The sequence below is a fragment of the Lutra lutra genome, chromosome 10 (assembly GCF_902655055.1).
Source record: "Lutra lutra chromosome 10, mLutLut1.2, whole genome shotgun sequence".
NCBI classification, from domain to species: Eukaryota; Metazoa; Chordata; class Mammalia; order Carnivora; family Mustelidae; genus Lutra; species Lutra lutra.
The window spans coordinates 59,649,977-59,722,065 of record NC_062287.1 but is presented as its reverse complement, the minus strand read 5'-3'; the positions used below and the strand labels follow the sequence as shown (position 1 = coordinate 59,722,065).

At 37.2% G+C, this 72,089-nt stretch overlaps 4 protein-coding genes and 1 pseudogene across 4 annotated transcripts; 3 read left to right on the top strand and 2 right to left on the bottom strand.

Moving 5' to 3' along the window:
* Positions 1–12,397: 12,397 nt before the first annotated feature.
* LOC125080126 (olfactory receptor 52M1-like) lies at positions 12,398–13,342 on the top strand. Its single transcript, XM_047693986.1, is given in 1 exon segment — positions 12,398–13,342. A coding segment is annotated over 1 exon segment (945 nt).
* A 7,959-nt stretch (positions 13,343–21,301) lies between these two features.
* LOC125079614 (olfactory receptor 52M1-like) lies at positions 21,302–22,246 on the top strand. Its single transcript, XM_047693396.1, has one exon. The coding sequence runs from the start codon at positions 21,302–21,304 to the stop codon at positions 22,244–22,246; it is 945 nt and encodes a 314-aa protein (XP_047549352.1).
* Positions 22,247–28,871: 6,625 nt separating this feature from the next.
* LOC125078258 (olfactory receptor 52B2-like) lies at positions 28,872–29,816 on the top strand. The gene has a single exon (XM_047690586.1). The coding sequence runs from the start codon at positions 28,872–28,874 to the stop codon at positions 29,814–29,816; it is 945 nt and encodes a 314-aa protein (XP_047546542.1).
* A 10,018-nt stretch (positions 29,817–39,834) lies between these two features.
* Positions 39,835–40,785, bottom strand: LOC125079736 (olfactory receptor 52A1-like). Its single transcript, XM_047693508.1, has one exon. It carries the CDS (start codon positions 40,783–40,785, stop codon positions 39,835–39,837), a length of 951 nt encoding a protein of 316 aa, XP_047549464.1.
* An 8,860-nt stretch (positions 40,786–49,645) lies between these two features.
* Positions 49,646–50,595, bottom strand: LOC125080119 (olfactory receptor 52A5-like; annotated as a pseudogene).
* Between the last annotated feature and the right edge of the window lie 21,494 nt (positions 50,596–72,089).

Genomic DNA, 72,089 nt, shown 5'->3' with positions numbered 1-72,089 from the left:
GAAAAGTAATTGGTGGAGGGACATTGAGTTCTCTTTGCTTGCCTTCCTGCAAGAATACTAATGAACAGACAATAGTCAAAGTAGTCATAAGATATGGATTAAAGCCATATTGTGTAAAATGGTTTCCTTTGATGTCTCCATGTTATATTTGGATGTATGTGGTGGTAGAAATGATGGACTATGTGGAGAATGTTGCTAATAGTTATGAATGTGAGTTTCCAGTTGATAGAAGCTAAGAGAGAAAGAAATCTCAAAATCTGAATAAATCAGTATCTCCTAAATAATCGTTCAATAACTGGCTGATATTGTAAAGGCAGAAATATTGTACTTAGGCATTAACTTGATGATATTGCCTTTTTCAGAGAATACTTATCTAGGCATCAACAAGTGGTTAAAATCAAGGGTATGAAACTGATAGATGAGCCCCCCAACGTGCACACATATTTACATTTTATGGGATCCTGCCAAATTATCTTACACACCACCCACAGTTTACCCATCTGTAAATTAACAACAAATCCTTACTTACCCCAGTGCTAAATGAAATCATATATAGAACACATCAGTGATTGGTACAGCTCACATTTTATCTGTAGCAGTTTTTGAAAAGCTATTTTATTAAGACAGAAACAGGCTGCACAACATCAAGGAGACAAGAAAAAGCACACAAAAGTGAAAACTTCTGATGATAGAAATGAAAAAATTTCCTCAAGAAGCTAAGAGCTTCCTTCCATCTTCCTGTATATAAGATTGACCACAGCCAAAATAAGGTGATGTCCCAACTAGTTTGTAGATTTCCATGCAGTTAAAAAATGGCACTTGATTTTTACAAAATCTTTGTAACAATTACTCCTTGACAGACTTTGCAAGTTATTAGGAATAAAATGAGATGAGCCCACTGCATCTGAATTACTTAAATATAATTATTATGAGAAACAATAAGGCCATGAATTTGATTATTTAGCTTTCAAAATGGCTTAAAATGCTATCATAAAAGGGATTGGCTCATTTTTAGTTACTGTATAGAAGAGAAAGAAAGGTTTTAATACATGATCTCCAGCAGAGGCAAGAGGTCAGAAAGGAGGTTGAGGTATCTTTTGCTCCATCACAAAAAAGGACTAAGATCTAACCCCCTCTTTATCCTTTGGTTGATGAAAAATTCTAAACACACAGAATGGAAATAACATGGCAATAGACAGAAAAATTAATGATCAAAACAGGATTGGAAAACGTTACTCTCTACTTTCTCTCCTAAAATAAACATCTATTACAGTCCCTTATTAACTCCCAGTTCCAAAACTGTAGGGGCAGAACTTTACCTGGATAGAGCTGAGGGCTGATTTGGCATATGAATAGGCTAGTTGTATCTGTTTCCACCAAGATTTCCAGCAGAGGTTGATATTAAAGGAAAGCTTTCTAGGCCTTCCTGAGTGCCTGGGCTGATCCCAGAGCTTCATTACCTTTCTGATTCCCCAGTGTGTCATTATCCTTCTGACCCCCAGGTTTCCTTCCCAGGAGTAAGTTGGCCTGGCCTTGTAACATCAGGTTAGAAAGTTCTCTCAATTCTAGAAGGAAAGGGTCTGCCTGGAATGAGAATTGGGAACTCTCTGATCTTGGGTTAGGTTTAGAGAAATTTGAGCAAAAGCTCATGAATAGTGAGTACACCAGAATGTGAGAAATGGAGATTTCTCAAGACATAGAAGTAAAGTATAAGTATGTTTTCCATCCTGTTACATGGAGATGAGGTAGTATAGTAATTTTTATTGCACTAATAAATAACTATAGTTATCTGACTCCACCTGCTTCTCCTTTTCCCACTACTACTACACTATTACTCTTATTTCTCCTTCACCTCCTCCTTTTCTTCCTGATCCTCCTACAAAGAATGTTATTCTTGCCTAGTATTTTATAGTAATTTTCAACTTCAAATGAACTTTAAGTTTTTTTTTTTTTTTTCCTCAAGGACCACATTCTTCAAGCTTCCCATGGTCATTGAGATATTTAAAAATTCTGTCTTCTCTTTTTTGAAAGATAATGGCAGTATCTCCAATAACAACATTTTTACTGTGTCACAGTGATGTATTTAAAACCCCCCGATGGCAAGTTTTGTAGGTTATTGTTAGTAACAGGTTATTCCTTTCTGAATGTGGAACATATTTTACAGGTTGGCTGTGTTCTGATCCAGAGTTTTAGTTTAGTCATTTGACATAGAAAATCATTAGTTAACTGATGGCAATATGATGGTGGCAAACTGTCTTTGTCTAGCAAGCCTGTAGGTTGCTGGCTTTTGGATGATAGCAGCCAAAATGCAGGGATTTCCACTTAGATATTTTTCTTCTAACTGAGGTTCAATAGTCTGATACTCTGTATCTTCATGTGATACCATCTTCTTTATTCACTTGTGTATTTAATTTTTGGCTTTAAGTTGTCAGTATTCGTCCAGTCTCAGAATTATTAGTCCAGCTTCAGTTCACCTACAAAATCAGTTTGGTCTGTGAAGAGAAGAAAATGTTTATATGTGCCATTTTTTGGGGGGTCATCTTTCTTTGATTTTTCATGTTCTTTCTTATTCTCAGCTTCCTCAGGAATTTATGCTAAGGACTGACATCTTTCTTTTCTGCTCACCACCTATCTCACCTTCTTTTCTCTACACTTTATTTCCCATTTTATTCTTTGTCATATCTCTCATCTTTCAATTCTTGTTCCTTTTTTTTCTTTCTCTTTTTCTTTTTCTTCTTTTCTCTCCCTCTCTTTTTATGCTTATTTCACACAGTTTTCTCAAAAGATCTCCATCAGTTGTCTGTTCTCTTTGGAGTATTTTCCCCCTCCCTCCTTTCTTTAATATGCTTACATTAATGTGAAGTTTTCATCAAAAGAGTACAATCACTTTTAGCCAAGAAATATTTTAGAGATTTTTCTCATTACATTTTATAGCTTAATTATTGAAATATAGCTAATGTCCTTTTTTTTTTTCTGTTCAGGTCCTATATTAATATGGTTTAATCTTCTTTCTTTCTTTCTTTCTTTTTTTAAAGATTTTATTTATTTATTTAACACACAGAGAGAGACATGGAGAGAAGGAACACAAGCAGCGGGAGTGGGAGAGGGAGAAGCAAGCTTCCTGCTGAGCAGGGAGCCATATGTGGGACTCGATCCCAGGACCCAGGGATCATGACCAAACCTAAGGCAGATGCTTAATGACTGAGCCACCCAGGTGCCCCATCTTCTTTCTTTCTATTTGAATTTTTCTTGCAAAGAAATATATATCTCCCTTCATAATCCAACAGTTCTACTACTTACTATATACTAAAAAGAAGCAAACAGAAAAGTCCACAAGACTTGTATAATAATTTAAAGACTAGCCCTGAAAACCCAAATGCCATTCAAGAGATAATAAGTTTATTTTATTCATTTTAGTGAAATTTAACATGTGTACGCTCCTGTGTAACCATCACCCAATGTAAAATACAGAGCACTGGGTGTTGTATGCAACTAATGAATCATTGAACGCTACCAAACACTAATGATGTATTATATGTTAGTTAATTCAATGTAAATTTTAAGAAAGAAAAAAAAAGACAAAAGTTTCAGTACCTCAGAGATTTCCTTCATGCCACATTCTAGTCATTGTCCAAGTAAGTCCCTCTCAACTCCAAGTAACTATTTCTTGTTTTTTATTACCACAAATTACTTTAACCTGTTCTTACATTTCATTTGAGTGTTATATTATGAATTAAAACTAATAGAGTGAAAAACATAAAAAGAGTGTCAAGCAGAGAGATGGATTTGGCAAAGAAAGAGTCTTGAAACAAAGGTTGTAGGTATCTGCATACATTTAGATATTATTACAATCTAGAACATGATATTGTGGAAAATGAAGAGGCAAGTTTGTATGTGTTATTCACAAGTATACATATGTAAAATATATGTACACGCAAGTACATTCATATGTGAATATATACATATACACATCTATACACAAATCTGCTTGCCTAAATGTATCTTCTACAGTAATCCATGTCATGTTTTGAACAGTAAAATTTTTAAATATGTTTTGATTTGCAGAGGAAATATTTTAGAAAGAAATTGAAAGTTAAGAGTTAAAAGTGTTTACTTGTGGAGCATAAGGAATAATACGGAGGACACTGGAAGAAGGAGAGGAGAAGTGATTTGGGGGAAATTGGAGGGGGAGATGAACTATGACAGACTGTGGACTCTGAGAAACAAACTGAGGGTATTAGAGGGGAGGGGGTGGGGGAAGAGTGAGCCTGGTGGTGGGTATTAAGGAAGGCAAGTATTGCATGGAACATTGGGTGTGGTGCATAAGCAATGAATCTTGGCACACTGAAAAAATAAAATTAAATTAAAAATTTAAAAGTGGGGGCGCCTGGGTGGCTCAGTGGGTTAAGCCGCTGCCTTCGGCTCAGGTCATGATCTCAGGGTCCTGGGATCGAGTCCCGCATCGGGCTCTCTGCTCAGCAGGGAGCCTGCTTCCCTCTCTCTCTCTCTGCCTGCCTCTCCGTCTACTTGTGATCTCTCTCTGTCAAATAAATAAATAAAATCTTAAAAAAAAATTTAAAAGTGTTTGACATCATTTAAGCAAGAAACAATTTAACATTTTCTTGGATCAGCAAATTGGATTGATAGGCTACAGTAGAATCCTCCTTTTATTTCTTCATGTCTCTGTGGGTAATTTGCCTTCTTACTGCTTATCTCTCCTATATAGTGCATGCAATGCTCTTCAATATTCTGAGTCACTAGATGACTGTATACATTGTTTGTCCATAACTATTTTCTGTACCTTCACTGGTGGTAGTTTAATAGAAATCTTCTTTACCTGGTGCAGGGAACTGTCATGAGGAAGGAGCCACCATGCTCAACCATGCTCTGTGAGTATATGTAAGTGTTGCATGTTGTTATAAGACTTAGTCTATGTTGTAGACCCTCAACTCTATGGTCAACTCATCTTCGACAAAGCAGGAAAGAATGTCCAATGGAAAAAAGACAGTCTCTTCAATAAATGGTGTTGGGAAAATTGGACAGCCACATGCAGAAAAATGAAATTGGATCAATTCCTTACACCACACACGAAAATAGACTCAAAATGGATGAAGGATCTCAATGTGAGAAAGGAATCCATCAAAATCCTTGAGGAGAACACAGGCAGCAACCTCTTCGACCTCAGCCGCAGCAACATCTTCCTAGGAACATTACCAAAGGCAAGGGAAGCAAGGGCAAAAATGAACTATTGGGATTTTATCAAGATGAAAAGCTTTTGCACAGCAAAGGAAACAGTTAACAAAACCAAAAGACAACTGACAGAATGGGAGAAGATATATCAGATATGACATATGACATATCAGATGTGACATATCAGATATGACATATCAGATAAAGGGCTAGTGTCCAAAATCTATAAAGAACTTAGCAAACTCGACACCCAAAGAACAAATAATCCAATCAAGAAATGGGCAGAGGACATGAACAGACATTTCTGCAAAGAAGACATCCAGATGGCCAACAGACACATGAAAAAGAGCTCCATATCACTTGGCATCAGGGAAATACAAATCAAAACCACAATGAGATATCACCTCACACCAGTCAGAATGGCTAAAATTAACAAGTCAGGAAATGACAGATGCTGGCAAGGATGCGGAGAAAGGGGAACCCTCCTACATTGTTGGTGGGAATGCAAGCTGGTGCAACCACTCTGGAAGACAGCATGGAGGTTCCTCAAAATGTTGAAAATAGACTACCCTATGACCCAGCAATTGCAGTGCTGGGTATTTACCCTAAAGATACAAATGTAGTGATCCGAAGGGTCACGTGCACCCGAATGTTTATAGCAGCAATGTCTACAATAGCCAAACTATGGAAAGAACCTAGATGTCCATCAACAGACGAATGGATAAAGAAGATGTGGTATATATACACAATGGAATACTATGCAGCCATCAAAAGAAATGAAATCTTGCCATTTGTGACGATGTGGATGGACCTAGAGGGTATCATGCTTAGCGAAATAAGTCAATTGGAGAAAGACAACTATCATATGATCTCCCTGATATGAGGGAGAGGAGATGCAACATGGGGGGTTAAGGGGGAAGGAGAAGAGTAAATGAAACAAGATGGGATTGGGAGGGAGACAAACCTAAGTGACTCTTAATCTCACAAAACAAACTGAGGGTTGCTGGGGGGAGGGGGGTTGGGAGAGAGGGGGTGGGGTTATGGATATTGGGGAGGGTATGTGCTATGGTGAGTGCTGTGAAGTGTGTAAACCTGGCGATTCGCAGACCTGTACCCCTGGGGATAAAAATATATGTTTATAAAAAAATAAAATTAAAAAATATATATATATAGTTTTTTCCACAAAAAAAAAAAAAAAAAGACTTAGTCTATGTTGTTAAACCCATAGTTCAGACAAGATCTTTTACTGAAGCATCCTACCTGGGATACTGGGCTCTTAGTTGTGGACCAGACACTTAAGGCTCCTATAAGTATATTTCTTTTCTCTACATAGTTGGAAAATGACTTATTCCAAAATTAGTTACAAAACCTTTGTTTTCAGATCAGGAAGCATGTATATTGAATTAAATACTGAGTGGATATATGCATGTATGTATGCATATACATAAACATATGTATGTACATTATATCTGAATATTTCAACTTCAGTATATAGTGTAATATTAATCATTCATCTCTGTTTTTAGAGGATCTAAAAAAATTAGCATTAAAGGAAATTAGCAACAATAATATGGGGCAGTGTGGGTTGGAGCTTTCTAGTATAATGCAAATAAATGAGTTTAGCGACCTCTCATAGAGAGTCAACTGAAGATGAACATGACAAGAATAAACCCCAGAATCCATCGCTACTCTTGGTACTAGTGAATATTTTTAAGTTTTCCAATTTATTAATGGTAACTGTTAGAACTAATAAATTGCACCACACAAAATCAATATACACAAGATAGTTGTGTTTTGGTATACAAATAATGATTTATCTGAAAAAGAAACTAAGAAAATAATCCCATTCAAAATAACAACAGAAAGAATAAAATACACAGGAATAAACTTGACCAAAGAGACAAAAGATTTATACACTGAAAATTATAAAACATTGATAAAGGAAATTAAAAATGATACAGAAAATTGGAAGAAAGTCATATTCAGTGAGTGGAGGAATTAATATTGTTAAAACTTCTGTACTATCCAAAGTGATCTACAGATTGAATGTGATCCTTATCAAAATCTCAATTATTTGAGAATCAATCTATTACAGAAATAGAAGAAAAAAAAAAAAACACTTAAACTCATATGGAATCATAAAAGTTTCCTAAAAGTGAAAGCAGTCTTGATCAAGAAGAACAAAGCAGAAGGCATGACACTTTCTGGCTTTTAAAATATATTACAAAGCTGTAGTAATCAAAACAATATGGTACTAGCATGGAAGCAGAAAAATAGATCCATGAATCTACAACCCAGAAATAAATCCATACATCTCTAATCAACTAGTCTTCTACAAGGGTGCAAAACAAAGGGAAAACAATAGTCTCTCCAATAAAAGGTGTTGGGAAAGCTGGGTATCCACATACAGAAAAATGAAATTTAATCCTTACGTCACACCTTTCACAAAGATGAAGATAAATGGATTAAAGACTCAAAAGCAAGATCCGAAAACTTGAAAGTCCTTTAGTAAAACATAGGGAAAAAGCTTCTTGCCATTGGCCTCCACAATGATTTTTTTTAGATATGACATCATACATAGCAGAGGTGACCAAAAAAAAGTAGACTGCATTTTGCATCAAACTAAAAAGCTTCTTCATGACAAACAAAACAAAACAAAACAAAAATCAAAACACTCAGGAAAGTGAAAAAGCAATCCGAGGAAAAGGAGAGAAAGTTTTTGCAAGCCAGATAGTTCATTAGGGGTTAATATCCAAAATACTTGAGGAATTCATACTAGTCAATACCAAAAACAAAAACAAAACAGAACAAAACAAAAAACCCAAATATCCCCATCACAAGATGGACAAAGGATCTGAAGAGACATTTCTCAAAAGGAGGCATGCAGAGGTTTGACATGTATATGAAAGGTGCTCAACTCCACACATCCTCAGGAAAATGTAAATCAAAACCACAATGAGGAGGCATCTGGGTGGCTCAGTCCCTTAAACTCAGATAAAGATCTAGGGCCCTGGGATTGATTGCATTGGGCTCTTTGCTCTGCAGGGAGCCTGCTTCTCCCTCTGCCTCAGGCCCCTTCCTGCTCCACTTGTTCTCTCTCTCTCTCTTTCTCTCTCTCAAGTAAATAAATAAAATCTTAACACACACACACACACACACACACACACACACACACACACTCAGTGAAATATCACCTCACACCCTTAGGATGACTGGTATCAAAAAAGACAAGAGGTAAGTGTTGGGGAGGCTGTGGAGAATAGAGAAACTTCTTATATGCTGTTGGTGGGAGGGTGAGTTAGTATAACCATGATGGAAACCAGTATGGAGTCCTCCAAAATGAAAAACACAAAACCAAACGACAATAGGATCCAGCAGTCCCACCTTTGGTCATACATCCAAAGGAAATTAAACGACAACTGTCACTTGTTTCCGATTGAAATTAAATTGAGTTAATCAAAGGAATAAAGAATATTTTGTTGGCCTTTTCAGTTCCCTTCAGGATATCAGATCCTGTTAAGTGGTTGACAAACTAAATGGTATCATATTGCTGAGGGATGGCTACATTTGGAGCTAAAACCTGAGGATATGCACAGGGGAATTACTAGGACTGATAATGTAGACTATTAATCACTACCAAGGATACAAACCATTCTCCCTTCTGGCAATGATTCTATAGGGACCCATTTGTGTCAAATGTCATTCTTGCTTATCCTCTGAGAATATCGTGGTGAAGCTGCTACATATAGAAGCTACCTCTTTGGGTTGCTTATTGGCTCTGATTCAGTATCCTGTATGAGCTAATCAGTATCGTTATCAAAGTAGAGAAGGGTGGAGAAAAGGGGCTAGCCCAGGTGATTTCTGTAAAATTTTTTAGGACATGAGATCTCTTCCAAACACCACCCTTTTATTTTCTGAATCATAGATTCAATGGAGGAGTAATAAATCTTTAAGCAGAGGAAATAAACATTTTTTATTCTCAATGGAAGAAATTATAAAAGGGCCAGATTTTAGGAGGCAAAGATATTTTTTAAGGATATCATATAAGTAAGGATTATCTTTTCTTTTGAAATTCTTTTTATATTCCATGAACTTGAAGGAATACAATATGGGTAGCAAAAATAAGGCTACCTTGTGGTATCTGGACTCATGTACAGGTTGGTATTTTGAAGAAGATGTTATCATAGTGATCATATCATGTGTGCTTCTGGGGAAAAAAAGTATTTTTTGAAACCAATGTATGTATCCTTCTGTGCAGTTTTTTTTCTTTTCCAATATTCTGTACTGTTTTCAGGTATCCCACATGTATTATAGAACACCTAATAGGTCAAAGCCAGTGGTCTAAACACGGAGTTATAAAATTCCCTGTAAGTTATATAATATGTATATGTATGTATGTATGTATATATTTTTTAATCCATAGAATCTTAGCTATTTTATAACTCTTTGAGACCAGAATACAGAATATTTAAATTCAATATGTCATGATTGCCATTCTTAATGGAACTTTGTGCTTTTTTCCTTGGATATATACATATATTCATCTCTATTTATCTACCTCGTATATACGTATACATTTCCAAGACCAGATGTCATATGTTGTTTAGATTCCACTCTAAATGAAACTTACCCTGAGTGACAAAACTTAGTCTATTGTTATCATTTCTATAGCATTCATACGCACTCATGATAATCCACTGCCTAATAAATCACTTCCTCATAGTCTATCACATAAATCATTCAAAAATCCATATCTTAAAAAAAATCTATATCACCACTGTTCAAGAATTTTTCGCTAGAGGAAAGCCCAGGATTAGTAAATGTACAAGCCTAGAAAACAATCCTTCAGTTAGTGATATCTGGAGAGTATGAATGTGTTTTCATGGTTCTGGTAAGCATATGAAGGGATAACCATGCATGTTTTTTATGAGTGCATATTGTACTTATGAGGACTTGTTTGAGGCATATAAGAAACAGATTATTCTTCAAGAGCTGACAGCAGTACTACTTAGTGTCTGTGCCTCAGTGGGAGATGAGGGAGGACAGAAAACGAGTAAAGGAGAGTTTCTTTACAAACAAATAATTTGTGGCAATCTAAGAGCCTTTCTCCTCTTTAACTCTCGCAACGCCTGCCTCCACACTCATCCCTTTATCTGGGGATATCCTCATGGCTTCTCTGCCATTGGGAGGCTCATTTCTCCCCTGGAACTGTGAGAAGTATAAAGGACTATGCTTTATTATGCTTAATTGATATTTTGGACATCATTAGACCAATTTACCAATCCAGTAAATGACTGCTCTGCATGTATCAGAATGCAGTTTTCTGGATAAATAAATGAGGGAACACAAGAAGGGTCCATCTCTACAGTGAACAGATATAAGTCTGAAGCACTGAGTATGGGAAGGTAGTAAGTGACATTAAGTTTAAGAAATACGTTGTTCGTGGTGTGTGTGTGTGATCCTTATCGATACATTTTTCAGGAGAACAGATAATGTCTCTATTTAAAGGGTACATAATAGAAAAAATATGAAAAAAATGACATCATAATATACTACGTTCCATGTTAGTCACGTATGAAGTGTGACAAATGAGATCTGGAAGACATGGAATACATTATTCTCATTTAAGAAGCAAGTACACATCATGTTACCATTTAGAAATATTCCAAGTGATGTCGCACTCTTACCACATGCCATCCTACAAGTTTTTGGTTGTTTAAATTTAATAACTAACTCTGAAAGCTTGATTGCCTGGATTATAACTGTCTTCCTCTTAAATCAAGAGATAAGAGATCATTTATTTCTACTCTCTACATCATATAGAGTGTGGGTTGCACAATCTTCTGCATAAAACAAGAATCCCTTCAATAACTCTAAGTTTCACAAGGTTTCCACTTGCTCATTTATATTCACCAGAGATAAGTACTGAGAAATTAAAGAGTAAAATTTCAAATTCTGGCATCCTCCAATATAGTTTCTGTTTATCACTGTTGTGGAAGGAACCCATAGAAGTTAAAACCCAAAATAGCTTTGGAAAGTATTTCTGCATTCTGAGGAGTAATATACTGCATTATTCACCTTGGAGAAGCTGAAGAATACTCTTTCTTGGACTCTTCAACTTATCAGTAGTTAAATATTAACTGCCCTGCCATATTTGACACTAGATTTGACACTTATAAAATAATGAAAATGTGAGAGATATAATTTTCAGACAGATATTAACAATAGAAAGGAGGAGAAAGGAAAAATAAACATAATACTATGTAATAAATGATAAAGAGAATGACAGAGAGTGATAAACGAAAATATACCAAGTCAGGTTATCCAAAACATATAATTGAGGCAAAATTAGATCTTTTGCAGAAAGCTCTGAAAGAAGAAAATGAGGCAGAGAATTTTAGAATATTCTCAAGACACTTGTTTATGCACTTAATGTTTGTGTTTTGTTTTGTTTTTTAAACAGGAAGAGGAAAAGGGAAGACATAAGGAAGCTACTCACATAGAGAATTTGTGCCCCCCCCCCCACTTTCTCCTTTGACTTAGTTCCCCAAACATGGGCATTTTTGTCTGTTTCTGTTTGTTCCTGTTTCACAGCAGTTTTTCTTGCTGTCTTCATTCCCAGAGTGTGTAATAATACTCAGGATCTGAAGGCTTGAGCTCAACCATTCAGACATCAACTTCAATATGGCATTCTCTTACCCACATATACCACTCATCAGTTATCATATTCTGATATTTTCCTCATGGAGTGTAACCTCCACAAAAGGATCTGATCTGTGCATTTCTTTGCTACCAGTGCCTGGAGGATGGTTTTGTCACACAGTAACATGACATTAAACTTAATGTCCCATACTTCCCATACTCAGTTAATTCCCATACTCAGTTAGTTAATTCATAACTACTGAACTGTTGTTGAATTAAGTACAATTGAATAGACAAGGAATCTTTTTATGGAAATGAATGGTTAAGGGGACTTATATGCCCCTGTGATAATATGAAATGATACACGAGTTATCTTTTTGTATTTTCAAATGCAGTATTTTATATGATGTTACAAATTTGATTACTCTGGTCCTAGTAAATACACTTTATTATTTGAATTGTTTTTAACATAAGGGACTTCTAGAACTGAATCTCTGTATTTTCAGCATCTGGTTGTGCTGCTTCCTCTTCAGAAATAGTGACAAAAAGCAAAGGGAAAAGCAACATGCCTCCTCTCAACACTTCTCTTCCCTCTCCTGTCACTTTCCTGCTGATGGGCATCCCAGGACTAGAGCACCTGCATGTCTGGATTGGGATTCCCTTCTGCTCCATGTATGTGGTGGCTGTGGTGGGGAATGTGACCATCCTGGCTGTGGTGAGGGCAGAGCGAAGCCTCCATGAGCCTATGTTCCTCTTTCTCTGCATGCTCTCCATCACCGACCTGGTCCTCTCCACATCCACCCTGCCGCGAATGCTCTGTCTCTTCTGGCTCGGAGCCCATGACATTGCCTTTGATGCCTGCCTGACCCAAATGTTCTTCATCCATAGCTTTACTACCATGAAATCGGGCTTTTTCCTGGCCATGGCCTTTGACCGTTACATGGCCATTTGTGACCCACTGCGCCATACCACCATTCTCACTCATGCTCGCATCACCATAATGGGTATTATTGTGGTGATTCGGGGCATAGCCTTCTTTTCTCCACATCCCATCCTGCTCAAACAGCTGCCCTATTGCAGAACATGAATCATTGCCCATACCTACTGTGAGTTTATGGCTGTGGTGAAGCTGGTGTGTGTGGACACAGGAACCACCACACGCTATAGCCTCAGTGTGGCTTCTATCATTGGCTCGTGTGATGGCATTCTCACTGTTGTATCCTATGTCTTCATCCTCCACTCTGTATTCCGCCTGCCATCCCGAGAAGCTGGCTTTAAGGCTTTGGGCACATGTGGATCACATGTCTGTGTTATTCTTGTGTTCTATTCCACAGCTGGTTTTTCCATTTTCACTCACCGTTTTGGGAAGAATGTGCCTGCACATATCCATATTTTTATTGCAAATATGTACCTTTTGGTGCCCCCTTTCCTCAACCCCATAGTGTATGGAGTAAGGACCAAGAAAATATGGGAACATGTTCTTAGAGCACTAAGGATCAAAGTCTCCTGATTTTAGTTGAATCAATAAAAGAAATGTCTCAAGCTATACAGAAATACAAGATATGATGTAGAGAAAATAATTAACTGTTCTTACTCCTACAAGCTGAATTAGATTTGCCACCTAAAGGCTGTTCTTTACCAGGTGTCTAGAATTTCTGAGAATACTAACTCAACAAATTATTTTAACTTTTTCATTTAGTAAATATTGGTGATGAATTTGTTCATCTCATTTTGAATATGTATCTTTCAGGAAGAGTTACAATCGGGAATAAACAGTATGTTGAAGGAGAAAAAAAACTATGGAGAAACTTGGCGGGGGAGGATAGGAAGTGTTCTCTGAGATCTATATGTTGAATTTTATAGAGTAGTTAGTTTGAAAGAATATTGACATATATATATGTATATACATATATATATATATGGTTGTGATTTTTAAAAACAGGTAAGAAATGTAGCATCTCTAGTCTAGTAGTATCAATGGAAGTCTCAAGGTACATGAGTAGACTAATAATACAGAAAGATTTTAAATGTAATTAAGAAGAAATGATCACCTAGTCAAGGAAAACAAAAATATAAAAATTAAAATTAAATCCTTTAACACAGATTTGCATGAAGGTGACAACATTGGTATTAGAGCTTGTATGGTTTCTAGAGCAATTTTGATTGAAACAAGGGGTACTCCATAAAGCAATAGCCTCGATTCTACTGACTCCTAAAGTGTAGCTCATGTCTTTCAAATTTAAGTTAGTAGTTAAAATGGGCGCCTGGGTGGCTCAGTGGGTTAAGCCGCTGCCTTCGGCTCAGGTCATGATCTCAGGGTCCTGGGATCGAGTCCCGCATCGGGCTCTCTGCTCAGCAGGGAGCCTGCTTCCCTCTCTCTCTCTCTGCCTGCCTCTCCATCTACTTGTGATCTCTCTCTGTGAAATAAATAAATAAAATCTTTAAAAAAAAAAAAAAAAAAAAAAAAAAAAAAAAAAGTTAGTAGTTAAAATTACCAGACTACCAGGCTACCATGTGCATTGAATCTTCCTCATTGATTAGTTGACCTCAAACCTAATATTAAGACAAAAAATATGAAATCTCTTATTAACAAAGTAAAATATTTCCCCTTTTTATTGCCTCAATACCTACTACTAGCTTCCTTTTTTGTTCATTTTCCTCAGCTTTCACTAGTTTCCCTGCTATGTGTTTCTCATCTTTTATAAATATTATCTAAGAACTATGGGACATTTCTTTTCCTGGCAGCCATCTGAAAAAGGATGTCTGATTGCTGTGAAACTTTTTCTCACTCCTTCCTTATTTATCCCAGGAACTTAAATCCACAGCTAAACCCAAAGACTGACAATCTCTGCATTCACCAATGCTCAGTACATAATGTAACTATAAGTAGAATACAAATTTTTCTGTTTTGGAAAACTATATACATTTGTTGTGATTACCTTGAAATAAAGAATTAAGATTTGGAGCAATTTGGGGCGCCTGGGTGGCTCAGTGGGTTAAGCCGCTGCCTTCGGCTCAGGTCATGATCTCAGGGTCCTGGGATCGAGTCCCACATCGGGCTCTCTGCTCAGCAAGAAGCCTGCTTCCCTCTCTCTCTCTCTCTCTCTCTCTGCCTTCCTCTCTGTCTACTTGTGATCTCTCTCTGTCAAATAAATAAATAAAATCTTTAAAAAAAAAGATTTGGAGCAATTTGAGGGCTATACTAATAAGTTTAGTTTGGATATGACTTAAGAGTCATGTAGAATATTAAATTGTATATAACCTCAGGGAGAAGGTCATGGTTAAGGTAAATATTCACGTATCTTGAACATGTTAGTGGTGATGATGATCTAGTCTATTATGAGTAAATTCACTCAGGCAGCAGTTGCATAATGAAGAAAATAGACAGTCTGAAAAATGCTGAAATTTTTGCTCCATGCCCATCACCTACATTTGTCTGAAATATTCTTCATTTGCAGCTGTTGTCCCGGGTTAATTACCAAGTGTGCCCTTTTACAATCGTTTCTTTTTTTCTCAGATATTGTGTGTTCTCTTTGTCATCAAGACACCAATGATTGTTAAATGTTTAACACATTTTAGACTATTGCATGTGTAATGTATGAATGTATTTTTGAGGTGCAATAAAATACAGTGAAATTACAGACCTTAAATGGACAGTTAGGTAAGCTTGAACAAACGTATGGTCAAGGTAACCCACTTCACAATCATAGTATAAGACATTTTCATCACCTCCAAGAAATGCCCCCACTTTTCTATTTTGAAAGTGTACTATTGGGGAAATGTATACTTTTTTTTTAGTTTAATTTTATTTTTTCAGTGTTCCAAGATTCATTGTTTATGCACCACACGCAGTGCTGCATGCAATACATGCCCTCCTTAATACCCACCACCAGGCCCTCCCAACCCCCTACCCCCTCCCCTCCAAAACCCTGTTTCTCAGAATCCACAGACTCTCATACTTGTCTCCCCCTCCAATTTCCCTCAACTCACTTCTCTCCTTCACGCAATGTCCTCTGTGTTATTCCTTATGCTCCACAAGTAAATGAAATATTTTATATCAAAAATTAAGCAATAAAAAAAGAAAGAAAGTCAAAATACTATTCTGGTCAAAAACAAAAACAAAACCCACAATGGGTATTTTCTGAGTCTTTATTTGAATACTTGGAAGATATTTCTCTTGGGACACCTGGGTGGCTCAATTGGTTAAACATCTGCCTTCTGCTCTGGTTCTGAAATGGCTCCTTGCTCATTGAGGAGCCTCCTTCCCTCTCTGCTGGCTGGTCCCCCTGCTTTAGCACTCTCTGTGTCTCCTCCAACAAATAAATAAATAAAAATCTTTGAATCTCAGAGTCATCCTAATCTCTGAGAAAAGACTCTAAATTACCTTTGTCTTATTTGAAGAATCTTTGTCCCAACTGTAGTATGCAAACTAGTCTGAAGCCCTTAAGGAAATTCCAACTTTAATAATATGTGACTAAGAGAAATAAATTCAATTTTTGTTAATTGCGTCTAAAGTCTTTTTTTTTAGGGAGAAGGGGCAGAGAAAGAATCTTAAGCAGGCTCCACCCCCAGCACAGAGCCTTATGTGGGGCTCTATCTCATAACCCTGAGATGATTACCTGAGCTGAAATCAAGAGTCAGAAGTATAAGGCACTGAGCCGTCCAGGCACCGTTACCTGCTTCTGATGTTAATTGAAATTTAGGATTGGCCATCTGTATGTTTTAATTTCCATGGAGACTACTAATAAATATTAGAAAATATAATGACTAAATTAATAGAGGGTAACATGGAATAATGAAAATAATAAATCTAGAAAATGCAAAAAAGAAAAGAAAACTTAACTGTCAATTTAAAATACAACATAAAAAGAGCAAAAGCAAATCCAAGCATCCAAACAATTACTTTCAATGTAAAAGACTATGGTTATAAATCAGGTTAAAAATAATCATATTCTGTACAAAAGTAGTACAAAAAATATACAGAGATGTTGAAGTATATGAATGGGGAAAACTAATTCTATGCAAAATTTTTAAAGACAAGAATATGTTATTTTTCAGATCATAACAGTACAGATCTTGATTGGCACTTGCTCAAATTTATCCAAAATTATTTTGGAAGCATAAGTTCCAAGACATTTCATTGGTCACAAATGTCAATAGGCCCCATATGTGAAATCTGACATTTAAAAAATCTCACTTTTAATGTTTCATAATATATATTTTTATTATTCATGGCCATGTTTTAAAATAATACACACTTTTTATTTTATGTCTTCAAAATGTACATCTTAGTGACTTGATGTACATCTTTATTGTGAAATAATTGCTACAATCAAGCTAATGAACATACCCATTACTTTACATATTTACCTTTCTTTTGTATGTGGTGAGGATACTTAGGATCTATCCTTTTAGCAGATTTCAAATGTACAGTACAGTATTGTTATCCATAGTTATCATGCTATATATTAGATGTCAGGATGTATACATTTTGCATAACTGAAATTTTGTACCCCTTATCCAACATCTCTCCATTTTTCTTTTCCCTCACTCCTTGACAACCACCATTCTCTGCTTCCATTTTATTTTTTTAACTTTACTGAGAAGTCATTGACAAATAAAATTGTATATATTTAAAGTGTGTAACGATGCTTTGGTTTACATACACATAAAATGTGCAATGATTAGTAAAATCAAGATAACTAACGCATCCAGCACCTCACGTAATTAACACGCGTGTGTGTGTGTGTGTGTGTAAGTGTTCTTGAGTAGGTCTTAAGATCTACTCTCAGTAACTTTCAGTCCACAGTACAGTATTATTATTATTATATATTATTAACCGTATTATTAACTATACTCACCAAGATGTACATTAGATTCCCAGAACCTATTTTTCTTATCTGAAAATCTGAACCCTTTGAACTATAGCACCTGTTTCCCCCTGCCTGTTATTTCTGAAATCCAGTGTTCTATTTATTCTGTTTTGTTTCTATGAAACCTTTTTTTGTTTTTTTTCTTTTTTTTAGATTCCACATGTAAGTTAGATATTCAGTATTTGTCTTTTTGGAACCTACATTTTGTTCTAATGAAAAACATCCTTGATACTCACTGTAAGTGCATTTCCATATTTTTAGTGAAAATTAGTAAAAAAATATTAATATTGTAGCATTCTTGTGCTAAACAAGAGCTTTTAATTCTTATTCACATCAGTCTTTCAGAAGCAAAATGTTGGAACTTTTTAAATTGCAGTCATATTTTCTGAGTGAAGTATTGTTTGCCTTAGAGATGACATTCTCATTACTATTTGATACACCAATTGATAACCAGTCAACATAGTTCACTAACAACCTGATAGGTACACTTCACAGTTATTCCAGAATCATATAGTGTAGTGTCTCACTGTACACAAGACATGAAATTACTGTATGAATCTTTCTATATCCCAAAACAATGGTTGCATATTTTCATTAGTAATAAACAAAATAGTGTTGGGTTGAGATAACAATGGCCATTTGATAATGAAAGAAATTTCAAGCAACCAAAATTTTCAAAACTTACATGCAACTAATAATTACTTCAAAAATATTAAAACATTCATAGAGTTGTGGAAATAAACAAGTGGGAACAAGCAGATATATTTTATTTAGAACTTGCTGTAGCAATAGTATTGGCTATCATTGTTTCCCTTTTGCTGAGATTCAAAGGCCACCAGAGAGTGGGAAAGTTTTATAGGGAATAAAAGGGAAGGCTTGAGGTATGTTCTGACTCGAGGTTGTCAACATGTGGAAACTGGAAGTGGGCTAACTAGCCCTCAAGAGACCTTTGGGAAATAATAATGTCCTTATTTATTATCTTAAGGGATAATAAATAATAATTGCTAAACCTAAGAGTAATTTAGGTCTTATAGTTTGGGAAGAGGCCCAGTATCCCAGAGGACCACTGGTTTCTCTATAGTTGACACCCATAAATCCAGTGGGATTTACAGTTGGATGTAATTCCAGCTCCCGTTCACTGAGCACACGTCTTAGCATCTCCTCCCTATAGAAGCTGACTTTGGATGACTCTCAGCTTTTAATTTGGGTGAGTTAAGATAGAGACACAGGACAGAGAAAGAGAGGAAAGGGCTACATTCAAACATTTGCATTTATAGAATTATCAGATCCTCAAAAAAGTAATGTTCGCCTCTTCAAATACACTTAGTAAAGTTAAGAATAAAGATCACAGACATGTAATATACTGGAATGAACTTTTGTTCCACAACTGATATAAATATACTCTTGATTAGTTCTGAAGTAGAGGGAGCATAAGGTCATAGATACTCCAAATTAGGATTAAAATAGCATTAAAGCTGCTTGACCAGGACAGGCTTTGAGATCAGAGACAGCTGTGAGCAAAGAACAGCCAGTTTCCTCCCATTCAGCATTAGTTAGGGCAATTTTTGTGGGAGGAAGAATATTTTGGAGTAAGGTTAAAAAAAAGTGTCTGTTTATTAAGGGGGATCAAAAAACAAGCTGTAGCCAGTCTTTTCTCTATATATCCTTTATTTTCAAAATACTCCCAACCTCTACCTCCCTTAGTCACATTAACTGTTGTAATATTTGATGTAGTTAATCTTCATACTAATTAATCTGCACAGATAAGAGAGTACAAAGTAAAGAAAGACTTCCATAGTAGAACTTTGTGGGATGTAAACATTCCTCCTAATGGGTTTTCTAAAAGAAGAGAGTTGAGGGGTGCCTTAATGGCTCAGTCAGTTAAGCATCTGCCTTCAGCTCAGGTCATGGTCCCAGGGTCCTGGGATCAAGCCCCATGTAAGGATTCCTGCTCAGCAGGGAGTCTGCTTCTCCCTCTCCCTCCACTGCTCCCCTGCTATTCTCTCTCTCTTTCAAACAAATAAAATTCTTTAAAAATATAAATAAGAGAGTTGACATCTCTGTATACCATCTCCACATTCAGATTTTGATTTCCAGCCTAATAATTCTAAAAAAAAAAAATGGTGAGTGTATTTTAATAGGTATGACAGTGTTTTGTTTGTGCTTTAAAATATAAGCTTATTTAAATATATCCATGCATGTTTGAATACACTTATGTGAGCATTAATGCAGTGTGCTTGAATGAAGCTTAATGTTGTATTAAAAAAATTGAAGTGTCCCTTTGTACTTGCATCTCTGCATATAGGATACCATAATTTATGACAATACAAGAGAAAATGTCACATGTAAAATATCTGCTTGTTTGCCTTTTTTAGGCATATGTGAATACTGATAGCTAGGTCTTCTCTCAATGAATTTGTTAGTTTAAAAAGTGTTGGGAGAAAGAGGAACCCTCTTTTACACTGTTGGTGGTGATTTGAGGTGGTACAGCCACTTTGGAAAACAGTGTGGAAGTTCCTCAAAAAGTTAAAAATAGAGCTATAATATGATCCAGCAATTGCATTACGGGGTATTTATCCCAAAGATACATATGTAGTGAAAAGAAGGGGCACATGTCCCCCAATGTTCACAGCAGCAATGTCCATAATAGCCAAACTGTGGAAAGAGGAAAGACGTCCTTCAGCAGATGAATGGATAAAGAAGATGTGGTCCATACATATAAAGGAATATTACTCAGCTATATGAAAGGATGAATATCCAACTTTTGCATCAACATGGACAGAAATGGAGGAAATTATGCTAAGTGAAATAAGTCAAGTAGAGAAATTCAGTTATCATATGGTTTCATTTATTTGTGTAGCATAAGGAATAGTATGGAGGACATTAGGAAAAGGAAGGGAAAAATGAAGGGGGAGATCAGAGGGGGAGATGAACCTAAGAGACTATGGACTTTGGGGAACAAACTGAGGGTTGTAGAGGGAAGGGGGGTTGGAGGGATGGGTTATCCCAGTGATGGGTATTAAAGAGGGAAATTGGAGGGGCAGAGAAACCATGAGAGACCAGGGACTGAGAAACAAACTTGAGGGTTTTGGAGGGGAGGGGGTGGGGTTTAAGTGAGCCTTATGTTGGTTATTAAGGAGGGCATGTATTGCATGGAGTACTGGGCATGGAGCATAAACAATGAATCTTGGAACCCTGACAAAATAAAATTAAATTTTAAAAAGAAGAAAAATAAAGAGTGGGTCAGATGGTGAATTCAGAAAGTGGTATTGAATTTTCTTGTACACGGATGTTACCAAGTTGGGTTTTTTCTGTTTTTTTGTTTTGTTTTGTTTTGTTTTTAGTTGGAACAAATTTGTAAAATTCATGACTTGACTGAGAATAAGTGCTTTGTGTTGGGTTATGTAGCTTTGTCTAGTGTCACTAAGTTTTTTTTCACTCTAAACTACAACCTTGATGTTTTCTAATGTGATGTTTTAGGGTATTTTAGATTTGTTTTCTCATTTGTTGCCAGATTTGCTTGTGATGATCTTGCCAGAAAACTTTTGCCCTAAAAAGGAGGCTTCCTTCCAGAAAAGACAGAGAGCAGCAGTACGATGGGACCAGCCAATAAATCTCAAAAATCTCCAGAAACCTTCCTGCTGATGGGCATCCCAGGACTAGAGCACCTGCATGTCTGGATTGGGATTCCCTTCTGCTCCATGTATGTGGTGGCTGTGGTGGGGAATGTGACCATCCTGGCTGTGGTGAGGGCAGAGCGAAGCCTCCATGAGCCTATGTTCCTCTTTCTCTGCATGCTCTCCATCACCGACCTGGTCCTCTCCACATCCACCCTGCCGCGAATGCTCTGTCTCTTCTGGCTCGGAGCCCATGACATTGCCTTTGATGCCTGCCTGACCCAAATGTTCTTCATTCACAGTTTTACTGCTATGGAATCAGGCTTTTTCCTGGCCATGGCCTTTGACCGTTACGTGGCCATTTGTGACCCACTGCGCCATACCACAATTCTCACCCATTCTCGCATTGCCAGAATGGGAGCTTCTGTGGTACTCCGGGGAGTGGTCTTCTTTTCTCCACATCCCATCCTGCTCAGGCAGCTGCCGTACTGCAGGACTCGAATCATTGCCCACACCTACTGTGAGTTCATGGCTGTGGTGAAGCTGGCGTGTGTGGACACAGGAGTTACCAAACGTTACAGCCTCAGTGTGGCCTCTGTCATTGGTTCCTGTGACGGCTTTTTCATTGCTGTCTCTTATGTCCTAATCCTCCGTGTGGTCTTTCGCCTTCCATCATGGGAAGCAAGTTTTAAAGCTCTAGGTACCTGTGGCTCCCATGTCTGTGTCATCCTTGTTTTCTACTCCACAGCTGTTTTTACCTTCCTCACTCACCGCTTTGGCCACAATGTGGCTCCCCAAATTCATATATTTATTGCCAATATGTACCTTCTGGTGCCACCTTTCCTTAACCCCATTGTTTATGGTATTAGGACCAAAAAAATTCGAGACCTTGTTCTTAGTTCTCTAAAGGTAAAAGTTACTTGACTATCCTGAACTTGTTTGCAAAGATACTATCATAATAGAAGGAAATTATGGAAATAATCGATTCCATTTTTTTAACAGGCATGAAAAATTACCTCCCTGAAACATTTTAGTGGGAAAGACTGACCACACATAATAGAAATTCCCTCACTGTAATGAAACTAGAGGACATGAGATATTTTGTGCACACCTGGATATTAGGGAGCTTATTCAAAACTTGTTGATTTGGAAAGAGATCCCCTTCTGCTTCTTGCTGCTACTGATCTTCTGTGTTGTAACTGAGACTAGTAGTTTATTTTAAAATAGGGAGTGATTGAAAATGTGAAGAAACCCATGGGAACCTCAGAAAATTCCACAGGAGGCATCAGCAATTGAAAAATTAATGAGTGCTATCAATATTCTACAGAAGAGGCAATGTAATAGGATTGATGTCCTTTTAATATAATAAATAATTGTGTTTTATTCACAAGAATGGACACACAGGACAGTTGTCAAACAGAAATGTGGAAAAGTTCAATATTGTAATAATGAAGCCCACAGAAGTTTAGGCATTGTATTGCTCATAGAATACTGTGTCTCCACCAAGAATGACTTGTGCCTGCTATTGTTTTGTTACTTGAACTAATTTTGGGTCTCTTTAAAAATAATCTCTGCCTTCATCACAGTGTCCTGAAAATAGAAACAACTTTATGCTTGATGCTACATACTTGGGAATTTGCCCAGAGCTTAGGCACAAGCCACTGAGTTAGATTCAGCTTTGCCCGTCTTCAGATATTACATGTCCTTGCTAAAGGAGGACGTCCATCGGTAAAATAACCGAATTAAAAAATATTGTGATTATGCTACTGGTGATAATTAAAGACAAAATCATTTAAAAAGATGTAAATATTTTACTGAAAAAAATCTGAGTATTTTCTCTTTAGAAAATATGACTCTTCACTTCTTGGCTTGTACAAAATGGAAGTTACCCCAGAGTCACTTAATAAATACATGCCAAATTTCATTGAATTGATGCTCTCTATTTGTGATTTATTACTTATAAAGTATTATTTGTACTTTCTTTTCTCTTTAATTTCCTTCTATTTAATATAGGAGCTTTTTATTTTTTTATTTTTTTTAAAGATTTTATTTATTTATTTGACAGACAGAGATCACAAGTAGGCAGAGAGGCAGGCAGAGAGAGAGGAGGAAGCAGGCTCCCCGCTGAGCAGAGAGCCCAATGCGGGGCTCGATCCCAGGACCCTGGAATCATGACCTGAGCCGAAGGTAGAGGCTTTAACCCACTGAGCCACCCAGGCGCCCCAATATAGGAGCTTTTTAGAGGTAAATATCAGGCCGCTTCTCTCCATTTCTCTTCCTTAGACTCTACTAAAATATCATTGTTCAGGGTTTTATCATTTCCCAGTTGGGCTTTATCAACAGTTGCCACTGATATTTTCAAGGCATTAGTTTTTAATTACTATGCCTAGCACATCTCTACATTGAGATCAGTCATCCTCCGAAAAGTTAAAAAATACACAAAATTTGTATGTCAGGACCCTGTAAGCACCAGGATAGCAAAGCAAAGCTTAACGAAATCCTTTTTCTGCTGTTTCTCTTCTCATTCTTATATATCCCTTGAACTCATTGTCCTGTTCATGAAGACTTCACCTTCATTCAAATAATAGATCTCTGGGGCACTTGGGTGGCTCAGTCAGTTAAGGGTCTGGCTCTTGATTTCAGCTCAGGTCAAGATCTCAGGGTGTGAGATCAAGTCCTGCATTGGGCTCTGCGTTCAGCAGAGAGTCTGCTTCCTTCTCTCCCTCCCTCTCCTTTAACCCAGTGTCTCTATGTCTTTCTCTCTCTAAGATAATGCGGAAAAATGAGAATGATAGTAGGGACAGATCTAAAGAGAAAAGAATGCCTAGGGAAATGTAAACTTTGAGACTATTGCCATTATATTGAATGTTTCCTGAAGACAAATTGGTAAGTCTGGACCTTCTTGCTGTATTTTTTTTTTTAATTTGGAGCATCATAAATCATGGAATTTAATTATAATGTATTCCTTGACCAGTATCAGAGCTGTTTACATGTTATGACTGGAAATAAGAACTAAGGAGTTAGTTACATACAAAATGTACAGAATGACAAATAGGAAATGTCCAACAATAACAAACACAAAACTAAATCTTCAAAGATTCTACATTAAATTCTAATCAAGAGAAAGAAGATATGCAACTTATTCATGTATTCATGCAGCAAAAATTTATTGATGGAGTGGCTAAAATGGGCTACACTGAGCTGGATTCTGAGGAGAGGTAGGCAAAACAAAGTCCATGTGTCAGGGACTTTCCAATCTGGTGCAGATGAAATGATCAAGCGATGCTCACATGCATAATTCCACTGGATATTAAGTGATGTCAAGTAGAAACAAAGATTTCTATAAGCACATATAACATGGGGTTTTGATATAGTCTAGAGCAATCAAGGAAGGTTTCCTTAAAAACGACATTTACTGGAATGCTGAATGGGAGTCAAGTAGTTGCGAAAAGGAAAAGAGGTCATGAAATGGAACTGGTGATGTTACAGGGAGAGAGAACAGGATGCATGAACATGTGTTGACCTTAAGATAGGAAGTGGTGTCATACACTTGAAGAACTAGATAAAGTCCATTTCATAGGTTGGAGGATGGAGAGTGAGGTGAAGAGCAGATGTGTGAGGCTGAGACAGTAGCAAGCAAGGGTGATAAGCCATACTGAGGATTCTCAATTTCAGTCTAAAAACGAGAAGACTATGAATGTTTTATGCATAGGAGTGATATATCAGGTTTGTGTTTTAAAAAGATCATTGTGTGTGCTCGCTTCAGCAGCACATATACTAAAAAGATCATTGTGGGTGTGCCCTGGTGCCTCAGTCAGTTAAGCAGTTGCCTTCAGCTCAGGTCATGATCCCGGGGTCCTGGGATCAAGTCCTGCATGGGGCTCCCGGCTCAGCGGGGAGTATGCTTCTCTCTCTCCCTCTGCCTCCTCCACTCACATTCTCTCTTTCTTTCAAATAAAAAAAAATTTTTTAACGTAAAAAGAGCATTGTGGTTACAGTGAGGAAAATGAGTTGAGACAAAGAATGGAATAAATGAATGCAAAAAAGATCTTTTAGTGGATTATAAAAGTTTTTTAGGTCAGTATGATAGTCAGTGTGACTGTTGCTTACACTTGCAGTGTTATTACTGGCCTAGAGTCTAGAGCAGATGCTTGATGAAGACCTGTGGAGGTAGGGACAGAATGTATGGATTTATTCATATGAAAATATTTGAAGACCTACCACTTGCCAGGCACTGGGGAATAATAGTAAATAAACAAGGCCTAGTCAGTGTCATTAAGATGTTTACACTTGACCACCTGCAAAATAGTTAACTGTTTCTCCCCTCTTTGCTATTTACTCTCAGATTGAGTTTGTGACTTCTGCCAAGTCTTTCCGAAACTCAGTGTCTTCTAAACCTAGCATTTTGTAATATTTTTTTCTAGAGTTCCTCTCTTGTTCCTACTTTAATCTTACCCTTATGTTCCTTTTTATATATCTTATTTACCAAACTATGGTCTCAATTTAGTCAATTAAGATTTTTCTTAATGCATACATTTTTTGAAGTATAATGTACAGTGTTGTATTAGTTTCAGGTGTACAATATAATGATTCAGTAATTATACCTTTCTCAGCACTCATCAAGATAAGTATGCCCTTAATCCCCCCCTTTTTTTTCCAGCTTCTTGTTGGATTTTACTTGCTTCCTTGAAATCAAGATTCTTAATTTTAGTTTAAGTTTTACTTATGGGGTCCCCAAAATCACTGGAAATGAAAATGGTTTAAACTAATGGTTTTGAAGCAAGCTAAAGCAATTTGTATGTGGTTATAGCAGTAAGCAGCTCTGCCCTCTGTTGCTGTACGAGTTCTTTAATTTCCATCCTAAGTGATTCTCCCATAGTCCTTATTCTTTCTCCCTCAGGTTCCTAATATATACCAACAGTTATATTTACAGTGCTCCTTAATTATCTGCTCTTATCCTCCCATGGTATCCTCAGTAATTGGCTCTAAGATGTGTTTCCCAGAATATCCAAGCTAGGTAAGGCATTTTCCCCAACAGAGAGGCCACTGAGGACCCAGAAGGACCAGAACCAACCAGCATAAATCTGCCTCCAGTTTAGACACTCCATCTTATTCTGGCCACCAACAGGTTTTCTTCATACTTGAAGCAGATGGATGCTTTGCTGGTTCCAGTCCTACTGTGACCAGACTCACAACCATCCACAGGTATTACTCTAGGAAAATGGAGAAAAGGATGAGGAAAGAGTAGAAAATCCTGGGATGCAAAATCATGTAAGGAAAGAGAGATTCTCAAATCTTTTAAACCACATACTACTATCACCATCTCTTGTAAGGCCATGATTGGGGTCACAGTCTTTAGAATTCCCAGTTACATTCTCTAGAAAATAATAGGTGCATTTCTAAATTGTATGCCTAAATCATCTCTACTTATAATTAATGTTGATGTGGCTGTTCCTGGCTAGCAACTGTTCCTGATCACTCAGACAAAACTTTACCATGTTGCTTAACACACTAATGTCCTGATGTCCCTGTCACATGGAGAAATTTTCATCTACATTATTACTCATAGATCATCATCCAATTTCTACATGGAAACTCCCACTGGTAGTGAGCCTCTGGTTTCACAAGGCTGTCTTTTCTGTGTGTATTTGTGATAGGTTCATTTCCCTTATTGAACTAAAATCTACCTATTAATTTTTTTTAGCATCCTTTATTTGGCCAGGTATCTATTTCTGGGGACACTACATTTTTTTTGTTCTCTAACAAATAATGAATCTAAAAATATTTGAGGATAAAATTGCTAGGGCCATTAAATATTCTTTTTTGCGATGTCAATTCAAGACTATTTATTATCCTAGTTAGAGTTCTTTCCAAGAATCAAACAAAAAGGACATTATTTTTTGAATATCTCAAAATTTTTACTTCATAGAAAAGGAAGAAAATTGCATTTATAGAACACCAAAGCATTTTGTATATTTTATACAATGTTGGACTTTAATGATGGATTTCATCCTCACTGCAAGCTTTGAAAAGTAAACCTCATCCCACTTTTGAGATGAGGAAATGAGGCTTAGAGACTTAAACAGCTTGGTCAAATCACTTAAGTGACAGGACTGAGATTGTATTCCAGACATGTATTATCCCAAAAACTTGGCTATTTTCACTGTACCAAGTTACCTTCCAGGCGGTCTGCCTATTTATCATTTGGCTGTGGTACTCTTCTTGCCAAATGCAGTTAATATATGAAATACTTAGATCTGAATAACTCATTTTATGATGCATAGATGATACAGATAGCCCACTCTATTTGGGGCTTTTAAATATTTAGAATAAATAAATCAGCAAAAAATAAATAAATAAATAAATAAATACAAATAACCCGAGTTCATTGACAACCAAAACAAAAAGGGTCACAGTATGATTACTATACTTTTATTTTTAGAGCAACTTTGTGTTATACTTTCTATCTCTTTATTTTCAGCTTATATAGAAATTTTTCTTCTGTGATTATCTTTTATAAATATGTAGTTGGAGTGTTTCTAATAAAATATGGAGTCTAAACCTTAATAGTGAAATTTAGTTTCATTCATAGTATAAGAAAAACTCTTCCTCCTTGGTTATTTTTGTATTTATTATACCCTTGTTTGATTTCTACTTCTAATGTATTCATTAAGTATACTCTTTGTGAATTTAATCAAATAACTTATAAATTTGTAAATATGCATTTTGATTCAAAATAGTTGCAGGTTAAAATATTTAACAAATACAATAGTCTTAATTTCTATAGAAATACATATTACCACTAATCTTAACTATATTCCCCACATAAATATGCATATACACAGAAGATTATTAATTTGCCTTTACGTTGGCCCACTCCCCAACCATGCCTTATTGAATAATCTGGAACTTCAATACTAAATTATTATCAATTGAGGCCTTTTGGACACCACATTTGTCACCCAAAATATTAGTTATTGCTCCAAAATAACATCATGCTTTTCAGGTATAAAATTGGCAGAATTCCTAGATTTTCTGTCAAAATCAAAACAAACAGTCCAGAGAAGAATCTCAAAGTACCAAGGCCAGACTCAAGAACCGAAGACTCTGGGATGATGAAATTCAAGTGCCTCAATTTTGAATTAAAACCATGCTTTGTAGCTTGTCCTTACCCCACCTCCTGCCTATAATGTTGGAAATGTTGGGTCTCCCATCAAATTGTGTTTCTGGGAAAAAGTCCTACAGGATTGTACACATTGGTTATTAAGTAGGATCAGAGCCACAGGAAAATCTAAAGTATGGAGTTTATATGTCTTTACTGAGCATTTATCCCTGAGACTGCTTCTGCAGAGAGAGTAGCCTAGAATTATCTCCCTCCACACTTTAAGTAGCCAAAGCATTTGTTTGATCATTAGTTTATATAATATAATTATGATTATCACTGTAAACTAGAATATACAGCATTTTAGGTCCAAAAGATGCAGTGGTTTCAAAGTGTCCTTTGTTTCTTTCTCCCTAGGAATCAGACTTTGAGGAGCTCAGGTTAGGGATGACTTCTTGCAACAACTCCATTCCTCCACCCCTGATATTTGTCCTGGCTGGAATTCCTGGCCTGGAATCTTACCATGGCTGGTTCTCTGTGCCTTTTTTCTTGGTATTTGTCATTACAATTATTGGGAATGCCATCATCTTATGCATCATCCGAGTGGAGAAGAGTCTTCACGAGCCCATGTTTCTCCTACTGGCCATGCTATCTCTTGTTGACCTGTCCCTTGTCAGTGTCACTGTGCCTCGCATGCTGGGTATCTTCTGGATGAATGCCAAAGAGATCAGCTTCAAAGCCTGCCTTACACAGATGTTTTTCATTTCTTCTTTTTATGTCATGGAGTCTGGGATCCTCTTAGCCATGGCTTTTGACAGATTTGTGGCTATCTGGTTCCCTCTGAGATATACAGCCATCCTTGCTAACAGCATACTTGGGAAGATGGCACTGGCTGTCCTGGCAAGGGCAGTGGCAGTGCTGACTCCAGCACCCATCCTGGCGAAAAGACTGGAAGGCTTCCAAACCCACATCATCGCTTACTCCCACTGTGCCTACATGGCTGTGGTGCAGATAGCTTGTGGAGATGTGTCCAACCACATTGTCTATGGCCTCATGGTTATTGTAGCATCTGTGGGATTTGATCTGTTTTTTATCATTCTGTCATATGGGCTGATCCTTCATGCTGTTTTTCAGATCCCCTCTTGGGAGGCACGGGGCAAAGCTCTCAGTACATGTGGCTCCCATCTTTGTATTATAGCCCTCTTTTATTCTCCTGTTGTCTTCTCTGTCCTGGCCCAGATTTTAGGCTACCATATGGCTCCCTATCTACAGATTATCATTGACAATCTCTATTTCCTTGTGCCTCCCATGGTCAACCCCTTGATTTATGGGGCCCGGACTAAGCAAATGCAGGAGCGGGTGCTGCGGATCTTCCACTGTCATAGAAATTGAGGCTGATATCTGAGGTGGATAGGACACCTATGATATGGAGCTGGAAATCTTCTTAGGCTAGAGGCAGAGATAATGTCTGCCAGATTTGAGGTTTCATGGGAACAGGAATAACCAAGGCAAGAGAAGGATTCGGTGTGGGAATGTAACTGGGGCATGTCCTCTCCATCAGAATGTAGTTGTCATTATGAAACCCATTATGAGCTATCTTTATCCTTTTCAGTCTAACCAGACAGTTCTTCTGACTAATAAAAGATTTTTAAAACGCACACTTTTTACTTTAAGAGTATATAATGCAAGAGAAAAAGTGAATGAAAAACAATTATGTATTCCAATTCAGAAATACCTGAAGTTTTATGATTTTTATGAGTACTATTTGAATGTTAAACACTTATTTCTTTAAATCATTTTATCTATACATATTGTATTATAAGTGGCACTTTCAACATTACCCAGAAGTTTCCTTCATCAAATCCATCAGTTCATTAGTTATATTGTTTGCTTTCTACCTTAACGAAGGTGACAGTTTTGTTTCCACCATCACAAAGCACAGATCGCTTTCTTCTCTAACACACAGTAACAATTTTGTTATTCTAGTTAAAGCCTTCATTAACAGTCTTACCAGTACCATTCAAGCTTCTGTCCATACACTCAAAGCCAGTGCTTCATGTTTTAGGTTTTTGTTATTGCAGAATCCAACCCTTAATTTTATTTTTTTCTTACATTTTAATTAATGTTGTGTAATAAAACACCCCAACACTTAAATGATATATTATGATTTTTTTTTTTTCCTCAAGGTTCTATGGATGGCCTGGACTCAGTTGTGTAGTTCTTACTTGGAGTCCTTCAAGCAGCTGCAGATAGGAATCCATGACTGGACACTCAAGCCTTCTCCTTTACTCCTAGGTTAGACACCTCAGTCTACATCTGCACCGACTCCTGTTCCATCAGATTAGAACCCAGGGGTTCTTACATGGCATGGAAATAGGAAAAGCTGTGATAACAGTTAAAGACTCTGCCAAGACCTGGCACAGATTGACTTCTGTTGTATTCATAGCAGTTGAAGGGTCTAAAACATATTCAAAGATATAGGAAAGAGTCTGTTCTTAACTGAGGAGAAGCAAGATCATATAACAGAAATGTGTCTGATACAGAAGACACGGTTATTAGCCATTCTTGAAAAATAGAATTTGCTACACTCAGCTTTCTTTCACTTTCATCATAAATGATTCTTTAGTTTCTATCTCTTCTCAAAAGTTCTATATTATGTTCCCAAACATTTATATCATTTCTCACTCATGATTATTTGCCACTGCTTCCCACATTAGCTCATGCACATCTAATTAGTCTACTCTCAATTTTGTGAATCTAGAGATTCCAAGGTAGCCAAAACACCTTGGCTTACATATACAGAAATTTATTGGGATTCATGAAAGCCCAGACACAAAAGCATACATCTCTTTCTAGTTGAGACAGCATGCCCTATTCTGCACCACAGCAGTCTTCCTCCCATAACTCAAGAGGTTAGCTTCTCTTCTGGTCCCTGCTCCACTGTGAAAAGACTCTCAACCCTAGGCTCGATTCCAGGGAGGTAAAAAGTTGGATTGGGTACAGATATGGGATGTAAGGTCATATAGAAGAAAGAAGTGCTCAGATATCCTCATTAATTAAATATGTCAACAATTCATCCATCAGTTCATACTTCTACTGAGTGAAAATAATTATCATTCCTCATAGCTCTGACTCAACCCAACCAGTAGTACTTAGAGCTGCTGTAATTTTCTTCTAATTCCATCTGCCACGTGAAGAATGCCCACCCTTATAGAGGATTATTCACTTGCTATTGGAAAATCTCCATTAATAGAGAGACCCCCCACATACAATGGCACTATGTGGCATAATTTACATAATTCACACTATGGCGATGTGTTTCCATAGAGTTTTAGCAATAGTGAACTAAAATTTACCTTCTTTCTATCACCCACTCCTGAAATATATAAACTCTGTTGGCCACAGAAGAAATAGATTTTTGTCTAACATATGCTCCTTATAATTAAAGACAGTTGCCAGAGTCTTGAAATTATCCTTTCAGAATGGTAAGAATTCTGGGGCGCCTGGGTGGCTCAGTGGGTTAAAACCTCTGCCTTCAGCTTAGGTCATGATCCCAGGGTCCTGGGATCGAGCCCCGCATCAGGCTCTCTGCTCGGCAGGGAGCCTGCATCCCCCTCTCTCTCTGTCTGCCTCTCTGCCTACTTGTGATCTCTCTCTCTCTCTCTCTCTCTGTCAAATATATAAAATCTTTAAAAAAAAGAATGATAAGAATTCTAAGTTGTTTAATAACATAAGTTGCTTTTAATTCTGGTTTGTATAGTTTATTTGGTTTACAGATGACTGACAAAGTTTTCCACCTTATAGAGAAGAAATAACGTTTGTACTTCTTAGTACCATTTAGGTACAAAACTAAATTATTCCATATAACTGTCCTATCACGATCACAAGATTTGTATTATTATTTTTTCATCAGATGAGGAAATTAAGGCATAAAGTTTAAAACAACATGTTCAAGGTCACACCTAATAAGCTCTGAATGCTGGGGCACCTGGGTGGCTCAGTGGGTTAAGCCTCTACCTTCGGCTCAGGTCATGATCTCAGGGTCCTGAGACCAAGCCCCCATATCGGGCTCTCTGCTCAGCAGGGAGCATGCTTCCCCGCCCCTCTGCCTGTCTCTCTGCCTACTTGTGATCTCTCTCTCTGTCAAATAAATAAATAAATAAAACCTTTAAAAGAAAATAAAAGGAGCTCTGAATGCATCTCAGATACGCAGTACTTTTGATCTGTGGGCTATACCAGCTGACTTTCCTATATGCATTATCATTTAGCTGTGGTTTCCCTCATACCAAGTACAGCCAGCATGTAAAATAAACTAGAGACAAAAAGCATTTTTTCTCCAAGATATGTATAATTTGATGTAATTTTTTGTTTTTATGGGGCAAGAACGCTTGGGTGGCTCAGTCAGTGAAGTGTCTGACTCTTGATTTCAACTCTGATCATGTCAGGGTCCTGGGATTGAGACCCGAGTTGGGCTTCACACTCAGCAAGGAGTCTGCTTGAGATTATCTCTCTCCCTCTCCCTCTGCCCTGCCCTTCCTCCATCCCCCCTCTAAAATAAATAAATAAATGTAAAAAAATTAAAAAATAAAGATGAAAACATAGACTGTTGGTGGAAATGTAAATTAGTATAGCCATATAGAAAACAGTATGGAAGTTCCTCAAGAAATTAAAAATAGAACTACCATATAATCAGTATTCATACTTCAGGGTATATAGTCAGAGGAAATGAAAATAGGATTTCAAAGACATATCTCTATTCTCATGTTTATTACAGCTTTATTCACAATAGCCATGATACAGAAATAGTCTAAGTGTCTGTTAGTGGGTGAGTGGATACACACACACACACACACACACACACACACACAAAGACACACACACACGTACAATGGAAGATTATCCACCTATGAGAAAGACATCCTGTTGTTTGCCACAACATGGATGGACATTAGTGTTGGGGTTAATGCGGAGCTTGAAATCAGCCATAATACCTGGCTTGCTAAAATGTAACAAGGAGGCTGCCGAGGCTGATGGAGGATTTTCGAGAAGGGAGTAGGTTTTTGGAATGCCAAGGCCTGTGTGACCACTCTGCTGTTGGAATGCTGAGGGGAGCTGGCGTCCCCAAAGTTTTCTTAGCCAAAATAGCCACCCTGTGATCTAAGAGTTGTATGCATTGTCGCTCACGCTATTGGTTCAGCACTGGTAAAACATTCTGATTAGCTTTTGTTTCTGTCCCATAAACAGGTCCTCCTATTTTCAGTAAGACCCCTTATCACACGTCACATACTTGAGAAATAGTGATAAGGATTTGTGATTATCCTGAAGAACCAATAAAAGTAGGAGCAAAGAAGAGCAAAGGGTCTTCTTTTCTGAGTATTGACTGCATTGCGTTTTCCCGTCTTTCACAGCAGTTTGGAGTAACATTTTATCCATTGGTACAAGGGTTGCTGGCCATGCCTGGCACATTAGGGGTATTACGTTAAGTGATATAAATCACACAAAGACAAATAATGTATATATCACTTACATGTGAAATCTAAAGAGTTAAACTCCTAGAAACAGAAGTAGAATGGTGGTTATCAGGGGCTAGAAGACAGGATAGAGGAAAATGGTAGATGTTGATCAAACAGTATAAACTTCTGGTTATAAGATGAATAAGTTCTGGGGGTCTAATGTATATTATAGTGGTTATGGTTAGCAATACTGTATTACATACTTGAAAGGTGTTAAAAGAGAACATTTTAAATGTTCTCACAATAAAAAAGAAATGGTAATTATGTGACATGATGTTTCTGTTAGCTAACACCAGGGTGGTATCATTTTGAAATATATAAGTGTATCAAATCAATACATTGTACAACTTAAATAATGTTATATGTCAGTTATACCTCCACAAAGCTAGAAAATAAATAAATACAATGTAGAATTAAATTATTTCTGCTCTGGTTTTGAAGGAGGTGCTTGAGTAGAATACACAAAGGAATTTTCTCTCTAATTGATCTCACTTGGGCATTGGTATGTGAACATAAAGGCATGGACATCAGTTGAAATTTTTATAGAAATTAACCTCAGGTTTTCCCTAAAATTATTTTCAATTATATGAAATAAAGTAGGGGAGCTTGGGTGGCTCAGTCAGTTAAGCATTTGCCTTTAGCTCAGATCATGATCCCAGGGTCCTGGGATTGATCTCTGCATTGGGCTCCCTGCAGGTAGTTTGCTTCTCCCTCTCCTTCTGCCCCTGACTTATGCTCTCTCATTCTCTTTCTCTCAAATAAATAAATAAAATGTAAAAAAAAAATGAAATATTTTGATTTTTAAAATTTGTTACCTTTTTTCTATTTTTAATTGTTTAATTTCTTTTTTATTTTATTTTCTTTTATTTAAAAATTTGCTAGTGCAAATATTGGCAGTGCAATATTGGTTTCTGGATTAGAATTCAGTAATTCATCATTTATATACAATGTCCACTGCTCACTACAAGTGCCCTCTATAATACCCATCACCCATCTAGCCCATCCCCCACCCACCTCCATCTATCAACTCTCAGTTTATTCTCTATCAGTAGGAGTCACTTATAGCTTGTTTCCTTCTCTCCTTTTTTTCTTTTCCCCCTTCCCATATGTTCATCTGTTTTCTTTCTTAACTTCCACATGTGAGATCATATGCTGTTTTTTTTCTGAATGACTTATTTCACTTAGCATAATACATTCTAACTCCATCCATGTCATCGCAAATGGCAAGATTTCATTCCTTTTAATAGCTGAATAATGTCCCATTGTGTGTGTGTGTGTATATCTATCTATCTATCTATCTATCTATCTATCTATCTATCTATACCACCTGTTCTTTATCCATTCATCAGTCAATAGACATCTGAGCTCTCTCTATGGTTTGGCTATTGTTGATAATGCGGCTATAAACATCGGGGTGCATGTACCCCTTTGACTCTGTATTTTTATATCCTTTGGGTAAATACCTAGTAGTAAAATTGCTGGATTGTAGAGTAATTCTATTTTTAACTTTTTTGCAGGACCTCCAATCTGTTCTCCAGAGTGGTTAGTGCAGTCTGTATTCCCACCAATAGTGCAAGAGGGTCCCCTTTCTCTACACCCTCGCCAACATGTGCTGTTTCTTGTGTTGCTAATTTTAGCCATTCTAATCTGTGTAAGTTGTATCTCATCATGGTTTTGATTTGTATTTTGCTGATGATGAGTGATGTTAAGCATCTTTTCATGTGTCTGTTAGCCACCTGGATGTCTTCTTTGGAAAACTATCTATTCAGTCTTCTGCCCATTTCTTAACTGGATTATTTATTTTTTGGGTGTTGAGTTTGGTGAGTTCTTTATATACATTTGGACACTACACTACACTTTAACAGACATGTTGTTTGCAAATATCTTCTCCCACTTCATGGGCTACCTTTTAGTTTTGTTAATTGTTCCCTTAGAAAATAAATAAACAAGTGAATAGATATATAAATAAATAAATTTGCATTTCTTTTAAAAATAGGTATTCTTAAAAAATTGACATTCTTATTTTAATTCAGAACAAGAAGCTGTATGTCAAGAGGACTAGAAAGAGACTATAAATCTTAATATAGTAAGATTTTCTTTAAAATATTAACATTTTGCAATAGAAGCAACAAAAAAATACACATCCAGTGTTTCCCTACTCCCTCTAATTTTTCTTATTTCAGGTAGCTATCCAAGAAATTACTCCATTGTATTTTATACTGGATTTTTAATGTCTGTCCTCATTATTATTGTTAACAATTTTAATAATGATATTGACTATCTTTTAAGCACCCTATCATTGTATGCTATGCTTAAAACACATTTTAAATTATAATGTTCATGCAACAGTTCTTTTAGTCAATTGTCATTATCCTAATTATAAAGATGAGGAAAACTACACTCAATTTAAATATTTTAGTTGTTTTTTTTATAACACATAGCTAAATAGCCAAACTATGGAAAGAACCTAGATGCCCATCAACAGACGAATGGATAAAGAAGATGTGGTATATATACACAATGGAATACTATGCAGCCATCAAAAGAAATGAAATCTTGCCATTTGCGATGACGTGGATGGGACTAGAGGGTATCATGCTTAGCGAAATAAGTCAATCGGAGAAAGACAACTATCATATGATCTCCCTGATATGAGGGAGAGGAGATGCAACATGGGGGGTTAAGGGGGTAAGAGAAGAATAAATGTAACAAGATGGGATTGGGAGGGAGACAAACCATAAGTGACTCTTAAACTCACAAAACAAACTGAGGGTTGATGGGGGGAGGGGGGTTGGGAGAGGGGGGATGGGGTTATGGATATTGGGGAGGGTATGTGCTATAGTGAGTGCTGTGAAGTGTGTAAACCTGGCGATTCACAGACCTGTACCCTTGGGGATAAAAATATATGTTTATAAAAAATAAAATTAAAAAAAAATAACACATAGCTAATAGACAGTTGAATCAAAAGTCAAGCCTAGATCTGTCTGATCACAATATCTATGCTTTTAATCTTTGTGTAATACTGTTTTCCTTGAGGGGCACCTGGGTGGCTCAGTGGTTTAAGCCTCTGCCTTCGGCTCAGGTCATGATCTCAGGGTTCTGGGATCGAGCCCAGCATGGGGCTCTCTGCTCAGCGGGGAGCCTGCTTCCCTCTCTCTCTCTGCCTGCCTCTCTGCCTACTTATGATCTCTCTCTGTCAAATAAATAAATTCTTTTAAAAAAATACTGTTTTCCTTGACAGAATTTCTTGAAAACAGGGACTGCCTTTCATACTATGTGCATGATATATATACTGAGTTAAAACAAAATGAATGAATTAATAAGTGGATAAATAGATGAATAGCTCTCGTACCTGTTTTGGATCTCGATCAGATAGTGGCATGAGGATTTAAAGTTTCCTTCATTACTATATTCCATACTTTTATCTGAAGACATTTACTTTATCTTATTTGGAAATACCACTCTTTTGGCCTATCTTTTGTATATCTTTCTTTTAAAAGGCTCCAAATGGAATTCTAGTCCCACAAAATATGTAGAATCATATTATAAAAATTACTTTAGGAGAAGAATTTAATCCAATATGCCTCAGTATATCTGGTGAGGACAGGCAATATTATCCTAATAAATAAATAATATAGAAATAATCCAATGAGCACCATGTTGTCTTCCTGGGAAACTAAGGATGCCCCATCCCTCCCGGTAGAAAAGGCCATATTAACCAAATTTAATATCCCATTAGATCAGATAGTGGGGAAATTCTCCATGTATTGGAAAGCCGGTGTTTCCAGTTGCTCTTCTAAATAGTTGATACTTCAATTTAGAACTCTTGCCATAAATGTCAGACTGCCTGGTGCCTTACACCAATGTGTTAATTCTTCTACAAGTCTATTTCATGGTGATTCATCTGTCTGGAGTACAGTCTATGAAGCATCCAGCAGTGTCACATATCCTGTCTACCTCTGTGAAATCATGAAGGAACTTAGAATATGTCTTCTGTGTTTTGCATTTTTTTTTGCATGCTTACCCAATAAAACATTTTTTTAGCTACACTTAAAAAGACTGCCCATATACCCTCATCCTGCTCCATAAATTGCCTGTCCATTCCAATGGATTCCTATGACTCTGTTTGAGCCCTTCCTCTGACCTGGGGAGCATGCTCTGACTGTGACTGGTACATGCAAGAAGTGTTGGGAAGGTGATTACCTTCTAATAAGAGATGGAGAATTACCATCTAATAAGAGATGGAGATTGCTAGATAAATATGCTGTTTTGAGACCTTCAGTGGGACAGTTTCAAGTGTGATCTTTACCTTTTTCCAGCACATCCAACAGGAAAAAGCTCTGATAATTTATAGCAGTAATCTGCTCACTCATACACACATTACTGACTTTCTTCACTTCACGGTCTTACTTGCTCAGTCCCTTACAAAATTTATTCTTGAATCAATTCCCAAATATACCACATACCCTAAAATTATTGCTTCAGTATGCTTCTGGGGGAACATTTGATAGACACTCCTATATCATATTCACCTGTTTATAGATTGAGACCATCAGAGGAAAAACTTTAATCTTCTGTTCCTACTGTAAGTAACTATATAATTCATTAGCTTGACCATCAAGAGGAGGGAGATAAACCACTGTGGTAAACAGAGAAATGAGCTGAGTTAAAATTATTGGTGTCCACGTGGTGATCGTGATGGTGGGATATGTGCTCTCAAGCCACAGAGACACTGGACAAGAAGGTCTGATATGAAAAGGGAACTAAAGGAGATATGGCTAAACTTAAAGTCTTTGGATTTTCTTCACTAGCTTGTAAGACCTTCTGAGCAGTAAGGATAAGAAAGATGGGAGAAAAGAAGCTGTTATGTTCCTAATCAAAAAGCTTGCTCAAATTGGTGGATTGTGTCTCAAAACTTCCCAGTATCTCTCCTAATGACCTTTTAGGGGGAAAAAAAAAAGTAAGTTCATAATGAGTTGCCACACAATACAGAAAATGAACACTTTCTAAGGCTATCACAAGCAATGCTAGCTTGTCAGTGGCAATTCTGAAAAGTTGAATTTTTCATTTACCCAACAAAAGGACTATATTTGTGAAATTAAATAAAACCATGTATCAAATACTATTATATTAATACATTATTCCCTACTTCAGAATTATTTGTATGTTTTGATCACTGATGAAAGCACAGATGAGAATGGTTTTCCCAAATCATGCGCTCAAGCAGGTTAGAGTTACACAAACCTGCATATACTTCTCCACATCTACATGAATTATAATGATAGTTAGTTCTTTAAAAACTTGAAATCTTGGTTAATAACATCTCACCATCTGAAGTAAAATGCATTATTCAAACTTTACATTTGCCATGACTTCTTGTATAAGGTCTTTTCTGATTTCTTCTAAAATCTAAATTAGTTGCTTCTCACATGTGAAAATAAATCTCTTCTACTCTCTTACCATGGCCTAAATAATATTAAATTATATTTGCTCAGTATTTTTATATTATCACTATGCTGTGAGCTTTTGAAATCATGGAATATGTCTTTGTCACTGTTACACATCAAATGTTAAACCGCCTCTTGGTATTGCAGAAAGACACAATAGATGTGTGAAAAAGGAAAGATGAAAAAACAAGGAAGAATGATAGAAGGAAGGCAATAAGAGAAGATAAAAGAAGAAAGGGAGAGAGAGGTGGGGAGATGATAGGAACTTATAAATACATAATTTTTTTCACTCAAGTTTATCTCACATTCAGAATTGTTTTGTTTGAGGAATATAAATCCTTTAAAAAGAGATCTTTATCAGATAAATTTTCACCAACATAGACATAGTACAAGGACTTTGCATCTTAAATGGGTAAATATATATTTTTCCTGTGTCATAATATTTTTGGATCACTGTTCAGTGCCAGGTTTCAGAATACAAATCTGAGCAACACGCATGTGGATCTCTTTGGTCTTCACACCATAGATAATGGGGTTAAGGGCGGGGGGCACAAGCAGATAGATGGTAGACAAGAGGATATGAACATAGGGTGATACATGTCCAAAACGGTGGCTGAAGAAGGAAAAAAAGGCAAGAATATAAAACTCCAGGAAGACAGCAATATGGGCAGTACATGTATTGACTGCTTTGAGTCTTGCCTCCCTCTGGGGAAGATGAAAAACAGCCTGAAAAATCAGAATGTAGGAGACAAAGACAAAGATCATATCAAAACCTAGAATTGCAAAGGCCACAAAGAGCCCATATGATCTATTAAGATAAACATCTTCTGCAGCCAGCTTGACGACTGCCATATGTTCACAGTAGGAATGAACAATAACCACAGACTGGAAAAGTTGCAAGCGTTTAAGTAGAATGGGTAAAATTCCAACAAGCACCATTGCCCGGATGGCCACCATCAATACCATTTGAAATAGAAAGAGAGGTGTAAGGATGGATGTGTGCCGCAAAGGATTACAGATGGCAATGTAGCGGTCAAAGGCCATGGCCAATAGGATACCAGATTCCACGCCTTGCAAGGCATGGATGAAGAAGAGCTGAGTGAGGCAAGCATTGAAAGCCATGGAATAGGAGCCAAACCAGAAGATGGCCAACATCTTAGGAGCAATGGCTACACAAAGACCTAGGTCGGTGGCTGCCAAAACTGCCAGGAAGATGTACATGGGTTGGTGAAGACGGTGGTCTGAAGGGATGATAATTAATAAGAAGATGTTCCCCAGCACAGCCAGCAGGCACACTCCAAGGAAGGGAAATCCGATCCAAAACTGCACATGTTCTAGTCCAGGGATCCCAATGAGGATCACTGTTTGTGGGTTCAGATATGACATGTTTGTAGATCCCATCAGGTCGATAAATCCTTTTCTCACCATTGATTCTGAGACTTATTCAGAGAAAAATCATGAATGAAAAAGAACAAGGGAATTCTTATAATTTCTTCTATAACATGAAAAACATGGATAGAAATGTGGCTCTATGACTTTGAATCTTTGGGAATCAAGTTAAGGCTGTGTTATATAGGATTCTTCAATATCTTTTCCCCAAGCCAATGTGGGTATTTGTGCATGAGGAAGTTGTAGAAATGAAATTTATGATTCTAATAGCATTGATGTTGTTAGGTTCTGAAATGTCCTCAGATGCTGCTACAGATGACAACATTAACTTTTTTGTCTATATCCCTCTCCAAACTCCAGGCACATTTCAGATTAGGTGAAATCCCTTTGTAGCACTTGAAGTTGTGGAATAGATTCTCAATCCCATAGCCCTGTCCATTGTGTTCAAAGTTTAGAATCTCTGGAAAGCAGCAGCCTTTTCCAGTCTTCTCATTTTCTCTGGTTTAGGGAGTAAAATACCTACCTACAAATCTTAGAAATTGACTCTCAGCTCAGGGAGTGAGGAGATTTTGTTCTTTCAGCAAATGCTATTTGAGTTGACTGTGTGCAGACCCATTATCCAGTTCTTGAAAGTGATGTGAAGGAGCTGTATTTTATCAGTAGAAGCAGAGCGTATTTGACTCATTGGGATAATTCTGGATGGTTAGCTTTCAGAGTGGATGTGTAAGGAGAATAGGGTAGATGATGATGTAAGTCCTCTTGGATCTTAGAGGAGACAGAAAGTTGGGAAGATAAATAGGAAGTCAATGGAATAAAGAAGTACCACAAATTAGGATAAGATGGTAACATATAAAAACAGATCTATTAGAAAATGAGTATAGCTTAAATATTTTGATATTAATATGTTTCAGATGCAAAAAGCCAGGATTTGTTTTGTCCATAAAAGTCCAAATTTGGACAATCCTGTCCAAAAAGTCAGGATTAGTATTGTCCATAATGGAGCTCAACCTAAACCTGGTACTTTCATTCATTTTACTGGTGTGAGTTGACCAAGAAAATAATTTGCTACTTTTGATTACATTTCACACAAATGATCCCATTTCACACTCACGCCAAACTTCTGAAATTTAAAAAATTTTTCCTGTTCTCTTTCTTTAGAAATTTGTTCAGTAAACCTTAAGATAACTTTATGTACTCATTTTTATTTTTCATTAACCATTCTACAAGCTTAAAGTCATCCCAAAGTTTCATTCTGTTTTCCTTATGATTTTGTCATAGTTGAATCATTGAATAGGGAATACTGAATGGGATTTTATGTATTTTTCCTTGAAGAGAAACTAGAAGGATTACTGTTGTAAAATTATAGGAAAAAATAGTGGTTCCCAGTCAGTAGGATATATGTGTGGGTATAACTAGGAAGTCCCTAATGCAGTAAAATCTAAAATAGTTTACTAGTTCATTGAGAGTAGGAGATTGTTGTATGACCTTCTGTGGCTATATATATATATATATATATATATATATATATATATCCATTGACTATGACCAAGGCAATAAAAAGACATATATTAAAATTGGAATTTTTGTGAAAAGCAATTCCCTATGATGCCCAAATAAATGAGTTTAGGTGAGCAAGTTGTGGATTCCCTAGAATTCATTGGGATAAACATGAATATATCTTGTCAAAGTGACATGAGTAGACAAAGGCAAAATCTAAAGGAACTAGAGAAGGCAATACATCCTAGATATGTTTAGAAATGCCTGACAATGTAAGGATAAAATTCCATATAGTATAGCATATATATTATATGTAAATATATATTAGTATTTATGAATATTTATATATTTATAGTAATATGTATTCATATTCTATTGTAATACATATATATGTAATATATATTTGTGTTACATTGTATTGTAACACAAATATATATTTGTATTGTTTATATATTTATAATGTATATTTATAAATAAATAAAAATATATATTATTATAGATACAAATATATTATATGTAAATATAGTATAGACACATATAATTATAATATATATTATATATATAATATAATACAAAGATATATATAAGTATATAATACATACATTATAAATACAAATATGTATTATAAATATGTAAATACTAATATATTTGTATATAAATATATACTAAATATTAATATAGATAATACAAATACTATGCATATATATAATACAAATATATTAAACGTAAATGTAATATGTAAATTGTATGTACATGTGAATAATACGAATGTATTACATAAATTGTATGCATATATAAACAATACAAATTTAATATAAAATTGTATGTATATATAGATAATATAAATGTATATTATATAAAACAGATTTATATTAATAAATTTTATATTTATATAAAATTTATGTATAATTACATATAATTTATATACAATTATATAATTAATAAATTAAATCAATAAAATATGTTATTAAGTTTTATGTTCATGTTAATAAACTTGTAATTTACAAATATGTTTATTAAACATTTGTATATACTATGCATTTTATATAAACATATAATGTTCAAATGTATTGAATATTTAAGTAGAACATAGATACAAAATATATAAAGAAACATAAAAATAATAAAAATAAATAATAAAAATGAAATTTATATGCTATAATACACATTATATATAATGTTTTATATATAACATTTTATATATATATACACATATATATATATGTAATATTTTGTATGTTCATTCCTGGTTCCTGAGTAAAAAAGGACAGAGGAATGGGAAGACACCTTAAAATGAGGCAAGATAAAGTACAGGAATATACAAGATAAAGTAAGGAAGAAGAAACAAAAATACAAGATTTTGATACCACAGATAAAGAGAAGACCATATTTCAGGGGATGAGATATGAGCTGAAGTTACAGGGTAACAAACCCAGAGAGCAAAACAGATACAAGCAGTAAATAAGATGCTCCCATCTTCGACCTCCTCTCCATTTCTTACAAGCTCTCCTGCTCAAACTGCAAACACACACACACACATACAGACAGACAGACAGACACTCCTTTCCAAAATAGAGACTGCCTTCTTATTTTTGATAAACCAAGCAATGTTAAAACTACTTTGTAGTCAAATTAGAGGAGGAGCCTGAAAACCTTATTTTTCTTGCCCTGCCACTAATTAACTGGGATGTCAGTTCAAAAAAATCACATGTGATTAAGAACATGCTACTAGATCACCTTTGCATCACTTCCATCTCTAAATGACATGACATGCCTCATATTATTGATAAATACACTTGGGTCAGAGAAAATAACATGGCATGCTAAAGGAAAGTATGTTACTGAGAGATGCAAGACTGAGATCATCTAATTCACTGTCCTTTCCATTACCTTTTAATATTTGCTACAGTTAGAAACACTGAGCTATACCGAGGTTCTGATTCATGGTGGAGTAACTCACGCAGAGAAACAGACAGCGGCTAGAATATAAAACTGATGGATGGAACAGGTTTTTGTCTGCCAGGATTTGGATTTGCTAAGTGTCTTTTATCATCTGTCTTTAGCTGTTGCTTTTTTTGGCCTTTGAATCTGAGGCAATCCCTGGGCAATTTTCAGACCTGTCCCTAAAGAGTTCATGACATGTCTGAAACAGAAACTCAGCTCTGTTTTGGAGCAGAAAGGTATCTCTTGCCTGAACACAAAGCCAGAAAGCACTGTTACTTTCAAGGAATGAGAACCAGGAAATCTCAAGTTATGGGTCACATTCAGATCATGGTCAATCTGAGATCATTAGGAATGTGAGGGGTAAAAAATATCTAAGAAATGGGGTGCACCTGGCTGGCTCAGTTGGGTGGGTGTCTGCCTTTGACAGAGGTCATGATCTTAGGGTCCTAGGATCCAGCCCCATGTGTGGCTCTGCACTCAGTGGGGAGTCTGCTTGTCCCTCTGTTCCTCCCCACCGCCCCATGCGTACTCTCTCTCAAATAAATAAAATCTTTTAAAAAATCTAAGAAATTGAAAATTTGGAAACTGAAGAGGAAAGAGAGCAATTTAGTTTACTTTCTGGCCTGTGGCTAGACTTGTGGCTTAAGGGAACAGAAGAAGCTTATCTTTATAAATACAATTTTACTACAGCTGAAACTCATACCATGCAAAATCACGTTTGAAAACTTAGTTTCCTCTTCTTGACTCTGTCAACTTAGGCATGAAATAGCCAGTTATTTTACTAGCAAAATGAGTTTATTCAGGAATACCAGAGGAGTTGTAAGTCAGGACAAGCAAACTATGGCAAACCATTGAAAAGTTCTAAGAGGCAAAGGAAAGGTCAGCTATTATTAATTTTTAGGAGAAAATTGGGGACAGTGGTTTTGAACAAAAGTTCATGGAGGAGAACAAGAGTCCAAGGTTGTGATGGTTTCTCATTGGCTACAATGGAGTGTGCTGTTGCTGTCAGGGAGAGATCTTCACTCTTTTTATTAAAAGCAGGAAATAAGGGGCGCCTGGATGGCTCAGTGGGTTAAAGCCTCTGCCTTCGGCTCAAGTTGTGATCCCAGGGTCCTGGGATCGAGCCCCACATTGGGCTCTATGCTCAGCAGGGAGCCTGCTTCCCTTCCTCTCTCTGCCTGCCTCTCTGCCTACTTGCGATTTCTGTCAAATTAAATAAAAATTTTTAAAAAAGCAGGAAATAAAATTCCTATGTGAAGTGTCTTCACTTGTCAAAATAAGAATCGTCTTCCTTCCATGTTCTGCATGTTTGATAATGTGTTTATTACACATAAGTTGATGTAACACTGTATCATGTAAATGAAATTTGCTAAGAGTAAAATTTCAATGTTCTCAATAACAACAAGGTAAAAATACAAGTTGATAGGTGTGCACTAATTTGATGGGCAAAATCCCTTCACAACGTATACATATATCAAATCATCATGTTGTTCATCATATTGTACTTACAACTTTATTTGCAAATTATACCTCAAGAAAGCTGGAAAAATGTTAAAAAAATTATTTTAAGTGTTCGACTAGGAATGAGCCAACTCCCTAACTCCAACCACCAGGTTGTCTCAGTTGTTGATTCTATGATCAGAAAAAAGATATTAATTCTACATGTTCAATATTCACTGTAAGTAAAAGGGATGGATGAAATATTTCCTTATCTTTTGCTTCCTTAGTTTTTCATTTTTTTCCCCTACCAGACCTGTGGTCAATCAGTTTCTCCACAAATTTGGCTTTAAAGTGTATTGCATTTGTTTTCCTTTCTACTCATCTTTTAAAATCTCTTCTGCAAATATGATCTTTATTTTGTCCCCACAGTATCTTTTTCTTCTTTAATTTTTTTTCATTTTCTCTTGATGAATGACTTCAAAGTCAGGGGTTCCCCATCAACTGCCTTTTCTTCTATATCTTCCAGTATTGCCTTTCTATTTGATCCTTCTTTAAACAAGCAAGCATGTTCAAGTCTTATTTTAAAAAAAATAAGCTCTTGAAAACTAAAAGAACTCCAGAGAACTATCTCTCAGTCTTTTTCCCCAAAGCAAAGCTTTCATTGCCCAGTTTCTCTTGTTTTCATCACACCATTATATTGTTTCCTTTCTCTCTATTAAATATTCTACCTCACTTTGTTGAGGGCACCCATGTTTACAATTAACAACCTGACAACCTACTTTCTTGTCTCTATGGAATTAACTTATTCATAATTTTTACATGACCAATATCTAACTTTGAAATTATTTACTGTGTTGATTTTATCCCAACATTGTCAAATGCTTCACTTTTCAATTCTCTTACCATTCCTTTGTTTGTGGATTGATTTTAAAAATACATGTTAGGGGGCACCTGGGGGCTCAGTGGGTTAAAGCCTCTGCCTGCAGCTCAGGTCATGATCCTGGGGTCCTGGGATCGAGCCCCGCATCGGGCTCTCTGCTCCGCAGGGAGCCTGCTTCCTCCTCTCTCTTTCTCTGCCTGCCTCTCTGCCTACTTGTGATCTCTGTCTGTCAAATAAATAAATAAAAATCTTTAAAAAAAAAATACATGTTAGGTTCCCCTAGGGAGGGGGGTTAAAACTCTAGGAACAATTCCTGTCAGTCTCTCTCTATCTAAATGGGTTTGTGTGTATATACATGCGTATATAAGAATGTACACAGGGATTAGAGAGCTGGTGCGTTGCAATAATCTGTTGCAGTGTAGGGTAAACATGCGCCTCGTGGATATTGGGGGAGGGTGGTGTCATAATCAAGAAAAATAGAAAATGCAAAGACATAGAGATAGAACATGTTATGCGTGTTTGAGCTGCTGTAAGGAGGCTTGGGTAACTAGAAAGGAATAAGCCAAGGGGGATTCACTTACAAAACATAATTTCTTAGAGATAAGAGAGATGCAGAGAATATTTGTCCTGTAGCAATTTCAAGACTAGGCTATCACTAAAACTAAAAAAAAAAAGGGGGGGGGCACCTGGGTGGCTCAGTGGGTTAAAGCCTCTGCCTGCGGCTCAGGTCATGATCCCAGGGTTCTGGGATTGAGCCCCGCATCGGGCTCTCTGCTTGGCGGGGAGTCTGCTTCCCTTCCTTTCTCTCTCTGTGTGCCTCTCTGCCTACTTGTCTATCAAATAAATTTAAAAAAAAAAAAAAGGTAAGGAAACAGAGAGAGAGAGAGAGAGAGGGAGAGAAATCTGGGAATCTAGGTTGGTTTTCTGTTAAAGGAGTGTTAAGGTCCTGAACTGTAGTTAAGTAAGATGCCTGGCTATTCCTTTAGTAATTGCCTAAATGGAAAATGCTGAGACGGGGAGCCATTTATAATTTGTATCAATCAACACAGACTACATAATGTTCTGATAATATAAATTCCCTAAATCTCAAGAACTCATAACAACAAAGGCATAGTTCTCACTGATATGTCCATTTTGCAGCTTTCACCTGGGGCTTAGGCTGAAGATGGAGCCCCTTTGTGAACCACTTCTGTTGTTGTGTCAGTGGAGAAAGAGACACTATGAAAGTGAATGATGAGTTTTAAAGCATTAGTTCATAAGTGATTAAGTCTCTCCATTTACATCTCCTTGACAAATGGAAGTCATATGATGGATACTGATGTGGCTAATATGGAACAATAATGCTCACGTAGGGAGAAGACGGATATGGATGACATTATTAGGAAAGTTTAGTAATTATTAGGAACTGATAATGCAATCTACTACATTGTGACTGCAAATGAATGGTTTGTAGCAGGTTGTTAGTAAATAAGGTGGCAAGATATTTTAATAGGAACCCGATACACTAAGATATTGAACCAGGAAAAAAAATTCATATTGATACATGCAGAAAAAGAATTTTTTAAAAGTTCTATATGCAATTTTCATTAAAAAAATAAATATCCAGTCATGAACAAAATTGAAGTATCACTCACATCAGCCCACATGTTTCATTTTCATAGTGGAAAGCCGATTAGGAAACATAGCTGGCCTATAGTCCCTTGTACCTCAGCTCTTAAAATACCTTCAGCTTTGATTTCAGGAGAGCTGAGTATTTACACTTGGTCTGAGCTTTCTTACCTTATTGCTGAAAACAGTATCAGAATAAGATGAATTTCCATTTGCTCATCCTGTCCTTTGGTATAGTTCTTTTCTTTAGCGGATGTCGAAGAGAATATTTGATGGTCAGCTCTATAGGTGAGGGAAGCTGCGAGCACTAACACTCACTGAAGAGAAATGGCAGACTGCCCCTGCTTCCATATTGTGTTCCCAGTACATGTCCCAACAACTTTATTGTTTGCCATGCAGGTTGTGCTGGTTAAAGACTGATTGCCTCTCAGCTCCAAGTTCACTTTTTGCCTTCTTGGTGAAAATGTACGTTGGCCCTCTGAGTACTTTTTCTTTCTGAGCTGAAGCAATGCTGAACTTTGTCAGTGGGAGGGCACTGGTAAGCCATTGCAAAAGGAGAAGGTTTTGCTCCCTGGTTCCTATTTGGTCAGTCCACAGACTCAATGCAGTTTGTTGGCCATCTATAGTCTACAGTGAGCTCCTCCAATTCTTGCAACTTTTCCAAGGCCCAAATACTACAGTAAATAAAGCAGGCAGCACCCAGTGGCCAGTAGTTTCTTAGAAACCCATTAACAGCTCTTTTGGATATCCTAGAAGGTAGATTTCTGGCAAGTTCCACTGGAGCAGTGTCACAGTCACTTTTCAGTGATCCAAGGCTGTTCCTTCTCTAATGAGGTCTGGTTTACAGACTTGAGATTTATCATTTTTTCTTTAATGCTTAGGTATATGATTCACCTTAAATTAATTTTGCTATGGAATATGAGGTAGTCTGTCAAAGTCAAAGTCCATTTTCTCGTACAATTATTTAGTTGTTCCAGCTTTCCATTTCAGGAAGAATTTCTAAATCCCATTACATTGCTCAGACATCTTCAAAAATAAACCATATATATATGATTTTATCTCAGTATTTCATAAGTAATACAGAAACACAATAACTATTAGTCTTATTTTTAATTGAATAAATGAAAACACAAAATACTAAAATGTGTGGTATACAAAAAAGCAACAGTTAAAGATAAATCCATACTTGAAAATGCATACATTCCAAAAAGGAAAGTTTGAAAAACAATAATTAAAGCTTCCTTATGAAGAAGTAAAAAGAAGTTCAAGTTAAACACAAAGAAAGTAAAATGAAGGAAATTATAAAGATTTGAAGTCAGACGCATTGCAGATAGAAAACAAGTATCATTGTTAATCTCGATACCTTTTATGTCAACCTGACTGTAAAAATAAAAGCTTTAAGATAGAGCATGTGAGTTCCCAACAATGAACACACAGAGTCCAAAGTCTCTTTATCTCTAAGAAATGAAAGTGTTCTCTACATGACCACAAGCATTTGATAGATCACTGGTGGGATATATGATTCAGAAGAAAAATCTGTGCCACACACTTACGGATTACCTTGTTTTTTTATACCGTAGACAATAGGGTTGAGTGCAGGTAGCACAAGGAGGTAGATGGTAGACAGAAGAATGTGGGAAGGGAGCAATATGTCCAAAACAATGGCTGAAGAAAGAGAAGAAGGCAAGAATATAAAACTCAAGAAAAACAAAAATATGAGCTGTACATGTATTAAATGCTTTGAGCCATGCCTCCTTTTGTTGTAGACGAAAAACAGCCTGGAAAATAAGGATATAGGAAATGAGGATAAAAATCATGTCAAAGCCCAGTATGGTAAAACCCACAAAAAGACCACATGTTTTATTGACTCGGATGTCTTCTGCAGCTAACTTGACCACAACCACGTGCTCACAGTAAGAGTGGGCAATTACAGTGGAATGAAAAACATGCAATCTTTTGATTAGGATGGGTAACAAACCAACCAGCACTGTAGCTCAGATTGCCACTATTACTATCATGTGAACCAAGATGGAAGGGGTAAGGATGGATGTGTGTCTTAGTGGATCACAGATGGCAATGTAGCGGTCAAAAGCCATAGCCAACAGAATGCCAGACTCCGTGCACTGCAAGGCATGAATGAAGAACAGCTAAGCTAGGCAGGTGTCAAAGGCCATGGAGCAAGATCTGAACCAGAAGATGGCCAACATCTTGGGAGCAATGGCTGCACAGAGTCCTATGTCGGTGGCTGCCAGCACTGCCAGGAAGATGTACATAGGCTGATGCAGGCTGCGTTCTATAGGAATGATGATTAGTAAAGTGATATTTCCTAAAAGAGCCACGAGGCACACAACAAAGAAAGGAAACCCAATCCAAAACTGCACGTGTTCTAGTCCAGGAATTCCAATCAAGATTACGGTTCTGGGGTTCATATATGAAGTATTGGTGGATGCCATAGAGACTAGTATTTTGTCTTCTTGCTGCAGATTCTGACACCTGCAGAAGAAAATTTGGATGAGAAGTGAAAAGACTTTATCACTCACTATCATTCAGCTATTATCATTCAACCATATTGAACATTGAACAAATAAGTTCAGTTCTTTGGATGACAGTTTGGCCAGAGTGTTCTGGTGAAATTCTGTAATACATGTTGGAATGGCAGAAGCAAACAATCCTGTAGATCTTAACCAGAGGTAAAAAATGAGAAAATTTGGGGATCCCTTCCTTAGCCTTTGTGGAAATGGAAACCATGGAACTGAGAACACTGGTTTTTGTCATTTTTCTTGAGTTCTAGCCTAGGTTGCTTGAAAAGCCACCATTAAGTGTTTCTTCTTTACCTAGATGACAACCCAATTTCATTGCAGTTTGAAATTCTCCTGGTCCTAATGTCCTAGAAGAAATCTTGTTTCTGTCACTGTGTGTGCATTAGTTTATAATCCTTTGGGAGTTTTCAATATTAACCACAATACTCCTGGTGCTGGGGAGGGAGTTATTTATCTCGGAGGTGCTGGCATTGGTTCTCAAAGAGGTTTGTTAGAATGGTTTGTCTTCCTTATATTAACTCATTCCTTGATCAAAATATTGAACAATCTACTGTTTTTCAGTGCACTAACTGTGGCCCTATGAGGAAATTTGAAGATGGTGGTCATCTTTCATATACAGCTAGCTGAAATTAATTCTCTAAATAATTCATGCTCACTTATTTAGGATAGATTTGTGGAATAAGGAATATGAAATAGACTATTTTTAGGGGGGCTTAAGACAAAGAAGAAAAAGAGAAAGAAGGAGAAAAAAGAATGTCGAGTTACCAAATTCAAGAAGAATGTAGGATAGTATATAAAAAAAAAGTATAATCTGGCTAGTTTGGTCCTACTCTGAAGCTAGATTACCAGAATTATGTTTTTTCTCCCAGTGCTTAAAGATCAGCAGATCACTAGACTCCTTGAGCTCTGGATAAGCTTGCATATCCTGTTTTGCATGGTAAACTCCCTACTTTTGCTTTTTAATAACTTTACACTATACTGTGAGTGATTAACTGTCCCAAAGCTCCTTTGAGTACAATGCCCGGCTCTTAATACATCCCTAGCTCTACAGTCTTTCTTGGGGAATTCTTCTTGGGGAATTCAAATCAATTTGACAAAATCTTTTTTTTCCTCCCTTTGGTCTCAGTTTCATTAATTGTTCTCTAATATTTTAAAGATTTCACATTTTGTTCCAATCTTTCCATGCCTAAACACTGATCCCAGTTGCTCCCACAAAGAGATCTTCTCAGGTCTGAACCTTTGTACATGCTGGAAAAAAATCCTTTATGAAGTAGTAGAAGTCTCTACTTCTGTTTTCCTCTGAATGCCAATTTCTTGAAAAAATATTGGATAAGTAGCTGTTTCATGGTCACATGGAATACTTGTGTGGGGGTATAAAAAGTAGTTTTTTGGTGCAATAATTCTTATTTGAAAGAAAAAAAAATTATAAAAGGACACTGCGATTTCTTTGCCAGTGATTCTGCAACAATACTAATGAGTGAACTATAGTCACAATAGTCATAAATATGGATTAAAGCCATAAACATTTTGTGAAAATAATTGCTTTGATATTTCTATGTGGTATCTAGGGGTGTGTGGTGGTGGAAATAGTGAAATGTGTGAACACTATTGCTAATACTTATGTGTACAAGTTGCCAGAAATGACAGAAACTGAGAGAAAGAGATCTTATAAATTAGATGTATCAGTATTTCCTTACGAATCATTGAGAATGGATAAAGAACATATACATATATATGTACATACATATATACATATACAATGGAATATTAGCCATTCAAAGGAATGAAATTTTGCCATTTGCAATGACGTGGATGGAACTAGAGGGTATTAAGTGGAGCGAAATAAATTGGAAAAAAATACCATGATTTCACTCATGTGTAACTTAAGAAATGAAACGAATGATCATAGGGGAAAAAAGAGAGAGACAAACCAAGTTATCTTAACTACAGAGAACAAACTGATGGTTACCAGAGGGGAGATGAGTGGGGAAATGGGTTAAATAGGTGATGGGGATTAAGGAGTATACTTGTGATGAGCACAGGATGATATATGGAAATGTTGAATAACTGTATTGTAGACCTGAAACTAGCATTACCCTGTATGTTAGCTGTTAAACTGGAATTTAAATAAAACTTTAAAAAAATCATTCAGTAGTTGATAGAAGGCAAATATAAATATTATACTTAGCTCCACCTACTTGATGATAATGACTTTATCATATTACTTATTATTTATCATATTATCATATTACTTGCCTAGTGTGATGTAGTGATTTATAATTAGAAATACACAGTTGGTCTTCAACCCCTTTCCTGGCACTGGGCTACTAAAATTCTTGGCCTTTTCTAAGTGATAAGAGCAATGGGAACATCTTTTCTTGTAATAGTTGGTCCTTTGTCCTCGGTTCCTGAAATAGCTCCAGAGCAATAAAGGCAAAAGGAGTATCCTTTGTTATTCCCAACACCTTTTAACCACAGTGGAGTTTATGTTCATAAGGAGATTTTTGGAAAGCTCCTAGATTAACTACAGAATGGGGCTGGTTGTCAAGGGAATGAAACTTGTGACTCTTGTGTTGGGACTTTCAATCCTATCCCCAGCTTCTGCAGAAAGAGAAGGGCTGGAGATTGACTTAATCACCTATGACCAATGATTTAATCAACCTCACTTATGTTTTGAAGCTTCCAGGAAAGTCACTAAAATACAGGGTCTGGGACCTTCTGGTTTACTGAACAGGTAGAGTTGATGAGAGCGTGGTACACCTGTAAAAGTTAGGCAAGCTCCATACCCCTTCCTATATTGTACGCTATGCAACTCTTACATCTGGATGGAAGTAAGTAAACTGTTTTCCTGAGTTCTGTAGCCATTCATTCTAACAAATTATTGAACTCTGGAAGGAGGCTGTGGGAACCCCTGATTTTGTAGCCAAACTCAACATAAGTTCTGGGTAGTTAAGGAATCCACTACTTTTGGATAACCTAAGGTTAGCCTCTCATACGGGGGTGGTCTTACAGGACTGAGCCCTTAACCTGAGAAATCCAAAGCTAATTTCAGGTAGATAGTGTCAGAATTGAATTAAATATATAGGACACACAGTTGGTGTCTGCAGAAAAATTGGAGAATTGCTTATGTGGAGCACCCTACCACGACCACCACATACAGGCACATCTAGTGTGAGAAGTGCTGGAGTGAATGTAGAGAAAAATTATGTGTTTGTTTTCCTTTCACCCAGTATTCAGCAACTAGTTAAAATCAAGGGCTGGAGGGGCACCTGGGTGGCTCAGTGGGTTAAGCCGCTGCCTTCGGCTCAGGTCATGATCTCGGAGTCCTGGGATCGAGCCCCGCATCAGGCTCTCTGCTCTCTCGGGGAGCCTGCTTCCTCCTCTCTCTCTGCCTGCCTCTCTGCCTGCTTGTGATCTCTCTGTCAAATAAAAAAAAAAAAAGAAAGAAAAAAAATCTTAAAATCAAGGGCTGGAAATCAGAAAGATGAACTGTATACTAATTTTGGATCCCTCATCATTTATGGACTCTTGTTGAAAGAGCCATATCTACTACTCACAGTTTACTCATCTATAAATTAAGGATACTGTCCTCATTTGGCTCAATGTTAAATGAGTTAATATACAGAAGAGATGAGTGTCTGGAACATTCAAATACACAAAATATGGTAGGTTATAAAAAGCCTGGTATTTTTGTAAGACAGAAACAGCCTATAGAATATTAAAGAGAGATAAAACAAAACACAGAGAAGTGAAAATTTTTTCATGATAGAAATGAAAACTACAACAGGGATGACTGGGTGGCTAAGTCAGTTAATCATCTGTCTTCAGCTCAGGACATGATCCCAGGGTCCTAGAATAGAGTCCTGCATTGGGCTCCCTGCTAAGCCAGCTAGCCTGCTTCTCCCTCTGCCTGCTATTACCCATGTTTGTGCTACTCTCTCTCTGTCTGACAAATAAATAAATAAAATCTTAAAAAAAGAAAAAAAAAGAAAGAAAGAAATGAAAACTCTATTGAAAGAGGAAATTTCTAGAGCCTAAGAGCTTTCCTCCAACATCTCCTATATAATATTGGCTATTCCTTCAAATAGTCATCAAATGGTCACAAGTGAAATAATAAAATGATATCCTAACTAGTTTACAGACTTTTTCTGCAATGAAAAAAAGTCATATGATTTGTTTGAGTACATAGAACAAAAGCAGGAAAAATGAATGCATCTAGATTTCATTAAGTCCAATTTCTATGAAAGACAAAAGGGCATAAGCTTGATCACTCTTAGCTGTTAGAAAGTAATGTAACTTACATCATATAAGGAGCTGTCTAATTCCTACCTACTTAGAGGAAGAAGAAGAAAAGGTGATAATATTTGAAGAAAGAAGGAAAGGTAAAAAGGGAGATTGCGGTGTCCTTTGTCCTTTGCCTGAGGGAAGACTGAGTTGTTGGAATCAGATACTAAATATTTTTAATGCATATGTTTCTCCTATCTTTCCTCTACTTTTTACATTTTTCAAATACCTATTACATTGCAGGTTACTTCAAAATAATCCTTTTTCATTGTCAATAAACCAGGAAACACTAGAATTAATAAGAAGCTAGTTAATCAGAACCCAGAAAGCTTGGGAATGACCTTTGGTTTCTTGGTATTCAGAAATACAAACTGTGACTTGATTACCTATGAAAATCTTTCAACTCAAAATTACATTAATGCAGGGCCTCATCTTTTTCTAATAAAATATTTTAAACACAGAGACAATGTCGACAGAGGGAAAAAAAAAAAACCAAAACACCAAGATTTAAAACCCCTATACTGTCAATGTTTACTAAAAGAAACTGCCATTACAACCCCTTATCAGCTACCAGTTCCCAATTTGTAGGGACAAAGACTTACCCGGAATGAGCCAAAGGTTGGCTGGCATGTAAATGGGATGGTTGCAACCATGCAACCATCATCAGTCTGTTTCCATCAAAATTTCCGGTACATATGAATAGAAGAGTGGCGGGATATTCTTGAATGCCTGGGTTGATCACGGAACATCATTATCCTTCTGATCTCCCTAGAGTATGATTATTCTCATCCCACTTGGCCATCCCGGTTGGCCAGGAGGTGCTCTGGATTCTAGAGAAAGGAGTCTCCCAGGAATGAGAACTGGATTATATCTGGTCTTGGATCACATTTAGATCAAATTGGCTCTGAGTTCATGAGGGATTCTATAATACAATTTCATTGTGCTTACAAATACAGTTATGCCACCACCGTTACTATTACTACTTTAATGAATGTCAGTCACCTGTTTCCCAAAATTTTATAGTAACTTTCAGATTTGAATGAAAACTGAATACATTTTTTCAGGAACAAAATTTTTCAAGTTTCCTCCATTAACTGACATATAAGATAAGTTACTATTATCACCTCTATCTCTTGGTAGCAGTTGAGATTAATTGCAATGACGATGCTTATCCAGTGGCATTAGAGAGCTACTCAAAATTCCCAGATAATAAATTGCATAGAATATTAGCCATAATATGTTTTTCCTTCCAGCAGTCTGGGGAATATATATATATAAATATACACACACACACATATATATATATACATATATATATATATATATAAATATACACACACAGACACACAGACACACACACATATATATGAAATATTTATTCTATATAAAATTATATATTATTTACAAATATGTTTAGTTAAATATAAAATATTTATAATTAAATATAAAATTATATTTTATGTTTATTATACACACACACACACACACACACACACACACACACACACACTAAGATTTCATTTGTTCAACCGAGAAGGAGAGAAAGAGAGAGCACAAGCATGGGGAGGAGCAGGGGAAGAGGGAGAAGCAGGCTCACCACCAAGCAGAGAGTTGAGACAGGGCCTGATCCCAGGACCCCAGAACCACAATCTGAGTCGAAGGCAGATGCTTAACCAACTGAGCCACCCAGGCACCCTCAGTCTGGGGATATTTTAAATGTAGTCTGTCCTTCTAACTTCAAGATTTTCAGTAGTTCACTCATTTGCCATAGAAAGCCAGTAATTCACTGGTTGTAATACGAGGCTGGCAAACTGCTTTCCTCTAGCAGAGTCCCAGATAACAGAACTGTAAATCATAATGACCAAAATGTGAGCATGATTCCCACGTAGATACTTTTTCCTCTGTTACTTTCAGTGTTGTTAAGCTGTGAGCAATTGTCCAGCTTCAGAATCATTCATCCAGCCTCAGTATTTGTGCAAAAATCTATTTGAGAAGAAAACACTTGCAGGCAGAGTCAGTTGTCCTCTTCATTCTTTTCCTTTTTCCTCTCAGTTTCCACAGCAATCTGTCTATGGGTCGTTTTATCTATTTAGTTAGTCTAGCTCAGTTTCTACGGAATCAAGTCTCATCAATTGTCTACTCCTTCTAATACAATAACATAACCCCTGCTATTCCTTCCATACACCTGTGCAAATGTTAAATTATTACAAAAATAATACACCCTCTCTTTTACCCAGAAATATTGGAGATATTTTGTCCATTGTATTTTTTGACTAAGTTTGTCAGATAATAACTTATATTCATTTATTCTTTTTCATACACCACATTAATATGAATCATCTTAATCTTTTTTTTTTTTAATTTCTATTGAAAGATCACCTGCAAAGAAGCACACCTTCTTCTTGGCCCAGGATTTCCACTACTTGGTATTTACACAAGAGAAATGAATACTGAGCACATGGGTGGCTCATTAGATTAAGAATCTACCTTCTCCTCAGGTCATGATCCCAGGGTCCTGGGGCTGCTTGTATGAAGTTCCCTGCTCAGCAGGGAGTCTGTTTCTTCCTCTCCCTCTGCTCATCTCCTCCCTGCTCATGCTCTCTCTCTCTCATGCTCTCCCCCTTCAAATAAATAAAATCTTTAAAAAAGAGAGACAGAGAGAGAAACAAATACATAAGTCACAAGAAGATGTGTTTTATGATTTTTGTAGCAGCTTTTGCATATTGGCAGTTACCTAAAAACCCATAGGAAGGATAATGGATCTAGATCATTCAGTTTGATGATATTTGGTGTGTGCACTGTTGTGTAACCACCATATAAAATAAGATATTGAAAACTTCTACTAGCTCAGAAAGTTTGCTCATGTCTCATTCCAGTCATTCTCCAATTACGTTCTTTCCCTTCAGGAAATTATTTCCTGATTTTTATCAAAGACAAGCTTTACTTTTTCTTAGATTTCTTTTAAATTGAGTCTCAAGGGATGCCTGGACGGCTCAGTCAGCTAAGCATCTGACAAATAAATAAATAAATAAATAAATCTATCTTTAAATACCTACATACATACATAAATTGAGTCACAAAGTATAATTTGGATCTAATTAAGTGAAAAATGTAATGAAGAATTTAAGCAGAGGAATAGAATTAGCAAAAGAAGTGAGTCATGTAAAAATTTGTAGAGATATATACACATTTAGATGTTATTACAGTTCAAAAATTGGATGGAATATTGTGGGAGATGCATTCAGAAGAGACTGGTGTTGGAGTTGAAATTATAGTGTGTGTGTGTGTGTGTGTGTACATATAATGATGAGTTTCAACCTTATTCTTTATAGAAGAGATAGCCTTTGAATGATTATTAACAGCAAATATAGTCATATTTTAATTGCATTATATTTTATTTACTTTTTTCCTAACTATATTAATGAATAATTGGCAAATATAATTGTATATTTTTAAAGTGTACAATGTGATGATTTGATATACATATACATTATGGAATGATTACTAAGATCAAGATAATTAACTCATCCATCACCTCATATAGTTAAATGTGTGTGTGATAAGACTGCTAATGTTCTACTCATAGCAAATTTCAAGTATAAATATCGTATTATTAACAGCTACATGTTGTACATTAGATCCTCAGAACTTATTTATCTTATAACTGAAAGTATGTACCCACTGACATACATCTACTGTTTTCCCCTTCCCCTAGGCCTGATATCCACCATCTATTCTTTGTTTCCATGGACTTTTTATTTTTTTAAAGATTCTACATATACATGATACCATGCAATATATATCTTTCTCTGTTTGGCTTCATTTAATATAATGCTCTCCAAATTCATTCATGTTGCAAATGGCAGGATTACTTTTTATGGATGTATAATATTCCATTGTACATATTCTTTTTTTTTTCTTTTAATTTTTTTTATTTTTAATTTTTTTTAATTATTTTTTTTATTTTTTCAGCATAACAATATTCATTATTTTTGCACCACACCCAGTGCTCCATGCAATCCGTGCCCTCTACAATACCCACCACCTGGTGCCCACAACCTCCCACCCCCCACCCCTTCAAAATTCTCAGATCGTTTTTCAGAGTCCATAGTCTCTCATGGTTCACCTCCCCTTCCAATTTCCCTCAACTCCCTTCTCCTCTCCATCTCCACTTGTCCTCCATGCTATTTGTTATGCAACACAAATAAGTGAAACCATATGATAATTGACTCTCTCTGCTTGACTTATTTCACTCAGCATATCTCTTCCAGTCCCGTCCATGTTGCTACAAAACTTGGGTATTCATCCTTTCTTTTTTCTTTTTTTCTTTTTTTTTTTTTTACAGCTTTATAAACATATATTTTTATCCCCAGGGGTACAGGTCTGCGAATCGCCAGGTTTACACACTTCACAACACTCACCATAGCACATACCCTCCCCAATATCCATAACCCCACCCCCTCTCCCAACTCCTTCCCCCCATCAACCCTCAGTTTGTTTTGTGAGATTAAGAGTCACTTAGGTTTGTCTCCCTCCCAATCCCATCTTGTTTCATTTATTCTTCTCCTACCCCCTCAACCCCCCATGTTGCATCTCCTCTCCCTCATATCAGGGAGATCATATGATAGTTGTCTTTCTCCGATTGACTTATTTCGCTAAGCATGATACCCTCTAGTTCCATCCACGTCATCACAAATGGCAAGATTTCATTTCTTTTGATGGCTGCATAGTATTCCATTGTGTATATATAACACCTCTTCTTTATCCATTCGTCTGTTGATGGACATCTAGGTTCTTTCCATAGTTTGGCTATTGTAGACATTGCTGCTATAAACATTCGGGTGCACGTGCCCCTTCGGATCACTACGTTTCTATGTTTAGGGTCAATACTCAGCAGTGCAATTGCTGGGTCATAGGTTAGTTCTATTTTCAACATTTTGAGGAACCTCCATGCTGTTTTCCAGAGTGGTTGCACCAGCTTGCATTGCCACCAACAGTGTAGGAGGGTTCCCCTTTCTCCGCATCCTCGCCAGCATCTGTCATTTCCTGACTTGTTAATTTTAGCCATTCTGACTGGTGTGAGGTGATATCTCATGGTGGTTTTGATTTGTATTTCCCTGATGCCGAGTGATATGGAGCACTTTTTCATGTGTCTGTTGGCCATCTGGATGTCTTCTTTGCAGAAATGTCTGTTCATGTCCTCTGCCCATTTCTTGATTGGATTATTTGTTCTTTGGGTGTTGAGTTTGCTAAGTTCTTTATAGATTTTGGACACTAGCCCTTTATCTGATATGTCATTTGCAAATATCTTCTCCCATTCTGTCAGTTGTCTTTTGGTTTTGTTCACTGTTTCCTTTGCTGTGCAAAAGCTTTTGATCTTGATAAAATCCCAAAAGTTCATTTTTGCCCTTGCTTCCCTTGCCTTTGGTGATGTTCCTAGGAAGATGTTGCTGCGGCTGAGGTCGAAGCGGTTGCTACCTGTGTTCTCCTCGAGGATTTTGATGGATTCCTTTCTCACATTGAGATCCTTCATCCATTTTGAGTCTATTTTCGTGTGTGATGTAAGGAAATGATCCAATTTCATTTTTCTGCATGTGGCTGTCCAATTTTCCCAACACCATTTATTGAAGAGGCTGTCTTTTTTCCATTGGACATTCTTTCCTGCTTTGTCGAAGATGAGTTGACCATAGAGTTGAGGGTCCATTTCTGGGCTCTCTATTCTGTTCCATTGATCTATGTGTCTGTTTTTGTGCCAGTACCATGCTGTCTTGATGATGACAGCTTTGTAATAGAGCTTGAAGTCCGGAATTGTGATGCCACCAACTTTGGCTTTCTTTTTCAATATTCCTTTGGCTATTCGAGGTCTTTTCTGGTTCCATATAAATTTTAGGATTATTTGTTCCATTTCTTTGAAAAAATGGATGGTACTTTGATAGGAATTGCATTAAATGTGTAGATTGCTTTAGGTAGCATAGACATTTTCACAATATTTATTCTTCCAATCCAGGGGCATGGAACATTTTTCCATTTCTTTGTGTCTTCCTCAATTTCTTTCATGAGTACTTTATAGTTTTCTGTGTATAGATTCTTAGTCTCTTTGGTTAGGTTTATTCCTAGGTATCTTATAGTTTTGGGTGCAATTGTAAATGGGATGGACTCCTTAATTTCTCTTTCTTCTGTCTTGTTGTTGGTGTAGAGAAATGCAACTGATTTCTGTGCATTGATTTTATATCCTGACACTTTACTGAATTCCTGTACAAGTTCTAGCAGTTTTGGAGTGGAGTCTTTTGGGTTTTCCACATATAGTATCATATCATCTGTGAAAAGTGATAGTTTGACTTCTTCTTTGCGGATTTGGATGCCTTTAATTTCCTTTTGTTGTCTGATTGCTGAGGCTAGGACTTCTAGTACTATGTTGAATAGCAGTGGTGATAACGGACATCCCTGGCGTGTTCCTGACCTTAGCGGAAAAGCTTTCAGTTTTTCTCCATTGAGAATGATATTTGCGGTGGGTTTTTCATAGATGGCTTTGATAATATTGAGGTATGTGCCGTCTATCCCTACACTTTGAAGAGTTTTGATCAGGAAGGGATGCTGTACTTTGTCAAATGCTTTTTCAGCATCTATGGAGAGTATCATATGGTTCTTGTTCTTTCTTTTATTAATGTGTTGTATCACATTGATTGATCTGCGGATGTTGAACCAACCTTGCAGCCCTGGAATAAATCCCACTTGGTCGTGGTGAATAATCCTTTTAATGTACTGTTCAATCCTATTGGCTAGTATTTTGGCGAGAATTTTTGCATCTGTGTTCATCAAGGATATTGGTCTGTAGTTCTCTTTTTTGTTGGGATCCTTGTCTGGTTTTGGGATCAAGGTGATGCTGGCCTCATAAAATGAGTTTGGAAGTTTTCCTTCTGTTACTATTTTTTGGAACAGTTTCAGGAGAATAGGAATTAGTTCTTCTTTAAATGTTTGGTAGAATTCCCCTGGGAAGCCGTCTGGCCCTGGGCTTTTGTTTGTTTGGAGATTTTTGATGACTGTTTCAATCTCCTTACTGGTTATGGGTCTGTTCAGGCTTTCTATTTCTTCCTGGTTCAGTTGTGGTAGTTCATATGTCTCTAGGAATGCATCCATTTCTTCCAGATTGTCAAATTTGTTGGCGTAGAGTTGCTCATAGTATGTTCTTATAATTGTCTGTATTTCTTTGGTGTTCGTTGTGATCTCTCCTCTTTCATTCATGATTTTATTTATTTGGGTCCTTTCTCTTTTCTTTTTGATAAGTCTGGCCAGGGGTTTATCAATCTTATTAATTCTTTCAAAGAACCAGCTCCTAGTTTCGTTGATTTGTTCTATTGTTTTTTTGGTTTCTATTTCATTGATTTCTGCTCTGATCTTTATGATTTCTCTTCTCCTGCTGGGTTTAGGGTTTCTTTCTTGTTCTTTCTCCAGCTCCTTTAGGTGTAGGGTTAGGTTGTGTACCTGAGACCTTTCTTGTTTCTTGAGAAAGGCTTGTACCGCTATATATTTTCCTCTCAGGACTGCCTTTGTTGTGTCCCACAGATTCTGAACCGTTGTGTTTTCATTATCATTTGTTTCCATAAATTTTTTCAATTCTTCCTTAATTTCCTGGTTGACCCATTCATTCTTTAGAAGGATGCTGTTTAGTCTCCATGTATTTGGGTTCTTTCCAAATTTCCTCTTGTGATTGAGTTCTAGCTTCAGAGCATTGTGGTCTGAAAATATGCAGGGAATGATCCCAATCTTTTGATACCGGTTGAGACTAGTTTTAGGACCAAGAATGTGATCTATTCTGGAGAATGTTCCATGTTCACTAGAGAAGAATGTGTATTCTGTTGCTTTGGGATGAAATGTTCTGAATAGATCTGTGATGTCCATCTGGTCCAGTGTGTCATTTAAGGCCTTGATTTCCTTGTTGATCTTTTGCTTGGATGATCTGTCCATTTCAGTGAGGGGAGTGTTAAAATCCCCTACTATTATTGTATTCTTGTCGATGTGTTTCTTTGATTTTGTTATTAATTGGTTTATATAGTTGGCTGCTCCCACGTTAGGGGCATAGATATTTAAAATTGTTAGATCTTCTTGTTGGACAGTTCCTTTGAGTATGATATAGTGTCCTTCCTCATCTCTTATTATAGTCTTTGGCTTAAAATCTAATTGATCTGCTATAAGGATTGCCACTCCTGCTTTCTTCTGATGTCCATTAGCATGGTAAATTCTTTTCCACCCCCTCACTTTAAACCTGGAGGTGTCTTCGGGTTTAAGATGAGTTTCTTGTAGGCAACATATAGATGGGTTTTGTTTTTTTATCCATTCTGATACCCTGTGTCTTTTGATTGGGGCATTTAGCCCATTAACATTCAGGGTAAGTATTGAGAGATATGAATTTAGTGCCATTGTATTGCCTGTAAGGTGACTGTTATTGTTTATTGTCTCTGTTTCTTTCTGATCTACTACTTTTAGGGTCTCTCTTTGCTTAGAGGACCCCTTTCAATATTTCCTGTAGAGCTGGTTTGGTATTTGCAAATTCTTTCAGTTTTTATTTGTCCTGGAAGCTTTTAATCTCTCCTTCTATTTTCAATGATAGCCTAGCTGGATATAGTATTCTTGGCTGCATGTTTTTCTCATTTAGTACTCTGAATATATCATGCCAGCTTTTTCTGGCCTGCCAGGTCTCTGTGGATAAGTCTGCTGCCAATCTAATATTTTTACCATTGTAGGTTACAGACTTCTTTTCCCGGGCTGCCTTCAGGATCTTTTCTTTGTCACTAAGACTTGTAAATTTTACTATTAGGTGACGGGGTGTGGACCTATTCTTATTGATTTTGAGGGGGGTTCTCTGAACCTCCTGAATTTTGATGCTTGTTCCCTTTGCCATATTGGGGAAATTCTCTCCAATAATTCTCTCCAATATACCTTCTGCTCCCCTCTCTGTTTCCTCTTCTTCTGGAATCCCAATTATTCTAATGTTGTTTCGTCTTATGGTGTCACTTATCTCTCGAATTCTCCCCTCGTGGTCCAGTAGCTGTTTGTCCCTCTTTTGCTCAGCTTCTTTATTCTCTGTCATTTGGTCTTCTATATCACTAATTCTTTCTTCTGCCTCATTTATCCTAGCAGTGAGAGCCTCCATTTTTTATTGCACCTCATTAATAGCTTTTTTGATTTCAACTTGGTTAGATTTTAGTTCTTTTATTTCTCCAGAAAGGGCTTTTATATCTCCCGAGAGGGTTGCTTTAATATCTTCCATGCCTTTTTCAAGCCCGGCTAGACCCTTGAGAATCGTCATTCTGAACTCTATATCTGACATATTACCAATGTCTGTATTGATTAGGTCCCTAGCCTTTGGTACTGCCTCTTGTTCTTTTTTTTGTTGTGAATTTTTCCGCCTTGTCATTTTGTCCAGATAAGAGTTTATGAAGGAGCAATTAAAATACTAAAAGGGTGGCAACAACCCCAGGAAAATATGCTTTAGCCAAATTAGAAGAGATCCCGAATTGTGAGGGGGGAGAAAGGGGATAAAAAGGGGTTTAGAAAGAAAGAAAAAAAAAAAAGAAAGAAACTATTAAAAAAAAGAAAGCCGATAAAGAAAAAAATATAAAAAGAGGAAAAAATATATATATATTAGATAAACTATTTAAAAACGTTAAAAAAAAGAAAACGGTAAAAGTTAAAAAAAATTTAGCAGAAGAAGAGAAAAAGAACAAAAAATTAAATTAACTGCAAGGCTAAAAAATCATGGGGAGAAAGACATGAGTTCCGTGCTTTGCTTTCTTCTCCTCTGGAATTCTGCCGCTCTCCTTGGTAGGTGACCTTGGTCCTGGCTGGGTTTCCCGTTGATCTTCTGGGGGAGGGACCTGTTGTAGTGATTCTCAAGCGTCTTTGCCCCAGGCAGAGTTGCACCGCCCTTACCCGGGGCTGTGCTGAGTAATCCGCTTGGGTTTGCTGGGTTTGCTTTCGGGAGCTTTTGTTCCCTGAGCGCTTTCCGTAGAGTTCCGGAGGACGGGAATAAAGATGGCGGCCTCCCGGTCTCCGGCCCGGAGGAGCCGAGAGCCCGGGGCCCCACTCCTCAGTGCGCCCTCAGAGAACAGCGCCCAATGACTCCCGTCACCCTGGCCTCCGGCCGCGCTCCGAGCTGACCGAGCCTGCGACCGGTTCAAGGGAACCTCGAGCTGAGAGTCACTCCTCGGCTCTGTCTCTGTAGCCGGCTTCCCCGTTCTAATACCGGTAAGCTCTGTGACACTCAGACACCCCCGATCCTTCTGCGACCCTGCGGGAGCTGAGGCCACGCTGACCCCGCCTGGGCTTCACCCCAGTTAAGCCTCTGGAGCGATGTCCCTCAGTGGAACAGACTTTTAAAAGTCCCGATTTTGTGCTCCGATGCTCCGCCGCTCACCGGGAGCCGGCCCCTCCCCCCGCGGTCTATCTACCCGTCGCTTTGGATTCACTTTTCCGCCAGTCCTACCTTGCAGAAAGTGGTTGATTTTCTGTTTCTGGAATTGCTGTTCTTCTTCTCTTCAATCTCCCGTTGGATTTGTAGGTGTTTGCAATCTTTAGATAAGCTATTTAGCTGATCTCCCACTACCTGAAGTAGTCTCAGCCTGATACTTCTCCGCCATCTTGACTCCTCCCTCCCCATTGTACATATTCTTTATCCAATCATCCACTGACAGATTGTTTCCATATCTTGGCTATTTTAAATAATGCTACAATAAACGTGGCAGTACAGATATCTCTTTGAGATATTCTTTTGGTTCCTTTGGACATACACCCAGGACAGTGGGATTGCTGAATCAAAAGGTAGTTTTATTTTTAATTTATTGCAACCTCCAGACATTTTCTTTCTTTTTTTTTTTTTAATTTTTTTTCTTAAATTTTATTTTATTTTTTTTTATATTTTTAATTTTATTTTTTATAAACATATATTTTTATCCCCAGGGGTACAGGTCTGCGAATCGCCAGGTTTACACACTTCACAGCACTCACCATAGCACATACCCTCCCCAATATCCATAACCCCACCCCACCCTCCCAACCCCCCCCCTCAATCAACCCTCAGTTTGTTTTGTGAGATTAAGAGTCACTTCTGGTTTGTCTCCCTCCCAATCCCATCTTGTTTCATTTATTCTTCTCCTACCCCCTTAACCCCCCATGTTGCATCTCCTCTCCCTCATATCAGGGAGATCATATGATAGTTGTCTTTCTCCGATTGACTTATTTCGCTAAGCATGATACCTCTAGTTCCATCCACGTCGTCGCAAATGGCAAGATTTCATTTCTTTTGATGGCTGCATAGTATTCCATTGTGTATATATACCACATCTTCTTTATCCATTCGTCTGTTGATGGACATCTAGGTTCTTTCCATAGTTTGGCTATTGTAGACATTGCTGCTATAAACATTCGGGTGCACGTGCCCCTTCAGATCAAAAGACAGCCTCTTCAATAAATGGTGTTGGGAAAATTGGACAGCCACATGCAGAAAAATGAATTGGATCATTTCCTTACACCACACACGAAAATAGACTCAAAATGGATGAAGGATCTCAATGTGAGAAAGGAATCCATCAAAATCCTTGAGGAGAACACAGGCAGCAACCTCTTCGACCTCAGCCACAGCAACATCTTCTTGAAGCGATCTGACTTAGCAAGTATCTTCAAAACTTTAAATTTTCAGTACTGGATGAAACACAGCATTCATCTTTATCTGTCTCCCAAGGTTCCGGTAAACAGTCATAGACATACAGTAAATCCTTTTAATTAATTAGTTTTCCTACAGCGTACGCGTCACGGCGAGGTGACGTCACGGGACCCGGCGTTCAGGGAGCTCTTTCATTTTTTTAAGATTTATTTAATTTTGGAGAAAAAGAGAGGAAGTGTGTGATCAGAGAGAGAGAGAGAGAGAATCTCAAGCATACTCTTTGCTGAGTGCGGAACCCATCGCAAGTTTGACCCAGGGCTTGATGTCACAACCCAGATATCACCATATGAGCCAAAGCCAAAAGTCTGATGCTCAATTGACTGAGTTACCCAGGAGCCACAGTTATCTGTATATACACAGCCCTGTGCCTCCAGGATCAACTTACTATCCAGGGAGTAGCCTCCTCAGGAAACCAAAATGGCCTCAGGACAGCCTTGGAGGAGGGGCCATAAATTATCCCAGACCCAACCTCCCAAAAGCCTGGGCTGCAGTGGGGTTGTGGCCAAGGTTGGAACCTGTCAGCAACACCCCATAGAGGGTCTCCTATGGCTAATACCTGAGAAATGATTTATCCCAGAAGAGATGAGGTGTTCTTTGAGGAAGCAGGAAGCACTTGACTTTTTTTTTTTTTTTTTAAGCACTTGACCTTTTAAGAAACTACTTTAGAGGAGAAAAAGTGGGGGTGGAGATGATTGGAAACGGGTGGGCCAGAGAAAAGTAAATTACAGAAGACATAGCAGATGATTATGAAAGAGGAAGGAGAGGGTCTTTGAGGACCACCTCAAAGCCTCTGCCCCGAGGTGACAAAGAGGAGGAGGATTCCAGCAGTCACCTCAGAGCCTGTGTGCCACACTCACCCTTTCACTGCTGGTATCCAGGCCCTGCCTTCAGTGCTGTGCTTTAACAGAAAAGAAAGTCCCTCAGACAGCGGATCTTTTTGCCTCCCATCAGTCAGCTGTGACCCTGTCCTCAGTCATGTTACACAGTGTCCTGGCTCCTCTAGAAGACAGGCAGGACTGCACATGGTACCCTGTGTTCTTCCCTGAGTGTCTGATCATTTGCAGAGCAGAAGAGGAGTGGGAATGAATTCCAGATGCCTTGCCCCTCCTTTCCCAAGTCAGAACAGAGGCCTCTCTCTTTGTGTGAGCAAGGTAATTAGGTTGCTGTAACTTCTAAAGTGTGGACTCCAATTGGCCAGAACCTCAGAGAGACCAAAACACTAGCAAGTGCAGCTGTCCTGGCCCTAGGCCAAACCTGTGAGAAGCGCCTGGGCATGACCCCACCCAAAGGGCCTATTGTCAGCCCAAGGCCAGAGTCAGCCAGACCTGGCTCATGATCTGAGGAGGCTGTCTTCAATACTGCATACAGGCCATCACCAGGTCTTGTAGGTCTTGCGTGCCACATACTTCATCTTCATGAGCAGTTACAAGTGGATAGCCCCCAAGATCCCTCTCCCTTGTCTGATGAGGCCACTCCAGGCCTCCCACAGAGCCAGATCAGTTCATCACTCCATAGCTCAGTAAACTGACACCTTCGTGGGTTTGAATCTCCTGTTTGGTGTTTGATGTCAGCTTTTTGTTTTCTCTGATGTCTTTGTTTACCTTCCTTACCCTTCTGCCTCCCAGCCAGGTCTCTCAGCCTATCTGTGCCACTGTGGGGTGTTTTCAAATCTTTCAATCACAGTTGCCTGGCCTCAGGCTGGACAGTTCAGGGGTGAGAGTGAAGATAGGAGACCTGTTTGTCTTGTTTCCTCTTTGTGATGGTTAATACTCATGTATCAGCTTGGCTAGGCTATGTACCCAGATGTTTGATCCCCGGTCCAGAGGTTGCTGTAAAGGCACTTTGTAGATGTGATTCACAAATAAGTAGATTTGAGTAAATTGAGTAGATTGAGTAAAGCAGATTGCCCTCCCTCCCATAGGTAGGCCTCATCCAATCAATGGAAGGGCCTAAGAGAAAAGGACTGAGGCTCCCCAGTGAAGAAGGGGTTCTGCACCCATACTGCCTTTGAATTTGAGACTGAAACCTCAACTCCTCCCTTGGTCTCCAGCCTGCTAGCCTGCCTTACAGATTCCAGTCTTGCCAGTCTGCACAATCACATGAGTTGTCTCTCTGGAAGATGATAGATGATACATAGATAGTCCTATTATATTCATATGTATATTCTAGGGGTTCTGTTTCTGGGGAGAATTCTGATATAGATTTTGATACTGAGAGTAGGGTCTCAAGGAAAAGAATCTTTTTTTTTTTTTAACGTATTTATTTATTTATTTGACAGAGAGAGATCACAAGTAGACAGAGAGGCAGGCAGAGGTAGAGGGGGGAAGCAGGCTCCCTGCTCAGCAGAGAGCCTGATATGGGGCTCGATCCCGGGACCCTGAGACCATGACTTGAGCCGAAGACAGAGGCTTAACCCACTGAGCCACCCCAGGTGCCCCAAGGAAAAGAATCTTAAGGATGACTTTTCTAGATTAGTTTCAAGGTTTCTGGAACTGGTTTTATAATATTAGATTTAAAGGTATTAGTGATCCAAAAGGATCCAAAAGGATCTATGGACTTTTACTAGGGCAGTTGGGAAAAAGGAAATAATCAGACGACAAAGTTATTCCCTATACCTCTTCTTGGTGACTATTCATTAAAATTTTATGATTTATCATCAAGCCTTATTGCTGGTGCTAATATTTAAATTCTTCTGGGATGTGGGGCACCTGTGTGGCTCAGTTGGTTAAGGGTCTGCCTTTATCTCAGGTCATGAACCCAGGATCCTGAGATCGACCCCACATCAGGGGTCCTTGCTCAGTGAGAAGCCTGCTTTTACTTCTCCCTCTGCCTGCTTCTCCCCCTACTTGTTCTCTCTATCCCTCAAATAAATAAATAAAATCTTTAAAAAAAAATTCTTCTGGAATGTGTTGTTTCCCATGACTTAATATCTTCACTGAGTGGAGCAGTTACTGGGTTTTCAACTTACTCCTCACCATAGTACTAAGTTAAAAAATCAGAGTCCAGGACAAAGGTCTTATATGCTATTACCTTACTGGAGACTCTGATATCAAAACATTTGAATAATGGACAAGAAAAGTAGGAGGTCCTTGATTATGATGTGTTATGCAGCTGGCTTTTGCTAATTGTGTCTACATGCTCTATCTCATGGGCCCATTCTGTAAACTTTTATCTCATAATTGATGCTTGCAAGAGAGGAAAGGGGACATTCTTTAACCACTGACACCTACCTGTCATTTGTAAAAGGACCAATCACCCCATTACATTTTCTGATTTATAGTGTTGATTGCTCTGACCCTAGGAAGGGGATTTGTAGCATGGCATAAGGTGCAGCACTACGTGGTTGTACTTGAATTAAATTATTCAGAGTCCATCAAGGGTTTGTCATGTCAGATCAGTTGGAACAAGAGGCACCTTAGACCAGTGGTTTTGGAGGCTGCTTAAGAAGCACTTGATATAAAAAAAAAAAAAAGCACTTGATATAGTTTTATTTTCCATGTTTTTAATAATTCTGAACTTTCAATAAATGTGTGAATTCTTTTGTTTTCCAAAACTAAGTCCTCTGTGTTTCTTAGGCTGAGGCACTTGATTTTCTAGTATTTGCTCATTTGTGTTTAAATTTATATAAGAAACTATTGAGAGAAATTAAGTAAGCATTTACCTTTAAAGAACATTTTAGAAACTGTATCCTATAAGTAAGAACAACAATAATAATAATTATTAATAGTAGTTGTAGTATCTACTGTATGTATGCAAGATTTGGAGTAAAGATCTGATCCACCCAGTAAGTGTGGTAGGAATTAAAGTTAATGAGTCATTAATGAATCAACTTAAAATGTATGGGAAAAGCAGAAAACCCTTCACTATATATGAGGCATAATAATGGGACCTACAAAATATTCACATCTTTACCAGATTATCAAAATCATGATGCATAGAGAGATACATTTTATGAAATAATGCATTTTTCTTACAATTTTGCATGTCAAATACACTTTTTATGATTATATTTACTAGCAAACATATTTATCCTTATTTATAAATGCCAAAGTACATTATTTTATGGGGAAAAAATAGAGACTCAGTCCATTTAAGAAATAGTCTTTATTCACAAATATTGAATGCTTGCTTATTATGTTTTAGGTATTATTACAGTTACTAGCAATTGAACAAAACACAGGGATTGAGTAAAGTAGGACTATGAAATTTATATGACTTGCAGAGGTAATGTTATTTGTCCAACTAAATATAAAAAGTTATAGTATAAATGTCCTCTCACATACACTTAGATTATTATAAATGTATTTAACACTTAAAAGAAAACAAGTACTCCATTATTAGGTTATATATGGACATATAACATATTTTAAAATTTAGAATTACCCTTGTATTTTTCAGTGTTAATGTACTCATGAATTAGGTCCATTCTTCTCACCAATAACAAAGTAATGGTAATCATGTATCTGAACATTGCTGATGGAGTGTTGTTTTTGAGGTGTTTGTTTGTTTGTTTGTTTGTTTTTTCCTAAAAAGAGGTGGACAGGTTCAATTCTCAGCACTGTGAGACTCTGGCTATCTGTCATTGTGAGCCCTTAATGCTGCTGAGTTCAGGTATTCTCTTCAAAACTTTGATTCTTTTCCACTAGCTGGGACATTTATACCTCATTTAACATGATGCAACTTCCCCAGGTAGTCACCTGTCAAAAACCTCGTGTTTTTAACAACTCTTTCATGTAGTTGTGAGAAAATGAAAGGGCAGAGCATGGCACCATTTCAGTTATGAATGTACTACAGTTGGTTAAAGAGGAGAAATCTAGTTCTCTCTGACTCCACAGCCAAGGTTTTAAATAATGTGGTTAGATTCATATAATGTCTGTGATACCAGACAACATTCTTGAAGAATTAATTTTACTTATACTCTCTGTATATTTTACTCTTATATTGTTTTCTGTGTTATCAAAAGTTTAAGATTGCCTTATATCAGTGTTTTCTTCAAAACTACCACTCCTAAAGATGCTAGGGTATTTTATCCCTCCTCCTAAATGAGTTTTTGTAAGGTTTTATAGAATCTGTAGAGCTGAGTTTATTACGTATAAGACAGTATTGTATTGTATTTTCAGTACTTTTCTACTGACTCATTTTTGTCTGTCTTGAATGCACACAAAAATAAATTAGGAGCTGGAAATAAGAAACATATTCCACAGTCAGGCCAATACATATCTTTAGAGTAAGAGCTTCAGTTTTTCTGGAAGTGTTATTATTATTTTTTTTAATCTTTGCATTTAGGTAGAGGTGAAATTTGCAAAACGACCAGAAAGGAGGTGTAAATGTTTCTAATCCATGAAAATATTTTCGGTGTTTGTACTATATTGAAATGTTAAATTGAAAAATTGAAACATATTAC

Excerpts from the sequence above, each read along its gene's own strand:
- LOC125079736 (XM_047693508.1), bottom strand. The coding sequence starts at position 40,785 with ATGGGATCTACAAACATGTCATATCTGAACCCACAAACAGTGATCCTC.
- LOC125078258 (XM_047690586.1), top strand. The coding sequence starts at position 28,872 with ATGACTTCTTGCAACAACTCCATTCCTCCACCCCTGATATTTGTCCTG.
- LOC125079614 (XM_047693396.1), top strand. The coding sequence starts at position 21,302 with ATGGGACCAGCCAATAAATCTCAAAAATCTCCAGAAACCTTCCTGCTG.